Source organism: Castanea sativa, chromosome 10, assembly GCF_040712315.1.
Source record: "Castanea sativa cultivar Marrone di Chiusa Pesio chromosome 10, ASM4071231v1".
In the NCBI taxonomy this organism is placed as follows: domain Eukaryota; kingdom Viridiplantae; phylum Streptophyta; class Magnoliopsida; order Fagales; family Fagaceae; genus Castanea; species Castanea sativa.
Genome location: NC_134022.1, coordinates 36680525 through 36743158, shown reverse-complemented (window position 1 = coordinate 36743158; position 62634 = coordinate 36680525). Strand labels below are relative to the sequence as shown.

Genomic DNA, 62634 nt, shown 5'->3' with positions numbered 1-62634 from the left:
ATCTCATCTTTAGGAGGAAAAACAGTTTCTACCAGTCTTTTTCTTTACTTTATGCACATCAACGTGCAGTTAAAATTACTCCAAGTGCAATTAAATCAAGGTGAGTTGGCATTCACATTAGCAATAGTATAAATGCATGTGAGTGGTGTTTTCATATGTGGTATCTTATGCGCAAAACATATGGAGCACGGCCCACATATGAACCCACATACTTGTGAGGGGTGTTCTCCATATGTGGCATATGTGGTATCTTGTATGCTAGGCATATGGAACATGCCTCTCATATGGACCCATGCACTTGTAAAGGGATTGTGCTCCATATGTCTAACAGATAAGATAATTTTCTCATCGTATAAAGTTGTATTCTACATCAAAACAACACTCAACTGTCAATCTCCCACTCTCAAAATGGAAACTTTAGAAACTGAGGTACCACCAAGCAGTAACTTACGAGAAGAGTCCACCATAGATGAAGACGAGCAGTCACCAATCGAGCAAGTCCGGCTAACTGTACCAACCACCGACGACACCTCACTCCCTGTATGGACATTTCGAATGTGGACACTGGGCCTTCTCTCTTGGGCCCTCCTCTCCTTCCTCAACCAATTCTTCTCTTACCGCAGAGAGCCCCTCATCATCACCCAAATCACCGTCCAAGTTGCCACTCTCCCCATCGGACGACTCATGGCCTCTGTTCTTCCCACAACCAAGTTTCGCATCGGGTCCCGCGAGTTATCGCTCAACCCGGGTCCCTTTAACATGAAGGAACACGTTCTCATCTCTATATTTGCTAATGCTGGAAGTGCTTTTGGGAATGGCCCAGCTTATGCTGTCTATATCTTTGACATTATAAAGGCTTTTTATCGAAGGAATCTCTCTTTCTTGTCTGCTTGGATTCTTATCATCACAACCCAGGTTCTTCTTCTTCTTTTTTTCTTTTAAATTTGCTTATTTATGTTTTTCAAAGTTACGTAATATTGGTTTGATTTTTACTCTGTTTGGTAGCCTAGAAAAGTGAGGAATATATACATACACACATATACACGGAATTCTAGCCTACACTAAGATTGTATACGTACCTTTTATATGTATAATTGTGTGTGTATATATATAAATACACCTTATTATATTTCCCTGCAACCTTTTAATTAGCCTTTTGGCTATTCTGTTGTAGGTTAAGACACAACCACAGAAAATGGGATCTTCCTCTATGTCTTGCAATTATCCGCAGAGAAAATGGGTTTTTAAGAATATTTAACTCCCATATTATCTGATATATGTTGTATTTTGTTTATAATATAAGATATGAGTCTTAGGTACAACTTTGGGATAATTATTGAGTGAAGACCAACACTTGCATCAGATGAAGCTGTCGTTTGGTGGTTCATGGTTCATACTAACATGAGCATGTGTATGGTGACATATATATACAGGTCTTGGGATACGGCTGGGCTGGGCTGTTGAGGAAGTATGTGGTGGAGCCGGCTCATATGTGGTGGCCAAATACACTTGTTCAAATATCACTCCTCAGGTACCGTACACTTGTTAAAAAAAATTTGGTGTCCTAATTTGATTTTCCAATTTTTATGCGCAGTGACTAATGAAATGAGTCCAAAATCCAAATTATTGTTACCCTTACCAACTTGTTTGGCCTTAGAATTATTGGACTGCGATAATAAGCCAAGGAAAAATGTCTTTTTCCTTAAAAATGCTTATATTAATAAAACTTGTAATTTACGTTATGATCTTACAACCCAAACGGCCGACCAAGTTACGATATTTGAACTTCAAGGAATGACTTCAAGGCGAATGTCATATCTTTGAGCGAAAAAAACCTATCTCCAAATTAGTTTAGAAATGAATCTTTTAAACTCTTCTTATATTTTTTTATCGGATGTGAATTTTGAAAATCTAATTTTTAGATTATATGTTCTAATTATATTTTTCATACTTACAAAATTTCAAAAAGATCGAAGATCAATGGCTATGTTATTAATGAATTGTTTAAATTTCAAATTTTTGTAGTAAAAAATTATGTACAAAAAATAAGTTTATTGATTGAATAGTAAATAATATCTGATTTGAATGAAATTTAACATGCAAGTTAAGAACATAAAGATTATGTAATTTAACGGTTGGATTTTCAAAATTCACATTTAATAAAAAAATATAAGATAAGGTTAGAGGAATTCTTTCTAAACTAGTTTGGAGAGATACATAATCCCCTTTGAGCAGTGCAATATCATTTTTATAATTAATAAGCAAATTCAATGTTCTTATATTAGCATATAGCTAGCTAGCTCTGCCCCCATGTCCATATTTTACCTTGCCCATCTCCCAACTGGGGGTGGTGATGGTGAAACTCCCTCTAAGCTAGTAACATCATATGTAGTCAAACAAATGATTTGAAGTTCAAATTCTACCTATATAAAAAATCGATTAATATTTTAGCCTATTGATAAAGAGTAATCATCATATAAATGATGTCATAAGTTAATAAAAAAATTGTTTAATTAGACATTGTCCATCTTTAATTCACTGGCTGTGATATTGACCTAGAAAACGGCCTCTAATATGTCCACCGACATGTGTGAACATGCATACATAGTACATAGAATTCCAGTGCAATCCCATTATCTTTAACTTTTGGAAACAACCGCAGGTCCATCTCTTCCCAATTTTCAATATTATAAGCTTATAGCCAATAATTCGTTCCCATTTATTGTTATTTACGATTTATCATAGTCATCCTTTCATTAATTAATTAATTAATGTGTCATTTAGCCTATACTATAATATCCAAGTTTAGCCATAACAATTGTTACAATAACCTAAAGATAAACTAATGCTATATTTACTAATATCAATGTAGGACATTGCATGAAAAAGAGATAAAAGAGGATGGCAAGAAGCCCAGTCTATCAAGAGTGAAATTTTTTGTGATCGCACTTGTTTGTAGCTTTTGCTGGCAATTGTTCCCTGGATACCTCTTTCAAACCTTACAAAGCATCTCATGGGTCTGCTGGGCCTTCCCAAAGTCAGTGACTGCTCACCAAATTGGGTCAGGTTTGCGTGGACTTGCGGTTGGAGCCTTGACCTTGGATTGGACAACAGTGGCTTCATTCCTATTCAGCCCTCTAATAAGTCCTTTCTTTGCAATTGTCAATGTCTTCGTAGGCTTTGTATTGATTATCTATATAGTGATTCCCATTGCCTATTGGGGGATGAACGCATACAATGCTAAAACATTTCCCATTTATTCAGCTGACTTGTTTACTGCTCAAGGTCAGGATTATAATATTTCATTGATTGTCAATGATAAGTTTGAGTTAGATACTGCACAGTATAAGCAGCTAGGGAAGATCCATTTGAGCACATTCTTTGCTCTCACCTACGGGTTCGGTTTTGCTACTATTGCATCTACACTTTCCCATGTGGCTTTGTTCTATGGAAGGTAATGTTTTTCTTCATCGTTCATTCACACATGCTTTATTACATTATGTTTTGTTGCCTACATTGTGAAAGCTTTTAAGGTAATTATAAATGGAAAATGTTATAGTAACTACAGATTTCACTAAAAAAAACTAACAACTTAATGTGGTAAGAATATGATTGGTTGGTGTCATTTCAATAACATAATAAAGAAATAGTTTAATTACTCTTTTGTAATTTGTGGCATATTAATGCTTATGTTTTAAAGTTTGTAATATTCATAACTTCATTCATTATTTTTTTTATGAATGCATCACTAATTATAAGTATGAGCTTTGATGAAATTTTTTTTCTAAAAGTTTGTTTGTTTTTGGCTAAAAGTTGGTTAATATATAATTGTACATTGTGCCTAAAAAAATAAGTGAAATAGCTGTAAATTATCAATTTCTTGGTACATAAGGCTGCATTTGAGAATAAAACCATGATGTTGTAGGGAGATTTATGATCGATATCGAGCTTCTTCCAAGGGTAAGGAGGATATTCACACAAGACTGATGAAGAATTACAAAGACATACCTTCATGGTGGTTTCATTTGCTTCTAATTGTTACCATCTCAGTCTCGCTTGTACTTTGTATCTTCCTAAAAAAGGAGGTCCAAATGCCATGGTGGGGGCTTATATTCGTAGCTGCAGTTGCCTTCATCTTCACCCTTCCCATCAGCATCATAACCGCCACCACAAATCAGGTAATCTAATTGCATAATGGGAGCAAACTATCGAGAAAATTTGTTATTTAAAAGATCAAATCAATATGAAGAGAGACTACCTTATTAGTTTTCGTTTCTTTTTGGTTATTCCAAGAATCATTATCCACTAATTACCAATACTTCTTGTTTAGACACCGGGGCTAAATATCATCACAGAGTACATAATGGGAGTAATATTGCCTGGAAGGCCCATAGCCAATGTCTGTTTCAAGACATATGGGTATATGAGCATGAGTCAAGCAATCTCCTTTCTCAATGATTTTAAGCTGGGCCATTACATGAAGATCCCTCCAAGATCAATGTTCCTAGTACAGGTATGTGCACTGTTCTCTCTCCCTATACTAGCATAATTCATTAATATCTTTAGAAATTGTTGTCATAGATGGCATACTCCAGTACCAGTGGTTGAAATTTGGGGTTAGTGGAAGCTCATTAACATGGGAAAAAAATTTAGAACATTCACACAAGACGATACAATTTGACATTGCATTTCCAATTCTTCAAGCCTATATTGGGCATTCAGGCAACATTACTGAAAATCCATGATTAACAATATGGACTATAATCACACTAAACCAAACTTTATAAAATAGCACTTACAAACCTCATGAATACAAGCATACTCAAACTTTTACAAAAACAAACTTATATTCAAAAAAGAATCTCTCAGTAGGAATTTAAAACAATTTTAATAGAATATATATATATATATATATATATATATATATATATATATATATATATATGTATGTATGTATGTATGTATGTATACATGTGTGTGTGTGGGTGTGTTCAAATTGTACGCGGCTACTATAAGAAATTGTTCTGAATTTTAGTAAATCTAATACACAAATTGCATGTAACAATCTAAGAAATCGTCTAATTAAGAATTCAATGTTTTAATTTTAGGCAATTTGACCATCATTATGAGAATCTTATATCATAATCAAATTGGTCCATTAACTGCATAAATTGTTGCAAGCATATGACTTTAGAACTTAATAACTTGGAACATATTCAGCAAAAAAAAAAACATGGAACAGTATAAGCAGATAACTCTTGTTTGAAATTGATACTGAAAAATAAAACAAGTCGCTCTTTCTATGCTCTTATCATTACATTTATTACCCTCTTATGAGGTCTTACTTTTGCATTTTTTTTCCAGTTCATTGGAACCATTTTAGCTGGAACAGTTAATCTTAGTGTAGCATGGTGGCTTTTGAACTCCGTCGAAAACATATGCCAACAAAATCTCCTTCCACAAAATAGTCCTTGGACATGTCCCAGTGATCGAGTCTTCTTTGATGCTTCTGTTATCTGGGGTTTAGTAGGGCCTAAGCGCATTTTTGGCTCTCAAGGAAACTACTCAGCACTTAACTGGTTCTTCCTCGGAGGATTGTTAGGACCTATTGCAGTATGGCTCTTGCACAAGGCATTCCCAACTCAAACTTGGATTCCTCTCATTAATCTACCAGTACTCCTAGGAGCACCTGGGCCACCAGCAACAACATTGAACTATACTTCCTGGATTTTGGTTGGAACAATCTTCAACTTTTTCGTGTTCAGGTATCGAAGGAACTGGTGGCAGAGGTATAACTATGTCCTATCAGCAGCTTTGGATGCTGGAGTTGCATTCATGGCAGTTCTGCTTTACTTCTCATTAGGCATGGAGAACAAAAACTTGCACTGGTGGGGTTCTGACCCTAATGTTAATCCTGAGCACTGTGAACTAGCAACTTGCCCCACTATGAAGGGTATATCAGTTGAGGGCTGCCCTACATCCTAAGTCCAATATTAATGTTCCTAGTCCTACTTTGCTTTAGTGAGATTTGAAAGGTTTGATTACCGAAAAGAATTTATGTAGGAAGGCTGTAAGAAACAAGTCCTCTCTTATGGTAAATTATTGATCCATAAATTGCACTTGTAGGCAGGTCTCTAAAAAACTAAACTTTTGCATCGTATATATTATGCTTTAATGCATGTTTGATTTGTAGAACGAAACCATTGCATAATTTTTGATTTTGTGGGGTGCAACCATTTGGTAAGGTAGCATTGCCATGTGTTATGCCAAGCGCCGAGGAGGCAAGGGCAACTCTGAGGAGATCTCGCCCTCGGATGAGGAGGCCACGTCAACGGTACGCCACCAGAGAATGACGTACTGTAAAAAAATGGGTTGGAGTGAGGGTTAGCCCTGACGCACTGAGGGGATGGTGGCTGGCACTAGGCCTGTCCAACACAACCGCAAACCCGACCCACTCAGCCAACCCGACCGGACTCGAACCGTCTGCCGCTTGACCTGACCACCTGGTAGTCGACGGCGGGTCTCTTCCATCCCAACCCGATTCCGGCGAGTCTTTCCTACCAAAATCCGATCAAACCGACCCGACTTTGATATTATAACCCACCACTTAGTTTACAATCTCCAAACTCCAGTTCAGATGAATCAGACCCACCCTCAGCTTCTCTCTGTTCCCTCGTTCTCTTTCAGTCTCTAAATCTCTCACACTTCCTCGTTCAATCGATCTCTCTATAGCCAACACTACTTCAGAATCTTTGGATCTGTGAACCTCAACCATCGCCGATCTGCGAACATCCACCATCACCGATTTGCAATTCTCCTCCATCGCCATACCGTAATCGTCACATAACCCTATTCCGGTTTGTCCTGATATGGAATGAACTTATAATCTATAATCTGATGATCGAGTCGATTCCATGATTATAAGTTCATAACCCTAGCCCATTCCCATTTTGGGCGGAATGGATCTACTAATATTCCCATTTTGATTTTCAGTCATTTTCACTCTTTATTTCTTCATTTTAGTCTCTCGCATGTGGGCTACTGGTATTTGGGTTTCAATCTCTTCACATCTGTTATCATCTCTCTCTATTTTTGTTTGTGTTCTTCGGATTTATGGGCTACTGGTGTTTGTGTTTGTTGATGTGTTCTTCAGTGTAGATTTTTTCTTTCAGATTTGTGAAATTTGTAACAAGCTTGGTCTTTGATCTGTGTCTTTCAGTCAAAGTCGGATCTGACCACCGTCCACCCGAGCCTTATCAGACTCGACCCGTGGTCTTTTACGGTCGGCGGCGGGTCCGCCGTCCTACCACCCGACAAGATCAGGTCAGTTCCGGTTTGAGTCCAAACCCGTACCGACCCGACCTGTGGACACCCCTAGCTGGCACCTTATTTAATGCATCCCACCAAACCTCCTGGTCGCATCTATGTGGAGGAGACCTTTGCCCAGTGCTGCCTTGGTTGCCGCATCTCACAAGAGTTCTGGGAAGGTGCCTGATAGGACTAGCACTTGAGTGGAGGCCTGCATGATCAACAAATGGAAGGCCGAGATCATCTGAGGGGGTCTATATAAGATAAAAGGTCCCCCAGAAAGGGGGGGATCGAAAAAATAGCAGAGAAGAACACTGTAGCACAAAGAACTGAAATTGTAAATAGTGATATATTCAAGATTTAATCTCCTCGGACTTGGCCGAGGAGAATCTTCTTCTACAATATTATGGTCGCCTTCCGTTTTTCCTTACTTCCTTTTTATTTTGGCCCCATAGTGAATGTTATCTAACCTCTAAAAGCCTAGTCTTACAGCCCACTCTTTACAAATTCATTGTATTGGGATATTTGGAACTGGGTCCTCCAGTTGTTTGGGCTCAGGAGCTAATTCCAATCCCTACAATTGGCGCCGTCTGTAGGAAGGCTTGAGCTTTAAGGCGTTCAGCGTTTAACTATGGTAGGTTCAGTGCCACACTGGGAGAAGTCAGTTGGCTCTCAATGCAAGGACCGCTGCTTCCCTAAAAAACCTCAAGAGGAACTCTAGGAACACCAGAGGTGTATTCCTCTGTGGTGTTACCACTACTACTATTGTTGCCTATAGAACCACTGTAACTGGTGGAGTCATGGTACTCGTTTATAGCTTTATCTACACTATTACTAGACGAGGAGACAACTTCAGACGTGTTGAAATTTGAAGGAAAACCCTAAGAATGAGGATGAGGAGAATACCTGGCTCTAGACGAAGGAATACTAAGGACGCTAGAATACTTCTAGACAAGGCAATGGACAAGGAATATCAAAGAAGAAAATGTGAGAAATTTGAAGGGTACGAGAGGAATTCCACTACTTATAGGCAGAAAATTTTGGCATCTGAAACAACAAAACCAACTAGAGAATGAGGCGTGGCACATTCCTAAAAGAAGTAAATCAACACGACCAGTCACTAATAAAATCATGACACATGGCACAACGTTTGATCAAAAATAATAATGGCTTGTCTCAAAACTCAACAGTATGTTGGACGACCCCTGGACAAAGGGGCAACTGGTGGTGCACTGAAAACGGAGCAACTCCAATTCGTCCATGGGTGTTGTCTAGGTCAAAAAGACAAGAATGACTATACCCAACGAGACGGTTGTCCATAAACTAATGGGTCGCCCATAAGGAAAGCACATGGACGACCCCCCAACACTTAAGGAAAATTTCAGGGAAGTTTATCCACATAAACTAGTAAATTGAACCACATGTTATTATTCCAAGGCATGAGTAAGACCCCGGTTCATCATTATATCTTCCAACTGAATACTTAACTTCCAATAACAGTTATAGAAGATAAAGATGAAATATAACTCCCATAGCGGTTGTGGAAGTTATCCTTGAACCCTCTAACCTCCTCAAATACAGGAGAAGTTACAAATCAAATAACCGCTTCGAAAGCACACTATATAAACACACATTCAGACCAGATGAAGGTAAGTTGGACATATCTCCTCTAAAGTTGGAACTCTAGATTTTGAGAGAAGCTAACTTAAGCATCGGAGGGTTCTTGGCCGGTCCACCTTGATCACCTTTTGATATTGTGTTTTCTTTTTCAGGTTTTTCAAGTCATTTCTTAATCATTGAAGCCTGAAACATTCAGTCTACTAATTTTTCTTTGCATCATCATAATATATGAAGTAAACCTCATTATACAGAGCTACTATCTTATGAGGCAGACATATGGAGTATGCTTCTCATATATATTAACTCATATGCTTGTGAGTGGTGTTCTCCATATGTAGTATCTTATACGCCAGACATATGAAGCACGCCCCCTCATATGAACCCACGTACTTGTAAAGGGTTTGTGCTCCATATGTCTAGTGGATAAGATAATTTTCTCCTTGTATAAAGTAGACAAAACTCTCCTACTATATTCTACGTCAAAACAACACTCAACTTTCAATCTCTCACTCTCAAAATGGGAACTTAAGAAACTGAAGCACCACCAAGCAGTAACTTACGAGAAGAGTGCACCATAGACGAAGACGAGCAGTCACCAATCAAGCAAGTCTGGCTAACTATACCGACCACCAACGACACCTCACTCCCTGTATGGACATTTCGAATGTGGACACTGGGCCTTCTCTCTTGTGCCCTTCTCTCCTTCCTCAACCAATTCTTCTCTTCAGTGGCGGCGCCACCTTATGGCCAAGGTGGTCCTAAGACCACTTTGACTTGAAAAAAAAAAATTATATATGATAATTTAAAATTTTATATTTATTTACCTTTGAAAATTTATTTAGGACCATCCTGAATTTTATTTATGCTAATATAATTAAATTTTGTTCTATAATTTGAGCAACTTAACAATATATTGGGGGTCTTTCAACAGATGATAGCAACACAGCTCTGATAGGTTTGCAGTGGACAGGAGTGTAATGTGCATGGGCTACTCTTTGTTTTGATCCTTTCCCTGGGGACATGTTTTAATGGTTTACTGTTCCCCCTTTTTCCAATCGAAAAAAAAAAAAAAATTTGACCTCAATGCCCAGACTTTTACTTGTATTCTATTTTATTTCAATAAAGTTTTCTATTGTTTTGAGTTCATAAAAAAAAAAAAAAAATATATATATATATATATATATATATATATATATATATATATATATATATATATATATTGCGGGTTTTCAAGAAAAAATGGAAAAGTCAAAAAAAAAAAAATGAACTACAATCTGGAAAAAAAAAAATTATAATAAAACTATTACAGGCTGGACAGTGGCTTGATTCGTTCGACTCAACACACTACCCAATACAACACAATTTTCAACTTTTTATTATTTTCTATTACAGTATTATTTTTCCTCACCAGACATATATTACTTATTTCTCATTTTTAATTATTTTTTCTTGTTTATTCTTAACGACACACGTCTTCTGTCTCCTTGATTTTTACACTTCATACTTTTAAATTTTATTACATCTTCATCTACACATTTACATCTACGTTTTGCCTTCCTTCTTATTCGTATCTTCTGTGTCTTCTACTAGTACTAGTGTGGTAGTGTCTCTACTCAAGTTTTGAGTCTCAAATTTCTCAATACGATTTTTTTTTTAACTATACAGGTACCTTTATTCATTTCTTTTCTTTTCATTTTTTTTTCCTTTTTGAGGTTTTTTTATTTACAGAATGCAAATTTGTTTCGGTTTTAAGAACAATTTTTTTTTAAGCACAAACTTCATGCCGGTTGAATCTTGAATTTTGACCGGTATTTACCAAAAACACCCGAAATAGACCGAAATGATTCAAAAAAAATTTCGAAGTGAAATAGAGTGGGTTATCGTTCCGGTTTGTTTACCGACATGGTATTTTCCAGCCGGAACGGAATGGAATTAATAAAATTGAATCAAACCCAATTACCTAAAAGTTAAAAAAAAATAAGATTGTGTAATTTATACTTCCTAAAGAACACCCTGAACAAAATTCCTGGAGCCGCCACTGCTTCTCTTACCGCAGAGAGCCCCTCATCATCACCCAGATCACCGTCCAAGTTGCCACCCTCCCCATTGGACAACTCATGGCCTCTGTTCTTCCCACAGCCAAGTTTCGCATCGGGTCCCGCGAGTTTTCGCTCAACCCAGGTCCCTTTAACATGAAGGAACACGTTCTCATCTCTATATTTGCTAATGCTGGAAGTGCTTTTGGGAAGGGCCCAGCTTATGCTGTCTATATCTTTGACATTATAAAGGCTTTTTATCGAAGGAATATCTCTTTCTTGTCTGCTTGGATTCTTATCATCACAACCCAGGTTCTTCTTCTTCTTCTTTTTTCTTTTAAATTTGATTATTTATGTTTTTCAAAGTTACGTAATCTTGGTTTGATTTTTACTCTGTTTGGTAGCCTAGAAAAGTGAGGAATATATATATATATATATATATACACACACACATATCCACGAAATTCTAGCCTAAACTAAGATTGTATACGTACCTTTTATATGTATAATTGTGTGTGTGTGTGTGTATATATATATATACACCTTAATATATTTCCCTGCAACCTTTTAATTAGCCTTTTGGTTATTCTGTTGCTGGTTAAGACACAACCACAGAAAATGGGATCTTCCTCTGTGTCTTGCTATTATCCGCAGAGAAAATGGGTTTTTAAGTATTTTTAACTCCCATATTATCTGATACATGTTGTATTTCGCTTATAATATATGATATGAGTCTTAGCTACAACTTTGGGATAATTATTGAGTGAAGACCAACACTTGCATCATATGAAGCTGTCGTTTAGTGGTTCACGGTTCATACTAACATGAGCATGGGTATGGTGACATATATGTAGGTCTTGGGATATGGCTGGGCTGAGCTGTTGAGGAAGTATGTGGTGGAGCCGGCTAATATGTGGTGGCCAAATACGCTTGTTCAAATATCACTCTTCAGGTACCGTACACTTGTTAAAAAAATTTGGTGTCCTAATTTGATTTTCCAATTTTTATGCACAGTGACTAATGAAATGAGTCCGAAGTCCAAACTATTGTTACCCTTAGCAACTTGTTTGGACTTGGAATTATTGGACCACTATAATAAGCCAAGGAAAAATGTATTTTCCTTAAAAATGCGTATATTAATAAAACTTGTAATTTACGTTGTGGTCCTACAACCCAAATGGCCGACCAAGTTACAATATTCGAACCTCAAGGAATGATTTGAAGGCAAATGTCATGAGCAGAAAAGTTTTATCTTTAAACTAGTTTGGAAAAAAATCCTTTGAACTTTTCTTATATCTTTTTATTAGATTTGAATTTTGAAAATTTAACTTTTAGATTGCTCTTATTATATTTTCCATACTTGCAAAATTTTAAAAAGATCAAAGATCAATAGCTATGTTATCAATGGCTTGTTTAAATTTCAAGTTTTTGTGGTAAAAAATTATGCACAAAAAATAGGTTTAGTGATTGAATAGTAAATAATATCTGATTTGAACGAAATTTAACATGCAAGTTAAAAACATAAAAATTATGTAATCCAACGGTTAGATTTTCAAAATTCACATTTAATAAAAAGATATAAGATAAATTCAAAGGGTTTCTCTCTAAACAAGTTTGGAGAAATACATAATCCCCCTTGAGCGGTGCAATATCATTTTTATAATTAATAAGCAAATTCAATGTTCTCATATTAGCATATAGCTAGCTAGCTTTGCCCCATGCCCATATTTTACCTTACCCATGTCCCAACTGGGGGTGGTGGTGGTGAAACTCCCTCTAAGCTAGTAACATCATATGCCGTCAAACAAAAGATTTGAAGTTCAAATTTTATCTATATAAAAAATCAATTAATATCTTAATATAATGATACAGAGTAATCATCATATAACGGATGTCATAAGTTAATAAAAAAATTATTTAATTAAACATTTTCCATCTTTAATTCACTGGCTGTGATATTGACCTAGAAAACGGCTTCTTATATGTCCACCAACATGTGTGAACATCAGAACATGCATACATAGTACATAGAATTCCAGTGCAATCCCATCATCTTCAACTTTTGGAAACGACCTAGGTCCATATCTTCCCAATTTTCAATATTATAGGCTTATAGCCAATAATTTACGCTCAAAAAGACTTTTCTTTATCTTTGTTTCCTTGATTTCTACTTTGTTTTTTCTCTAGATTTCTAATTATATCTTTCACATCATGAACATATTGGCTTCAAGCATGACATCGTATACTTTCAACATCTTTTTCAGGCATACATTTTTTTTTACTTGATTTATAGGTCATAATTAATTTGACATCACCTTGTACAGTTGTACCACCAACAAATTGAAAATGGAAAGGCTTACCTCTAAAATTAGTTTAAAAAAAAGCCTCAACATGATCATTGATAAAATCATCGTTATTTGAGTTATTTAAATAGTATATATATGGACCCAGGTACCACATTTGTTTTCAATAAACCCCTTATTATAGCAATATATACCATTAACAAGCTTCTATGATCTTCTTACACCTTCCTATGTTCGTCTTGTAGTTGTAAGTCGTCCTTATTCACCTGTCACCAATTCTACATTCCCGTAGCTTTCTACTTCATGAATTAAGTTTGGTTTTTGTATTTTAGTCCTTCTTTGTATTTTAGTTGTCCTTCGTCTTTTTCTTCCTTTGTATTTTCCTTGGTTTTCGTCCCTTTCTCTTGGTTTTCCGTCACTTTCCCCTATAATTGGTATCAGAGCCTAGGAGAACTCTCCTGGCACGTCTTGCACTCATTATCCTCACACATGCAACACAAAACTGCTAAAGCCTCACAATCAGTTTCACTTTCCTTTGATTAGTATACTAGAATTATTGTCCTGATTAGTATGCTCTATGATTAACAGTTGCCACTTATTGTGGATCCTCTGTGATAATTACATCAGAAAACGGGATTTGATAATCAAGTAGAAAACTAAGGAGTTGTACTAAAAGTGTCAAAGAATTATTTTTCCTGAGTAATCTAGTGGACGTGAGCCTAGGAGTGGCGTTTTAGTCCTGTCAGATCTTAGGAAAATTGTTCTTCATTTTAGAAACAGCCATGGCCAGTTCTAGTTCATCATCCTCAGCAGTAACATCCTCAGCAGTCACTGATACCATTACCACTTCTTGTGATCTTTCCCTTAGAAAATCTACTCCAAATAGATTAGAATACTTATATGAAATATCCCATATCCCTGAAGATAGTAAAATACTTATTACAGATTTTCCCATTGTAAATCCTTATACTGTGTTTGATAAACCCCAAAAAACCTTCAAAAAATCCATAAAATTTTTTTTAGGTCTCTCTCAACCTTCTAGTGTCAAAGAATATGTCCAAGCCTCAAAATTTGACCAGTTTAATATTCCAGCCAGTGAGAAAGAAAATTTCATCACTCTTGCCCTTCCCAGAGAGTTTGTCATCCCATGGCAAAGACAAGATTATACTCACCTTCATTTTGGTGCAGTAAGACTCGCACTCACTTTTCATGGCAGAAAAGGACTCCCTATAGCTTCTAGAATTGCTCTTCTTGATTCTAGATTTATGGAATACCACAATGCAGTTATAGGAACTGTCCAAACCACACTCAATGCGGGAACAGTCTTTGTCACCCTTTTCCCCAATTTCAACATGTCCCTCAAAGACCCTCACCTTTGTGATGCTCTTAAAGTCCAAGTCCAGCTTACAGGAGCCTCCCAAGTACCTGATACTTTTGCAGCCACACTTCACTATCAGCTTGCCTACAGACTTCAAAACCATGCTTTTGACATAGCTATACCAGAGATAGCCCAGTCCAATGATGCTCTTTTGATCCAAGTTGATCTAGGCATGACGTCTATGTGCACATTTGTTCCAAGACAGTTGAACAAAGAACAGATGAAAAAACTCTTTCCAGAATCATGGATCACAAAATATGAGACTCTCCATCAGGCATCTCAGCCAATCCAATCCAACACTCCTTTCTTCATCAGAAATCAAAATGGTGATGTTGAAGTTAGGTTTATGACAACCACACCAGGAAAAGAAGAAGTGACAGTCTTTCCAACAGCTATGATCCAACCAGTTTCATATGAAGGTCTTGATGGTCTTCAGATCAAAGCGTTCCAAGAAAATGGAAAACCTGTCTATGAAGGAAAATCCCCCACAGGCCATATATGGTGGGATGTTTGTGATTGTGAAGAATGCAGAGAAGAAGAAATATTTGACAAAGATAAGAAAAGAAGAAAGAAAAAGTCTTCACAGCAGATTCTCAAAGAAAGATATGAAGCAGGAGACCCAGAAGTTGACCTCTTTGGAGAACCTTTCGGAAGGTTTGATTACTATGTCCTCTACCCCAGATCCAGAAAACAAAAAAGTCCATCCCTTTCCCCATGCAAAGAAAGTCATGATCAAAACCACCAAAACCAGAAACCACCTTTAATCCCATATTACCAGAAAGTCCTTCCCCAAATACAAAAATGTCAACCCAAGCCTCCCAGTCAAACCCACACACAAAAGCCCTTACCTTGTTATATGTTTGACCATGCATCACCCTCATACTCACAAAATTTTCCTCCCTTAGAAAGTTTTGACCACCCACAAGTCAATGTAAAACATGTTTGGAAGATAAAAAACCCTGTTGGAACCAATCCAGATGGAAGTAAAAAACAGGTCTCATCCGCTGAAGCAGCCCTTAATTGGCAGGCAGAAAATGCTGTAGCACAGAATCAAGTCCTTTCAAAAATTTTTGACAACCAACAAAAGTTTACTGAAGCGGTAACCAATACATTTTCATCCTCAAATTCTCTCATTGAAGATTTGAAGAAGAAGATAAGGTCAATTGAACAAGAATTGGAGACAATTGTTTCTACAGTAAAGGATTTGTCTGTATCCTTTCCCCTCATTGGGCAAAAAGAAAAAGAAAAAAAGCAGTTGTTGATGCAACTCCAGTCTTTGGAGAACTCACAAAAAGCAGCTACTCAAGCTCGTCCAATGCAAGTATACATGCCATACTAACCTCGCCAATCATTTTATAAAGATTTGTCCATACCAGTACCCTCACCATTCTCCCCAGTTTCCCCATACCAAAACCTCCAACCACTAAACATGACACATCCAGCTCAAAACCCTTTCAAACCATGTGGAATTTTTCCCAGCATACCAAACCCAACACCACTACCTCAACTGGAACCTCAACCCAGACCTGAACCTCCAACCAAACCACAAAATGAACCTTCTCCCATCAAAAAAGATAAGGAACCATTATACCAACCACCAGATCCAACCATTGGTGCTTCCTCCAGACCCCCAGATATGAACCTGTTGGCCATAAATTCTGATCCTCCAAACCCAATATCATCATTTCTCAGAACTTTAACTCTTCAAGAACCAACAGAACCCTTTGTCCTTCCAGTCATTGATGAAACAGATCTAGACTTGTCTGATCTTGACTTAGATGAAGTTTTTATGACTGATCCAAAAGTAGAAGAAGAAGATGATGTCCTTCGCCCTAAACAACCTCCACCACCACCACCAATATTTCCTACACCACCTGTCATCCCTGATCACCACACAGGATTAACTTATTCATCAACTACAGATTCAAAACACTTGTTCACCCTTGATAACAGTCCTCATTCAAAATGGCATGACGAGATTTTCAACATGTATTCATGGTGTACAACAGAACTCCAAGCCCCAAACAATACAGTTGCCCAGATAATTGCCAAATTTGTAGCAAGACTCACAGGTAGACTGAGACAATGGTGGATAAACCTTGGAGAATACAGGCAAAGACAAGCAGCCCAGAGTAACACCCTAAAGGATTTTTTCACGATCCTCCATAATGAATTTCTTGGTTCATTAGCTCATTACACTAAAGTAGCCAGAGATGAGTTCCTACTGATGAAATGCTGTTCTTTTGAGAGAAAAGATTTGGAGAAACACTTTGACAGAATGTCAAGCAGATATTATGCCTTTAATGGCATGGATGATGTCAATTCCAAGCACACTTTCTTGAATTCTTTTCTAGAACCACTTGGTGATGAAACTCTTCGCATGATGAATCTTCAAAAAATCACCTTGCAGCAAGCCTTTCTTGGAGAAATCTATCACCATGTCCTCATTGCTTTGGAAAAACTATGCAATCAGAGAAAGTTTCTTTCAGAGATTGACAAGATCCATAGCAAGCTCAAAGACAATTGCAAAAGGAAAGATTTGCAGATTAAGTGTTATGATAAAACTTGTTCTTGTCCAACCAAGAGAAGAGCTCATTACAGAAAGTATTTTTGGAAGAAGAAGCATTCTCATCCAAAGAAGAAGCTTTTCAGAAAAAAGAAATGGAAGTTTCTCAGAAGAAAGCAATTCAAAGGCAAAACTTCAAAAGTTTGTTTTGTATGTAGAAAGCCCGGTCATTTTGCAAAAAATTGTCCAAAGAAAGCAAAAGCAGCAAAGCTTTTGGAGCAAGCCCAGATTGATGCAGATGATACCCCATTTTCAGATGTTGAATCACTCTTTTCACTTGATGATGATTATTCTCCCCAAGCCTTGGCAGTCATGGCTTATTCAACCTCAGAAGATGAATCAGATTCAAGCATTACTGATGATTCAGACCCAGAAATCCAAATCATATAGACATCTCAGCCTCTTATAGCCCCAATAATTGGCCCCACACCAATAGCCCAAGTTCACATCCTCCTTGACACCTACTCCAGACCCATCCCAGTGATAGCCTTGTTTGACACAGGAGCAGTAGCAACAATTCTTTATCCTAAGATTTTACCAGAAGATTTTTGGTTACCCCATCATCAGATGTTCAGAGCAGCCAATGGAGAAACATTCCTGATTACCCAGAAAAGTAAACCCATTCACATTAGAATATTCCCAACCCTTACCATTAAACACCAAGTCCTTGGATCCCCCCTCACAGGCAGAGACATCCTCATAGGATTTGACCTCCTTCACCAGATACCCAACCTCAGATGGTCCTCAAAAGGCCTCTTGCATAAACAACACCTTCTCACATGGACCCAAGTACCACATTTGTTTTCAATAAACCCCTTTGACTCCTTGAAAGCCCAAATCATCAATGAATGTTGTACAACCACCCACTCAGAATTCCTCCTCAAAAACCCAAAACCACTATGGAAAAACCCAGCCTTTTTCATAACCCTTCCCTTCAAAAAGAATGAAGATGTTAACCCTACAAAAGCTAGTCATAGAGGTATGAATCTAGAACACTTGTCCCTAGCTAAGTAGGAGTTAGCTACCCTTCTCTCAGAAAACCTCATTGAACCCACAGCTTCTCCATGGGCATGTGAAGCCTTCTATGTTAACAAGCATGCAGAACAAGTTCGAGGAAAGCTCAGATTGGTAATCAATTACCAAGATCTTAATCATTTCCTTGCTGATGACAAGTTTCCACTGCCAAACAAAAGTGCTCTTTTCCAGCATCTTTCCAATGCCAAAGTATTTTCAAAGTTTGATCTCAAAGCAGGATTTTGGCAACTTGGAATCCATCCAGAAGAAAGATACAAGACAGCTTTTTGCATTCTAGACCACCATTATCAATGGACGATAATGCCTTTTGGCCTCAAAAATGCTCCATCCCAATTCCAAAAAGCAATGGTAACTCTTTTCCAACTACTGTTGTCAAATGCATTGATCTATGTAGATGATATCCTCCTATTCTCAAAAGATGCAGAATCTTATGAAAAATTGCTTACTGAATTCTACCTGTGAGTCTTGCTACAAATTTGGCAATTATCTGGGCAACTGTATTGTTTGGTGCTTGAAGTTTTGTTGTACACCATGAATACATGTTGAAAATCTCGTCATGCCATTTTGAAGGAGGACTGTTATCAAGGGTGAACAAGTGTTTTGAATCTGTGGTTGATGAGTAGGTTAATCTTGTGTGGTGATCGGGGATGACGAGTGGTGTAGGAAATATTGGTGGTGGTGGTGGAGGTTGTTTAGGGCGAAGGACATCATCTTCTTCTTCTACTTTTGGATCAGTCATAAAGACTTCATCTAAGTCAAGATCAGACAAGTCTAGATCTGTTTCATCAATGACTGGAAGGACAAAGGGTTCTGTTGGTTCTTAAAGAGTTAAAGTTCTGAGAAATGATGATATCGAGTTTGGAGGATCAGAATTTATGGCCAACAGGTTCATATCTGAGGGTCTGGAGGAAGCACCAATGGTTGGATCTGGTGGTTGGTATAATGGTTCCTTGTCTTTATTGATGGGAGAAGGTTCATTTTGTGGTTTGGTAGAAGGTTCAGGCCTGGGTTGAGGTTCTAGTTGAGGTAGTGGTGTTGGGTTTGGTATGTTGGGAAAAATTCCACATGGTTTGAAAGGATTTTGAGCTGTATGTGTCATGTTTAGTGGTTGGAGGTTTTGGTATGGGGAAACTGGGGAGAATGGTGAGGGTACTGGTATGAACAAATCTTTATAAAATGATTGGCGAGGTTGGTATGGCATGTAAACTTGCATTGGAAGAGCTTGAGTAGCTGCTTTTTGTGAGTTCTCCAAAGACTGGAGTTGCATCAACAACTGCTTTTTTTCTTTTTCTTTTTGCCCAATGAGGGGAAAGGATACAGACAAATCCTTTACTGTAGAAACAATTGTCTCCAATTCTTGTTCAATTGACTTTATCTTCTTCTTCAAATCTTTAATAAGAGAATTTGAGGATGAAAGGGTATTGGTTACCGCTTCAGTAAACTTTTGTTGGTTGTCAAGAATTTTTGAAAGGACTTGATTCTGTGCTACAGCATTTTCTGCCTGCCAATTAAGGGCTGCTTCAGCGGATGAGACCTGTTTTTTACTTCCATTTGGATTGGTTCCAACAGGGTTTTTTATCTTCCAAACATGTTTTACATTGACTTGTGGGTGGTCAAAACTTTCTAAGGGAGGAAAATTTTGTGAGTATGAGGGTGATGCATGGTCAAACATATAACAAGGTAAGGGCTTTTGTGTGTGGGTTTGACTGGGAGGCTTGGGTTGACATTTTTGTATTTGGAGAAGGACTTTCTGGTAATATGGGATTAAAGGTGGTTTCTGGTTTTGGTGGTTTTGATCATGACTTTCTTTGCATGGGGAAAGGGATGGACTTTTTTGTTTTCTGGATCTGGGGTAGAGGACATAGTAATCAAACCTTCCGGAAGGTTCTCCAAAGAGGTCAACTTCTGGGTCTCCTGCTTCATATCTTTCTTTGAGAATCTGCTGTGAAGACTTTTTCTTTCTTCTTTTCTTATCTTCTTCAAATATTTCTTCTTCTCTGCATTCTTCACAATCACAAACATCCCACCATATATAGCCTGTGGGGGATTTTCCTTCATAGACAGGTTTTCCATTTTCTTGGAACGATTTGATCTGAAGACCATCAAGACCTTCATATGAAACTAGTTGGATCATAGCTGTTGGAAAGACTGTCACTTCTTCTTTTCCTGGTGTGGTTGTCATAAACCTAACTTCAACATCACCATTTTGATTTCTGATGAAGAAATGAGTGTTGGACTGGATTGGCTGAGATGCCTGATGGAGAGTCTCATATTTTGTGATCCATGATTCTGGAAAGAGTTTTTTCATCTGTTCTTTGTTCAACTGTCTTGGAACAAATGTGCACATAGGCGTCATGCCTAGATCAACTTGGATCAAAAGAGCATCATTGGACTGGGCTATCTCTGGTATAGCTATGTCAAAAGCATGGTTTTGAAGTCTGTAGGCAAGCTGATAGTGAAGTGTGGCTGCAAAAGTATCAGGTACTTGAGAGGCTCCTGTAAGCTGGACTTGGACTTTAAGAGCATCACAAAGGTGAGGGTCTTTGAGGGACATGTTGAAATTGGGGAAAAGGGTGACAAAGACTGTTCCCGCATTGAGTGTGGTTTGGACAGTTCCTATAACTGCATTGTGGTATTCCATAAATCTAGAATCAAGAAGAGCAATTCTAGAAGCTATAGGGAGTCCTTTTCTGCCATGAAAAGTGAGTGCGAGTCTTACTGCACCAAAATGGAGGTGAGTATAACCTTGTCTTTGCCATGGGATGACAAACTCTCTGGGAAGGGCAAGAGTGATGAAATTTTCTTTCTCACTGCCTGGAATATTAAACTGGTCAAATTTTGAGGCTTGGACATATTCTTTGACACTAGAAGGTTGAGAGGGACCTAAAAAAATTTTTATGGATTTTTTGAAGGTTTTTTGGGGTTTATCAAACACAGTATAAGGATTTACCATGGGAAAATCTGTAATAGGTATTTTACTATCTTCAGGGATATGGGATATTTCATATAAGTATTCTAATCTATTTGCAGTAGATTTTCTAAGGGAAAGATCACAAGAAGTGGTAATGGTATCAGTGACTGCTAAGGATGTTACTGCTGAGGATGATGAACTGGAACTGGCCATGGCTGTTTCTAAAATGAAGAACAATTTTCCTAAGATCTGACAGGACTAAAACGCCACTCCTAGGCTCACGTCCACTAGATTACTCAGGAAAAATAATTAGAGCTTGCTATGGATCTTGTCAATCTCTGAAAGAAACTTTCTCTTATTGCATAGTTTTTCCAAAGCAATGAGGACATGCTGATAGATTTCTCCAAGAGAGGCTTGCTGCAAGGTGATTTTTTGAAGATTCATTATGCGAAGAGTTTCATCACCAAGTGGTTATGGAAAAGAATTCAAGAAAGTGTGCTTGGAATTGACATCATCCATGCCATTAAAGGCATAATATCTGCTTGACATTCTGTCAAAGTGTTTCTCCAAATCTTTTCTTTCAAAAGAATAACATTTCATCAGTAGGAACTCATCTCTGGCTACTTCAGTGTAATGAGCTAATGAACCAAGAAATTCATTATGGAGGATCGTGAAAAAATCCTCTAGTGTGTTACTCTAGGTTGCTTGTCTTTGCCTGTATTCTCCAAGGTTTATCCACCATTGTCTCAGTCTACCTGTGAGTCTTGCTACAAATTTGGCAATTATCTGGGCAACTGTATTGTTTGGTGCTTGAAGTTCTGCTGTACACCATGAATACATGTTGAAAATCTCGTCATGCCATTTTGAAGGAGGACTGTTATCAAGGGTGAACAAGTGTTTTGAATCTGTGGTTGATGAGTAGGTTAATCTTGTGTGGTGATCGGGGGTGACGGGTGGTGTAGGAAATATTGGTGGTGGTGGTGGAGGTTATTTAGGGCGAAGGACATCATCTTCTTCTTCTACTTTTGGATCAGTCATAAAGACTTCATCTAAGTCAAGATCAGAAAATTCTAGATCTGTTTCATCAATGACTGGAAGGACAAAGGGTTCTATTTGTTCTTGAAGAGTTAAAGTTCTGAGAAATGATGATATCGGGTTTGGAGGATCAGAATTTATGGCCAACAGGTTCATATCTGGGGGTCATGAGGAAGCACCAATGGTTGGATCTGGTGGTTGATATAATGGTTCCTTATCTTTTTTGATGGGAGAAGGTTCATTTTGTGGTTTGGTTGAAGGTTCAGGTCTGGGTTGAGGTTCCAGTTGAGGTAGTGGTGTTGGGTTTGGTATGCTCGGAAAAATTCCACATGGTTTGAAAGGGTTTTGAGCTGCATGTGTCATGTTTAATGGTTGGAGGTTTTGGTATGGGGAAACTGGGGAGAATGGTGAGGGTACTGGTATGGACAAATCTTTATACAATGATTGACAAGGTTGGTATGGCATGTAGACTTGCATTGGAAGAGCTTGAGTAGCTGCTTTTTGTGAGTTCTCCAAAGACTAGAGTTGCATCAACAACTGCTTTTTTCCTTTTTCTTTTTGCCCAATGCAAATAGATTAGAATACTTATATGAAATATCCCATATCCCTGAAGAGAGTAAAATACCTATTATACTTAATTAAAAAATACACTTCCACCCATAAGAATAAATTTATATGGCAAAATCTTAGAAATGGACCCTAAGGAACAGCACCTAAGTATTATATCTAAGTCTTACGATTTATATATATATACTGATTCCTTCTAAATATTTTGAAAAATCTACTGGAATATTAGTTTCTGCTAATGGAACTAAAATGAAAATCAAGTATGAATTAAATAATGCTCATGTTTGCCATGATAATGTTTGCTTCAAAATTCCCTCTGTACTTGTTAAAAACATGACTGATAAAGTAATTCTTGGTTTGCCTTTTATTGATTCTTTGTATCCTTTTCTTACTGAAGATGATGGGATTACTACTGATCCTTTTGGACAAAAAGTAAAATTCAAATTTTGTGCAAAGTGTGAAACTCATAATATTAATAAACATCTTAACTTTATTAAACAAAAGGATAGCTCTAAGAAGGCTGGTGGACAACTCTCTACTCATTTGCTGCCAACAATAATTGCTGATTGTCACAGTGTCCTAATGAATGATAGATACCCTGATAATATGGATATCTCTCTTGTTGACTACTTGCATGATGACAAAATCCCTAGTGAAAGCTATATCTTCACCAAAGGATTTCCTATGATTCCTACGGATGCTAAAACTAAAAAAAGCATTTTTTGCATTAGACTTTTGACCAAGTCTTTGCTTTGGTCCAAAATTGTCCGTATCATGTTAACTTCTTACAATAATATTCTCCAACACTCTTACCACAATATTCTCCAACACAATTATTGTCATCCTAACATCTATTGTCCAGCACAACTAATATATATTACTATTAACCTTTTCAAAAGAATTTTAGTGATACTATTTGCCCATACTTTTCAAAAGAATTTTATTAATACTATTTATTCTTACTTTTCCAAAAATTATTCTATCATACTATTAACTATGGCCAACTGGTTTAACGTCCTCTCCCTTACTTGGCAGGACAAAGTAAGATTTAATACTACCACTACTAAGTGGAATATTATGACTTCTTCGGCAGAGAAGAGGGACAAGGGGAAAGCACCTGCACAGGACTTTCCTCAAGACGAAAGGTTCCCAGCGAGATACCCTTTTGTAATGCATGAATGCGCATCTTCTGGAGTAAAATCCAGTAATGCAACATCCCTTCAGGAATTTGTCCCGACAGAGGTGACATATTCCAGTGGTGATATCATATTAACTTTACAGGAAGTATTGAACACAGACTTGCAATTCCATAATGGAATCAATAGTGAATTACCAAATTCCATTAAATTCATTCTAGACAATCTTCAAGCTGCCCATTCTTCAGACCACCACAAACTATTCAACAAAACCATGAGAGCACTTGAAATTCACCTTGTTAACCTTGCTACCCAAATTGTTGACCCTACTATTGAAAATGCAGCCTTTACCGACCAGCTTTTTAATTGCCTTGTTTACACTCAAAACCATCATAATGAATCAAACCTGATTAGTCAACTCTTTGGCAAAGAGGAAATCCATTCAATGGATAGAAAGACTATAATGGGTACTGATTTTGCTAGATTCAGTCTAAAAAACCAATCTTTGCTTAAAAGTGTTGTTGCCAACTTGCCTCCAGAAGTACAAACTTGTATTTTTGAAAGCAAGGCTATGACTAAAGATCTTGATCTTTGGTTAAAACATTTCAAAACCCTTGTCTTAATTGCCCCTACCATTGTTGAACCTGATGGCCCTAACAGAGGCTACCTAAAAAAGAAATGGGGAAAATACTTTGGGAGCAGTCTCAAAGTACATGAAAAAACAAAGATTGGTTCTGATGATGATCCTTTCCCTAGCCTTTTGATTAATTATGAAGATGGTTCTGATGATGATCCATTTTGGCTTTCTCAAATGTTTGAATTTGGTTTTGTCAGACTTATCAAATTAACGAGTCATGATCAAATTAATCAGTTCCTTGATATTATCCAAAAGGCTGTTGCAGATGTTGCAACAACCCCTTATGTTTCAATCCGATGTTGGAGTACTTTGCCCAAATGGGAAAAGAAAAATTGGATGAATGTTCAACGTTCCAAGCATCTTGTTCTTATTAATGGATATACTCACCAAGGCCAATAGTATGAAGGAAATGCTTATGTTTCCCATAAACATCCCTATGCTCTTGCTGAATGTTGGAGAAGTTACTTTAATAATCGAATTCTTGACGTCTCTGAAGAATTATGGAAAGACTACCATTTCTTTGGTTGTACAGATATAATTTCTGTTTTTGTTAACAAACCTTATGCTTCTGCGGTCCGGCATTTACAATGAGAAGAATATGATGACCCAAGAATATTTCTCACAAGAGATCCTGTTCATGAACCATTAATGTATTGTGGTTTCTGTAACCAATATTCAACTTATCATGAACATGAATGCAATGATGATCCCCCATGGGATCCCTCTCCAGAAGATCCTTATGCTGGTTACCCGTTTGATGCAACTTCTACCTAGAAGCATAGTGATTCCAATACAAGATTTCCTTATTGGATAGTTACTATTGGAAACGCTTTCCCAACAATAATGATCCCTTGTTGACTATATTGACACCATCACTCCTCCATTATTGACTATTCCAAGATACAGGCTTTTCGAAAAGATAAAGCTATTTTGCTGATATTTTCGTCACAACATGCCAAACTACTTTCGGTCTCAAAAGCTGATCTAATTCCTTACGGATATTGCGCTCCTATTGCCCCTCACGGGTCCTGATGTGAATAGTAAAATGTCACTATTTACTTTGTACTGTTTACTGCTTTATTCACTTATATAAGGGGGGTTGTCCCTTATTGATAAACTCAGAATCTTTTTCTAGGATTTCCCTTAGAACTCTCTCTAGGACCTCCTTAGATCAAGATATCTCACTGATACACAAAGCTTGTAACTAGGAACCAGGACTAGCTTTCAAGCCTTGTACTGTTTACCCAACCTGTTGATCACTGTAATCTTGTTGCTACTACTACTGAAAGTACTTTGATGTATATTCAATAAACAACTGCTATTTTCAATACTTTGAATTATTTTGATATACAACTGCTTGGCTGGTTCTACCGCCTTATTTTCACTGTTGATGTATATCCAACATGTTGATCACTGTAATCTTGTTGCTACTACAACTGTAAGTACTTTGATGTATATTCAATAAACAACTGCTGTTTTCAATACTTTGAATTATTTTGATATACAACTGCTTGGCTGGTTCTACCGCCTTATTTTCAATTATCACTTACTTTGAATTATTCCATATATCTGCTATCTGTTGTGCTTCTTCCTTCTGCGCTGTGGTCCTTCCCCCTTTATGGTATTAGAGCCATTCTTTCCTTGGCCGATAGTGTTGTTGTGTCTTTCATCTTCTGTCCGTGTCTGCCTGACCTTGTGATACTTCGTTGTTGTGTTGATCTCACCGTCGTTGGCGCCACCGCCATTGTAAAAAGTCCCAGATCCGAACAGTAAGGCCCATGAAGCCAGGAGAGCGTGAGGGTGTGAGAGGAATAGGGTTGATGTCCGGTATGTGTTACGAAATGCAACGGTTGTGAGAAAAACATGATAATTGAGTGTTATAACTAAGTTAGATATTGATAGGATGTGGAGATCCGACTCCTCTGTTAGCTCTAGGACTGGTTGTCCTCCTGATACGGTGAATGAAGAAGACTTCACTGTTGGAGAAAGTGAGTACCCAGATTTTAGAAAATGGAATATTCCTAAGGTTTCTACTAAATTTGTTTATGATCTTAATTGGACTGAAAAAAGTATTTTCTCTAAATATAGAGCTAGAACTGTTGAACAAACTTTTTCTATTTCCAAAACTCATGAAAAATGTTGTTTATTTTCTAAGAAAAATATTAACGAGTTTTTGTCCAAGAAAAATCTTAAATATTTACACATTGGTTTGGTTCAAGTTGCTATTAAACCTTTAACAAGAAAAGGAATTGATGCTTCTGTGCCTATGTGTTTTCGTGATGCTAGATTTAAGAAATTTAATGATAGCATTCTTGGCATGATTACTGCTTCTTTGTATGATGGTCTTGTTTACTTTGATTGTTATCCTGATCTTGCTCTTGCTCTTGCTCTTGATGATCCTAATATTATTAAAGCTTTAACTTTGAATATATTGACATCTGGTTATGATATGGATGAAGGTAGTAGACCTTTTACTCTTATTTACCGAATTTTTTATAGATTGCTTGATTCCCAGCTAACTCCTCGGTCTAGAGGACGTGATCCTGCTGGAAAAACTATGTTGATTTAGTGTTCCACCCCTGATGCTAAGATCCAAGTCCCTAAAATGATTCAATGGCAAGATATTACTCTTCCCAAAGAATGGACCTTGGAACAAGTTGCACCACCTGTTAAACCTGTTTTTGATGAACTTGATCTTACTAAAATTGCACAATATTCTGATGGAACTGTTAAAATATTTTTTGATGATAACAAATGTTTTCCTACTAACAAACCTTTAAGAATCAATGAAGGAAGAAAGTCTTTTGTTGGATCTGAAAGTGTTGTTAAAAGAAATGCTGATGTTGACGAATTTTTGAAAAAGAATTTTGAACCACTTGATTTAAAGCTAAAAGGAGTTGCTAGCAACAATTCCCAGGTTAGCAATACTTATTATTCAACTAAACCTGATTTTCTATATATATATATATATATATATATATATATATATATATATATATATATATATATATATATATAGTTTTATTGATCTAAATTTAATGGGTTCTAAAAAAAATTCTCTCAAATTAATTTGGAGGAAAAAAAAAAAATATATATATATATATATATAGACAAAACTTAGGTATAGTACTTTAGATGTTGTTGCTTAGATTTTCTTCTTAATATTCAATCATATATCTACTTAATTAAAAAATACACTTCCACCCATAAGAATAAATCTATATGGCAAAGTCTTAGAAGGGGAACCTAAGGAACAACAGCTAAGCACTGTATCTAAGTCTTACTATATATATATATATATATATATATATATATATATATATAGTTTTATTGATCTAAATTTAATGGGTTCTAAAAAAAATTCTCCCAAATTAATTTGGAGGAAAATTTTGTCCAACTAAAAAATGCACATTATTATTCTTTTTCTTTTTGGAGGTAATGTGAGATAAAAGTACAATAAATTTTATAAAGATGAGTTAAAGTTACACCTGGTGTAACTTTAAAGAGTTACACTTTTTTTAAACCATTGAATTATAGTAAATCCAATAGTAAAAAAAAAAGGATTCAGATCCTCTAAATTTCCTAGGGTATTTTACCAGTAGATTTCCTTAAATCCTAACCACTCTTTAATAATTTAATGGTCTAAATTCTACCATGTCAGCATTCTACTAATAATATTCTTAAAATAATAAAATAATGTTGCAAACAAAATAATTAAGATTATTGTTAGTGGAATGCTGACACGGCAGAATCTAGACCATTAAATCATTAAAGAATGGTTAAGATTTAAGAAAATCTATTTGATAGAGTACCATAGGAAATTTAGAGGATCTGAATAAATAAAAAAGAACCTCATTAATACTAATATTCTAATTCATCTCATTTATTATTCCTTATTTAATACATTTTGTAGGGGTATTGGGCCCAGCAATTTACGAAGGGCGGCCCAACGAAGTCTTTTGGGCTAGAAACCCAAATCCGAAAACATCAAATGATCATGGAGTATTTAAATATCCCAAAACATCCGAGGAGTAGATTTGTCCTCGGAATATTAAGCTGAGGACACATAGTATACGTGGAGGACAATAAAAAGAGCGGTGGAATGTCTAAAGTAAAGCTGCTACCACCGCCCATACATTAAAAGCTCTGTAATTGATACACTGACTGATAGAGGGAAGGATAGGACCTGAGCATAGAGCTCGGAACTTGGTCCTTAATCCCAGTGGGCTTTAGGGAAGAATGGATGGGACAAGTATCCGAAAATCAGGATTGCAACCATAAAGTGGAAGATGTTGAAGAGAAGGGGAGGAATATAAATAGAAGGGAAGGCATACGAAGAAGGGAGAGGCTTTTGGAGAAAGAAAAAGTGTATGATAATCAATATTTGTATCCAAACTTGAGAAATACTATTAGAAACTATCCTCGGAAACAGTCCGAGGAGGAATTCTCAGTCTTACTCTTTGCAAACGATTCTTTGTTTTCTTCCATTGGGCCCAAAGCCCGTTCTTTTTGTAATTGTCTAAGCCATCCTTGAAATCTAGATTACAAACCCATCCTCTACAAATTCATTGTGAAGAAAGGCCTTTCAAGCCCATTTCCTCCCAGTCGTGGTTTGGGAATTTGAATTGTGTCCTTACAATTGGCGCCATCTGTGGAAATTTAGTTTTTAAGGAAGTTTAGGACATCATGGTAGGATCAGAACCACCACGCAGTGCAGAATCCGTGGGCTCCCAGCGTGAGGATCACTCCTTACATCCTGATCATGGAGAGAACCGAGAAGGAAGTGTACATACTACACACACCATCAGAAGTGCTAATCATTCGCAAGGAGGAAGCAGAGTTCCTCATGAGAGATGCCAGGGCCATGTAGAAGGAGATTGACGGCCTAAAGAGGAGACTGCGTCACGAAAGGAGAAGGAGAACTCCTCCGGTCTCTGACCCCTCTTCGAAAGGATCCGAGGATGACAATTACGGGCAGAGATCCAGAACTCCCCCAGGTGAATATGTCTCCTCCAAGGAGGAAAATCTGCATGGGAGGCGTGGCAGAGACTACCCCCCTAGGGGCTTGGGAAATGACGCAATGGGCAGAGCGTTACACCAAATCTCCAGGTCATCCTTCGCGCGCAGATTGGAGGAAGGGAGGTTGCCTCGGCGCTTCACATAACCGGCCTTCACTCTTTACAATGGTCGGACGGATCCTGTGGAGCACATAAGCCATTTCAGTCAGAGAATGGCAGTGCATTCCAGGAATGAAACTTTGTTATGCAAGATTTTTCCTTCTAGCCTAGGGCCCGTAGCCATAAAATGGTTTGACAGCTTAAATGTAGGCTCTATTGATTCTTTCAAAGAGCTTACTAGAGCATTCAGTTCTCACTTTATCACGTGCAGTAGAGTTCCTCGTCCATTGGATTCTTTACTATCCATGGCCATGAGGGAAGGGGAAATCCTGAAAACGTATTCAGACAGGTATTGGGAAATGTTCAACGAAATTGATGGAGACTTTGACGATGTAGCAATAAGGACCTTCAAGGTCGGCCTACCAACGGAGCATGACTTGAGGAAATCCTTAACGAAGAAGCCTGTCAGAAGCGTACGTCGACTGATGGATCGCATCGACGAGTACAAAAGGGTTGAGGAAGATCAGCAGCAGGGAAAAGGCAAGGCGAAGGTTATCCCACAAGAAAGGAGGGATTTCAAGTCGGACAAATACAACAACAATAAGCCTGCGCGGGATTTTTCCAGGCAGGCTGGTCACATACCCCCACAAGTGGTCAACACCGTCTGCAGGGAGCCGGTGCAGCAGCTGTTGGAGAAAATAAGGCATGAGCCTTTTTTCAAATGGCCAAATAAAATGGCAGGGGACCCTTTGAGACGCAACCAAAATCTCCATTGCCATTATCACCAGGAGAGAGGTCATACCACCGAGGATTGTCGCACTTTGTGGAATCATTTGGAACAATTGGTTAAGGAGGGAAAGCTGAAGCAATTTCTGTACCAACCCAACGGGCGAGGTAACCAATCAGGAGTGGCAAACCACGACGGTCCTTCATCCAGACCTCCTCTAGGTACTATCAATGTCATTTTTGCAGCACCTGGTAGGACTGGCTCAGCTCCTTTCAGGGTAATGTCAGTAGCTCGAACATTGGCCGAAGAGTCACGGGATCAGCCGAAGAGGATTAAGGCAAGTATCTTGCCAGTCCTAAGTTTCTCTGAAGAGGACAAGATGGGGACCATCCAGCCTCATGATGATGCCTTAGTGGTAACCCTCAGAATAGGGAACTATGATGTAAAGAGGGTAATGGTTGATCAAGGCAGTGGCGCAGATATTATGTACCCTGACCTATTTAGAGGCTTGAAGTTAAGAGTTGAAGATCTTATGCCATATGACTCACCCTTGATAAGCTTCGAAGGGAGAGCTGTCATTTCGAAAGGACAAATTAGACTGCCTGTGCAATCAGGTCCGGAGGTGGTAGACGTAGATTTCATCGTGGTTGATGCTTATTCTCCCAATACGGCTATTGTGGCAAGACCTTGGCTGCATGAGTTAGGGGCTTTTTCCTCAACCTTGCATGTCAAAGTCAAATTTCATTCTGGAGACCAGGTGGTGGAGTTACTTGGGAGTCAGTCTGTGGCTCGACAGTGTCTCACGGCTGCAATTCTGCGTCGACCAGAACTAGACTCCTCGGCCTCGGCTAACGAAGAGGCATAGCAATCAAAGTCTCTTCCCATAGCCGGGGTAGATGAAGCCGTATGTGAAGAATTGGAGAAAATTCTCATAGACAATGATCCTGAGAAGTTCTTCTAGGTTGGAGTTTAATTGCCGTAGGAAGAGAAGATAGAACTGATTTTATTTTTAAAGAAAAATATGGATGTATTTGCTTGGAACGCGTATGAGGCCCCTGGGGTTGATCCGAACTTCATATGTCATCATTTAAAGGTCAATCCAACTGTAGTGCCGAGGAGGCAACCACCTCGGAGGTCCTCCAAAGAACATTCTGAAGCCGTAAAAGAGGAAGTGCTCAAACTCAAAGAGGCAGGGGCTATCAAAGAAGTGTTTTATCCTGAATGGTTAGCCCATACGGTAGTGGTGAAAAAGAAGAATGGGAAGTGGAGAGTTTGTGTAGACTTCACAGATTTAAACAAGGCTTGCCCGAAGGACTCATTCCCAATGCCTCGGATTGACCAATTAGTTGACGCTACTGTTGGACATCCTCGGATGAGTTTTCTCGACGCTTTCCAAGGTTACCACCAGATACCCTTAGCCGTTGAGGACCAGGAGAAGACTGCATTTGTCACTCCTACAGGAAATTATCATTATAAGGTAATGCCCTTTGGTTTGAAAAACGCAGGGGCTACCTACCAAAGGATGATGACGAGAATGTTTGAGGCCCAGCTAGGAAAAACTATTGAGGTATACCTGGATGATATGGTGGTAAAGAGTAAAGAAGTTTCTGCACATCTGGAGGATCTGAGCAACACTTTTCAGAAGCTAAGAAAGTATAAATTGCGGCTCAATGCCTCTAAATGCTCTTTTGGTGTGGGATCGGGCAAGTTTCTAGGATATATGGTGACTCACCGGGGGATTGAAGTGAATCCTGCTCAGGTTAAGGCAATAAACAGCTTACACCCACCTCAGAATCCTAAAGAAGTGCAAAGACTAACAGGTATGACTGCTGCTCTCAACCGATTTATATCTCGGTCCGCGGACAGATGCAGACCTTTCTTTCAATTATTGAATAAATGGAAGGGTTTTGAATGGACCGAGGAGTGTGCAGTGGCTTTCCAGCAGCTAAAAGAATATCTCTCGCGACCGCCAGTTATGTCTCGACCAGAAGTTGATGAAATTCTGTTTGCATATATTGCGGTGGCTAACCATGCAGTTAGTTTGGTTCTTATCCGAGATGACAATAACATCCAGAGACCGGTTTATTATGTAAGCAAATCTCTGCATGAGGCCGAGCTAAGTTATTTGCCACTGGAGAAAGCCATCTTGGCGGTGGTACATGCTACACGAAGACTTCCCCATTACTTCCAGTCTCATACAGTTGTTGTTCTTACACAACTCCCTCTTAAATCAATTCTGTGAAGTGCAGATTATATGGGAAGAATTGCCAAATGGGGAACTGTCCTAGGAGCTTTCGATATCAAGTATATGCCTCGCACCTCTATAAAGGGATAGGTCATCGCGGACCTTGTAGCGGAATTTGCTGAGCCTTCGTTAGAAGACTATCAAGAAGGCATGGGTAAAAAATTAGTAGGCATGATTTCGTGTGAAGGACCTCCATTATGGAAAGTCCATGTTGATAGAGCAGCAAATCAGAGGGGATCGGGTATAGGGCTAGTCTTGATATCTCCAGAGGGAATTACTTTTGAGAAATCTTTGAGACTAGGATTCTCGGCCACCAACAACGAAGCAGAGTATGAGGCCGTCCTCGCAAGGATGAACATGGTTCATAAAATGGGATGAAAGACGGTGCAAATGTTCTCAGATTCACTGTTGGTGGTAGGCCAAGTGGAAGGGAAACTAGAAGCAAGGGATTCCAGAATGCGAGAATACCTAACCCATGTCAGGTATATGCAGTCTAAATTTGAGTCTTTTTTACTATTACATGTATCCAGATAGGGCAATACCCATGCCGACTCATTAGCCACGCTCGCAACGTCCTCGGCACAAAGTCTACCACGAATTATCCTTGTTGAAGATCTGTTGAAACCCACTGGGACGGACGGTAACTCCACTCAAATGCTCCAAATTAGGACTGGGCCTAGTTGGATGGATCAAATAGTAACATTTCTCAAGAATGACATCCTGCCTGGAGAAAAGGCTGAAGCAGATAAAGTTCGCAGGAAAGCCACTCGTTTTTGGTTATCCGAGGACCAGAAATTGTACAAACGTTCATTTTTCGGACCATATTTGTTATGTATACACCCCGAGGCAACGGAGCTACTTTTGGAAGAGTTACACGAAGGGATTTGTGGAAGTCACACAGGGGGAAGGTCTTTAGCTCACAGAGCCCTTACTCAAGGCTATTGGTGGCCAAATATGCAGAGAGAAGCGCAAGATTATGCAAAGAAGTGCGACCAATGTCAAAGGTTCGCTCCAAATATACATCAACCAGGGGGAGTCCTGAATCCTCTTTCTAGCCCATGGCCTTTTGCTCAATGGGGCTTGGACATTGTTGGACCCTTCCCTAAAGCAACAGGAAACAGACGGTGGCTTCTCGTGGGAACAGATTATTTCACCAAATGGGTTGAAGCTGAGCCATTATCAAATATCAGAGACATGGAGGCAAAAAAGTTTGTATGGAAGAATATCGTTACCAGGTTCGGCATCCCTCATACTCTCATTTCAGATAACGGTTTACAATTTGATAGCAAAGCCTTTCAGAAATACTACTGTGATCTGGGCATTACGAATAGATATTCCACTCCGGCTTATCCCCAAGGAAATGGGCAGGCCGAGGCTGTCAACAAAGTAATAGTGAGCGGACTCAAAAAGAGGTTGGGTGACGCCAAGGGGAGGTGGGTGGAAGAACTGCCACATGTCTTGTGGACGTATCGAACTACACCACGAAGATCCACAGGTGAGACACCTTTCGCCATGACTTATGGAGCCGAGGCAGTAATACCATTAGAAACTGGGTTCCCAACCCTGAAGAAAAGCTCCTTCATTTCAGATAGCAATGATGATCTATTAATGAGAAACTTAGACTTAGTTGAGGAACGATGAGAAAACGCCATGGTTCAACTAGCTTATTATCAACATAAGCTCAAGCAGGGATATGATTCTCATGTGAAACTTCGACCTCTTGGACCTGGTGACTTAGTGTTAAGGAAAGTTTTGGGTACGACGAAGAATCCTGCATGGGGAAAATTGGGGCCCAACTGGGAAGGACCTTATCGTATTACTTCGGTCGCAGGAATAGGGGCCTACAATCTGGAAGATTTGGACGAACGTGTTGTACAACGTCCCTGGAATGTAAATAATCTACGAAGGTACTATTACTAAATAAAAGGCACTTCGGCCATTTTTTGTTATAAACTACATTATATTCATTATCTTCGTTCGTCTAAGTATCAAGCTGAAGCTTGGTATGCCTGGATCCTCGGACCACATACCTCGTCTAAATTGATATTCTTTACTAAGTGTTAAACAGAACATAAGTTACGTCTGGTCCTCAGATCATCTACTTTGGGAAAATTAACATTTTAAATTCATATGTCTAAGTATCAAGCTGAAGCTTGGTATGCCTGGATCCTCGGACCACATACCTCGTCTAAATTGATATTCTTTACTAAGTGTTAAACAGAACCTAAGTTACGTCTGATCCTCAGATCATCTACTTTGGGAAAATTAACATTTTAAATTCATACGTCTAAGTATCAAGCTGAAGCTTGGTATGCCTGGATCCTGGGACCACATACCTCGTCTAAATTGATATTCTTTACTAAGTGTTAAACAGAACCTAAGTTACGTCTGGTCCTCGGATCATCTACTTTGGGAAAATTAACATTTTAAATTCATACGTCTAAGTATCAAGCTGAAGCTTGGTATGCCTGGATCCTCGGACCACATACCTCGTCTAAATTGATATTCTTTACTAAGTGTTAAACAGAACCTAAGTTACGCCTGGTCCTCGGATCATCTACTTTGGGAAAATTAACATTTTAAATTCATACGTCTCAGTATCAAGCTGAAGCTTGGTATGCCTGGATCCTCGGACCACATACCTCGTCTAAATTGATATTCTTTACTAAGTGTTAAACAGAATCTAAGTTACGTCTGGTCCTCGGATCATCTACTTTGGGAAAATTAACATTTTAAATTCATACGTCTAAGTATCAAGCTGAAGCTTGGTATGCCTAGATCCTCGGACCACATACCTCGTCTAAATTGATATTCTTTACTAAGTGTTAAACAGAACCTAAGTTACGTCTGGTCCTCGGATCATCTACTTTGGGAAAATTAACATTTAAAATTTATTCGTCTAAGTATCAAGCTAAAGCTTGGTATGCCTGGATCCTGGGACCACATACCTCGTCTAAATTGATATTCTTTACTAAGTGTTAAACAGAACCTAAGTTACGTCTGGTCCTCGGATCATCTACTTGGGGAAAATTAACATTTCAAATCTATTTATCTAAGTATCAAGCTGAAGCTTAGTATGCCTGGATCCTCAGATCATTTACTTGGGAAAAATTAATACTTCTTTTCTTTTTTGTCAAAAACATCAGATCTTTGCATGTCTAAGTCAAAAGACCATATGCCTTATTTTTACATAGTTCAACTAGAGATCCAAAATGAAGAATCAAATACTTAAATGCATCACTTAATGCAGTTCCCGTCATAATTAAACCTTCCTGGAGTATCAATTTCAATTCAAGTTGTTGCTAATAACTTTGGTAAAGGACAAAGAGATGGTATTTATGGAATGATATGATCAAAACAAAGCAAAAAAGTAAGAATCATCTAAACAAGTAAAACAACATTCGTGCTTATATTAAATTCCAAATAAGTACTTTTTCAATCACACTTAGAAATTACACTTAGAGATAAAATAAAATAAAAATAAAAAAGAGAAAGGCAGCAAGCATTCATTGTTTCAGCTTGATCTTCAGAGGGCCTTTGAGGTCTTTAGGAGATGGAAGCTGAACCGAGGACTCAACGGCAATTCCTTTGCCTTTGGGATCATCTATCAAGGTTATTGGATTAGCTTGATCACCCAACTCATCCTTCGAAGATTCCTGAAGGTCACTTGAGGGCTATACGTCTTCAAGCGCTTTTTCTTGTACTGAATCAACTTGCTTAGGAGCATCTTCAGGAAGAGTTGAATCTTCAACCAAATCACCCCCCTTATCCTCAAATGATCCCAGGGCAGCTTCTTGGGCAGCTTTAGGAATGGAAGAAGCGCGAATTGCGGGAGGATAGTAGACACTCTCTGCTTTCCAAAGAGTGGAAGAGGCATCAACCCCAGCTTGGGAAAGTGCCTCATTCCACACTTGGAGGCAGTAGTGCCTACATACCTCGGGAACCTGAGCTTTGAAGGTTTCGGTGACCTCCTTCACGCCTATATCATAACCGTCTTGTTCGGCTTGGTCCCTTGAGATCTCGGCCTCTTCTTTTGCTTTCTCAGCCTTTTTCTTCTCCTCAATGGCTTCCTCTTTGCCCTTGATGGCTTCCTCTTTGGCCTTCTCAGACTCGTTCAGATCTTTCTTGAGATCCTCTACGAGCCTTCGTGCTGCTGAGAGGTTATTGTCGGCTTCACGGAGCTTTAGGCGCTGATCCTCGGCTTGATTAGTCGTTGTCTTCAGATCAGCCTCTAAGCCTGCCTTATCACTCTCTGCCTTAGCCAACTTTGCTGTGACCTCCTGCAGTTTCTTCTTGTGAAGGTCCGAGATCTTTTGGGCGGTTTCACGCCTGGCTTCCACGGCCCTCAGAGATTTGTAGGAGTTGATGGCAATCTCCTCTGCCCTATGGGCAGATTGAACGGCCTACGAACAAAGCATATAAAACTTAGACATATATATATATAGGAAATAAAAACAAAAGCCAAGGTTTTAGAGAAAGAATACTTACCATTGCAAGCTCCTTCTTCAAAGTCATGAAGACGGTGTGGTCCCTTTTCTTTCTAAGCTCAAGCATATCCTCAGGGAGTAACAGCGCCTGCTCCAATGCATCTGCGACGCATGTAGCTGTCCCTTCATCAGAATTTCTAATGGACGCATCCACGGTAATGACCTCGTCGTCCATAGACATGTCAGGAAGCCATACAGGGGCGCGCACGGCCACCTGCTGGTCGGTTCTTCTTTCCGACCTAGTCTGCATAGTGCGGGCCTGCTTTCCACCCTTTTCCACCTCGGGCTCCTTGGAAACAGAGCCCTTTCCTACCTCCACCACTTCCTTTCCTTTCGGCTGATCCCTTTTTCTTTTGAGATCAGCTATGTTGGTGCGTTGAGTTTGGGAGGATGGGGGAGGAGAAGGAAGCCTAGCTTCAGGGCCTTTGTCAGCACCCTTTTCTTGAGTCCGAGGGCGCACCTCTTTTGGAGGTTCTTGGACTCTAGGGCCCTTGTCAGCGCCCTCAAGGACATCCTTTAGGCTGGGCTTAATCTTTCGTTGAATGCCCATATTGTCAAGTTCTTCAGTAGTAGCCTTTGAGATTTGGGTAGAGGTGCCGAGGATGGAAGTTGAATCTTCAGGAGAGTAGGGTTGATTAAAAACCTCAAACTCGTCCTCGGAATCTGATACCTCAACTATTTCTTCTTCTTCTTCCTTTACAGTGGAGTGGGAAGACGCGGCTTCACCAAAGGTTAATTTTGTGGAGAAAGGAACTGTGGGAATCCCAACTGGAACGAATTGTGGTGGTTGGATTGGTTGGGTGACCAAGGTGCCTTGAGGAATGATAGTCCCCTCTGGTAGCAAGAAACCTTCAACGGAAACGCTGATCCGAGGAAGACAAGGATCGTGGACTTTGATCACGCACTTCGGCGCCTGAAAAGCTTTGGATATCGGAGTGTAGCCGAGGATCAGATGAGCTGCTCGGAGTTGGCCGTCAGTGTGCACGAAAACCTCAGCTTGTAGGATCCTATCCAACCGTCCGAAGTCAACAAGATTGGGATGACGGTCCGCGGCGTGTAGATCTGTAGAGTTATCCAAGTAAAAGAGGGTAAGAATAAGTAAAAAGACAAAGGATAATAGTATGTAAAAGGAACTTCACCTGGAGTCCCTTCCCTTGTCAGACAGGGGAGGCCGTCGTGCCAATTTCCTGATATGATCAGGAAGTCGTTTTTTAGGCCCTTATTTGATTCAGGCAGACATTGAATTAGCCTAACTTCTGGGTATCTAGATTTTAGGTAATACTCGTCTTTTTTGCTTAGGTAATGGAGGTTGTAAACCCAGTTCACGTCGTGGTGAGTGAGCCCTAGGTTCATCTTCTCATTTAAGGCATCTATGGAACCTAGGATCCTAAAGACATTTGGGGCGCACTGGGTGGGAGCTAATCTAAAAGCCCTAAGATAATCCCTAGTCACGGTTCCCATGGGGATTTTCATTCCCCCTTTGATGAACGCAATCATCGGGATTACAACTTCCCCCGTTTTTCTTTTTGTATAATACTCTTCCTCGTTACAGTACCTAAGGGATACATCCGAGGGAATTTTGTACTTAACCTTAAACTGCTCTATTGTTTCGTTTGAATCCACCAGGGACACAAATCTACCCATTCTTTTTGAAAAAAGGGGGGTGTGAAGAAAACTAACTACGCCGAGGATGAAAGATACAGTGAAAAAGAGAAGATGGGAAGGAGAAGAAACAAGAGAAACAAAAAGCTGATAAGGAGGGGAAAGAGTATTGAAGAACTTACTTTTAAAGAAAGAAGAAAGCACGTCACCTCGGACAGGGTACTTGATAGAAAGAGAGAGTACGGGGAGGTGGAAAGTGTGGCAGGTACGTTATGAGGTCTCTGTAGTGTGAAGAATTTTGAAGAAAATTAGTATTTATATGTCAAAAGATGTTTTGAAGCGGGCGAATTCCCGCCTCAACACAGGAATCGCTCTCGACCGTTGGATATGTGTCATATCAATGAAATGTGGGGAACATAGAAGCGCCAATAATTAATTCGGGGGCGTTTCGCATACCGAAGCATCGGGAACACGCGATGGGTAGATCAGAAGTTATTTCCCTCAGCAGTAATCCAGGATTCTGCAGGGTGAAAAGGTCTTTTTAAGTCGAGATCCTATTTTCCTCCCGAGGTGAAGAAAAAATAAAGAATCTCGAGGGGCTATTGTAGGGGTATTGGGCCCAGCAATTTACGAAGGGCGGCCCAACGAAGTCTTTTGGGCTAGAAACCCAAATCCGAAAACATCAAATGATCATGGAGTATTTAAATGTCCTAAAACGTCCGAGGAGTAGATTTGTCCTCGGAATATTAAGCCGAGGATACACAGTATACGTGGAGGACAATAAAAAGAGCGGTGGAATGTCTAAAGTAAAGCTGCTACCACCGCCCATACATTAAAAGCTCTGTAATTGATACGCTGACTGATAGAGGGAAGGATGGGACCTGAGCATAGAGCTTGGAACTTGGTCCCTAATCCCAGCGGGCTTTAGGGAAGAATGGATGGGACAAGTATCCGAAAATCAGGATTGCAACCATAAAGTGGAAGATGTTGAAGAGAAGGGGAGGAATATAAATAGAAGGGAAGGCATACGAAGAAGGGAGAGGCTTTTTGAGAAAGAAAAAGTGTATGATAATCAATATTTGTATCCAAACTTGAGAAATACTATTAGAAACTATCCTCGGAAACAGTCCGAGGAGGAATTCTCAGTCTTACTCTTTGCAAACGATTCTTTGTTTTCTTCCATTGGGCCCAAAGCCCGTTCTTTTTGTAATTGTCTAAGCCATCCTTGAAATCTAGATTACAAACCCATCCTCTACAAATTCATTGTGAAAAAAGGCCTTTCAAGCCCATTTCCTCCCAGTCGTGGTTTGGGAATTTGAATTGTGTCCTTACACATTTCATACTTATTTCTAAACCCAAAAAAATTATAACACAACTATTGCTTTTAGTTGTTATCTATCTCTACATTTCTCTCTCTAGAACACTCTTCTCTGGATTTTTTTTTATTCTTTCTTTCTCCTTCTCTTTTGTTTTTGTTTGTAGATTTAAGTTCCTTACGTTATTATGTTTGTGTAAATTAATTTGTAAACTATGTGTTGATGATGACAAACAATTGGACATGATCCGCTGCAACAACATTAAATGTTGTAGCTATGAAGATCAACTAATTCACCCTTTTGTTTTTGAGGCAGAAAGTTCGAAATAAGCCATTGGTCATTGTAATGGCCCTTTCACAAATCAAATTTATCCTCAAAATCAGAGTTTTTTATATCTGTTTTTAACTTTTGTTTTTGTTGGTAGAGTGTCCCTATGTTTATCTATTTTTTAACTTTCATAACAATCTGCTAATGATGATAAACATTTGGGCATGAGATGCAACAAAAGAGAGAGTGCTCTAGAGAGAGAAACATAGAGATAGAGAACAACTAAAAGCAATAGTTGTATTATAAATTTTTTTGGGTTTAGAATTAAGTATGGAATGTATTAAATAAGAGATAATAAATGAGATGAATTAGAATATTAGCATTAATGAGGGTTTTTTTACCGTTGGATCTACTTAAATCCAATGGTTTAAAAAATGTGTAACTCATTGGAGTTACATGAGGTGTAACTTGGACCAATCTCAATTTCATAAATCACAAATATAATTAAAAGTGATGTTGCTCCAATAATAACATATCACATTAACAAGTTGTGAAAATTCTCTCTCTCTCTCTCTCTCTCTCTCTCTTTTCAATGGAAAAAGAAACTTCAAATTAAACTCATTTAGGAATTCAAAATTTTTTTCTCCAAGCATTGCTTATACAAGCATACAACTTCACTAACCTAATTTGATGTCACTTGCCTCTCTCAATCGTTTCCTATAAACCTTGGCGGATGGTGCAAACCTTTATTGTTATTATTATTTTTATTATTCCTATAAACTGGACTTTCATTAACGGAAATACTAAAGAACAATAGAAGAACAATTAGGCATTATCAACTCGATCAAGGGTGATAATATGTTCCACTCCAAGTTTGGGCATATTTTGCAAGATATTATTTTTCTTAGTTTTCTTTTTACTTCTGTTTCTTTTCGTCATGTTAAAAGGTGAGGTAATTGTATGGGCCACAAATTAGCTAGAAGAGCTAGTTTTAGTCCTTTCACTGTCTGGATGGAGTCTGTTCCTCCTGACACTTTTGATGTTTACAACTTTGATCTTCGACTGAATGCTAAATAATATTCCCTATTCCTAGAGGGTTTCTCAAAAAAAAAAAAAAACAATTGGCTCTAAAAATATCAGCAATAACAACAAGGAGGTTGGACTAATTACACCCAAAAAGAAAAAAAAAAAAAAAAAAAAAAAAAAAAAAAGACCTTCTAGGACTACCAGCCAGCATTATAGGCTCTACTAATCCAACAAAATTTACAACTCAAAAAACTCTTACTAACTTATAAACTATTTTTTATTAAGGTGGAGATGGACTAGTGCACTTGCTTTCCTTTGAACTCATAGGCACTAGAGAGTAGATGCAAATTTTTGCATCCCCTTCCACTATAATTCGTTCCCATTTATTGTTATTTAAGATTTATCATATTCATCCTTTAATTAATTAATTAATGTGTCATTTAGCCTATACTATAATATCCAAGTTTAGCCATAACAATTGTTACAATAACCAAAAGATAAACTAATGCTATATTTACTGATATCAATGTAGGACATTGCATGAAAAAGAAATAAAAGAGGATGGCAAGAAGCCCAATCTATCAAGAGTGAATTTTTTTGTGATCGCACTAGTTTGTAGCTTTTGTTGGAAATTGTTCCCTGGATACCTCTTTCAAACCTTACAAAGCATCTCATGGGTCTACTGGGCCTTCCCGAAGTCAATGATTGCTCACCAAATTGGGTCAGGTTTGCATGGACTTGCGGTTGGAGCCTTGACCTTGGATTGGACAACAGTGGCTTCATTCCTATTTAGCCCTCTAATAAGTCCCTTCTTTGCAATTGTCAATGTCTTCGTAGGCTTTGTATTGAATATCTATATTGTGATTCCCATTGCCTATTGGGGGATGAACGCATACAATGCTAAAACATTTCCCATTTATTCAACTGACTTGTTTACTGCTCAAGGTCAGGATTATAATATTTCATTGATTGTCAATGATAAGTTTGAGTTAGATACTACACAGTATAAGCAGCTAAGGAAGATCCATTTGAGCACACTATTTGCTCTCACCTACGGGTTCGGTTTTGCTACTATTGCATCTACACTTTCCCATGTGGCTTTGTGATAGGCCAAAAATGTATTGACCCCTTATGATGGATTAATCGATTAATTAGCCAAGTTTATTAATTAATCAAATTAACATGCAAACGCGTGGTAACACAAACAAATCACCAATAAACTAAAGGATGCAGCGGAAAATAAATAACACGGTGATTTGTTTATGAATAGGGAAAACCAACACGGCAAAAACCCCACCGGGTGAATTTAAGGTCACCACTCTCGAAACTCCACTATTATCACAACAAGCGGTTACAAGTAAAGGAATCTCAAGTACCTTACCAACCTATAGTTGAACCCTTACTCCAATACCCAATTGGACTTGTTCTGTAATGACAGTTTCTCCTTTTGATACACGGCTCCCAAGTACGTGACTAACCAATTGCGCGGATCCCAGTACGTGACTTCAATCACCAACTAGAGAAGATTTGTTGACTGCAAAGTTCTTCAATTCATCCACACAATGAAGATCAAGAAGATGCTTGGTTACAAAACCCTATGGTGAAAAGACACAATAACTTCTTCATAAGAAAGATGAACTAGGGCAAGAACTTCGTCTCAAGTTACAATTTGCATGAACAAGGAATTCTCAATGCTTGTGCAACTTGCCACCCTTTGACGGCCCTTAAAATAATCCTTTTATATGTCTAGGGTTAGGAGAAAAGAAGACCCAAAGACACATCCACGGATTAAAATTAAAACAGAACTAGGAATCTGTTTTTCTTAAATCTCAACAGCTACAGGTGTCGAGGTGCTGTCGAGCAGCTGTCGAGCTTCGGGGCTAGAACGGCTTCTTAAAGCTCGATAGATGCAGCTGTCAAGCTTTAATGAAGAGTACTTCTCAACTTGTTTCTTGGACAGACTTCATGGCTTTAACACTTGATCTTAAAACTTTGTTTCTTGAAGCATTAACCTCATCCTAAATCTACCCAATTACAAGTAAAGTGTGTTTCGACAAAGGATTAGCCAATTACATAAATAATGAATGACATATGTTCTAAACAAGTGAAACACATATGTCCTAACAATCTCCCCCTTTGGCAATCTGTGACAAACCACAATCAACAAATGAACATATGAGAGAAGTCATAAATCACTCAACTCATATATACTTGTTGAATACAATAAAATCTATCATATCACAAACTCTTGAAAAACTTTGCAAGAAGAGAGTTAATGACAAGTAGACTTTGACAACCTGTATTTCTGAAACACTTTAAACAAAACTCATCAAGGTATCTTAGTGTGAAATAGAAATAATAGATTGCATACAAATAAAGAAACATGTGTATAAAGAAAGAAAAGAAACATCACATGTAGAGATAGGTGAAAGAAACATACAACATCATATATATATATATATATATATATATATATATATATATATATAACAAAATGAGCACAATGTATGTAAAAATGGTCACAAGACCTAAGGTACAAGAAGAAAAAAAATGCATCTAAAATAGAGAAAAGAAAAAGATACAAGTAATCCTCACTACATCCCTCAGCACTCAACACTCCCCCTAACAAAAATGTCCTTATACATGCTCTCCCCCTAAGTATGAACACCTCGTTTAGAGAAGTTCTCCAAGAAATCCTGATGGGATTTTTCATCACGAAACCGAACAGAGATATGAGTGGAATCAAAAGATGAAGAGGCCCTAGAACGAAGAGGGTTCTGGGTCAGAATAGACTTACGTTTAGGTGCCATAGACACTACTAACGCAACAGAAAGAGAAAGGGGGGGGGGAGACAGAAACAATCAGAAAAGTCCCAAAACAGTTCAAATATAACAAGTATATTGAAAAGAAAGGACGTATGCATGGGGAATGCATGAATATGTGACATGCACTATGAAAAACATCATGGGCTCAGCCCAATCCAATCCTACTAGCACACAAATATATTTCACACATCTAAATGCATGAGAATACTGTAATAATGCGAATGTGATGCAATGCATGGAGTTTTTAAGATAAAAACTACAAAACCCATCTCAAAAATTTCAACAAAAACTTATCAATTTTGAAAAACCCCAAAATTTTCAAAAACCCCAAAATCTAGGTTTCAAAAACATGAAATGCATGTAGAATGATGAAAAAGAAGCTTACCAAGTGAAGAAAAACAAGAAGAAGCTTTGAGAAACCTTGAGAAAAGATTTTGAGTGAAAGAGAGTGTTTGGGAAGGAGAAAAGACAAAATTGTCGAGAGAGAGATCGAGAGAAATGAGAACCGGATCGCACAGAACAGTTATATAGTACCTCAGTAAATGAGACAGATATAGGTATCGAGAGGTGTCGAGACATCTGTTGAGGTAGGTGTCGAGAAATACACGTTGACAGATCTAGCTATCGAGAAGGTGTCTAGAACCAAACACAAACAAGAGAATTGAAGCTCGATCGATCCACTAGGTGTCGAGAAGCTATCGAGAGGACAGAAAGTTTCTCGATCGATCCAAATGGTGTCGAGAAGCTATCGAGATTGCGATAAGAAAAAGCTGAGAAGCTCGACAGACAACTAGGTATAGAGGAGTTGTCGAGCCAACTTTCAAAACAGTTTTTCGAGAAGGGAAAAACACAAACATGAATGCAATCAATCATGCAACTCAACCAAAGATCCAATCAAGATATAAGACTCTCAAAAACATCTCTCAACAGCAAACTTAAGCACATGGATCTCAAAACACGCACTCACACACTAAACAAGTCTAACCAATTTTATATTTCAAAAACAAGTCATGACAATTTAGTGAACATTCATCAACACATCTAAACCTAGTGATAGCTAAATCACATTGTACTTGCACATGTATCAAAAATAACAAAGAATATTGCATGTTGTGTGTGAAAACATCGCAAGATTGCACAAGTGTTTCAAAGTTATGACGATTTGAGGTATGAGAAAATCACTTTAACTCACACACAATCATAATTGTTTGATGGGGACTATCACCTTTGAGGTACATCCTATAACTCCCACATCTCCTAGAAAAAATGCTTGCAATCATATTTAAAGCATTTTTGATCTTTTTGCTTTTATTTTCTTTGCATATTTTCTTTTTATTAAGCAAACCATGCATGGGTATATGAAAGAGAGAAAATAGATACCTAATTATGTTAAGCTTTTGACATTACACTTTTGCTATGCTGGAGCATACAGATGTCATTGACATTGCACTTTTGCTATGCCGAAGCATACAGATGTCATATCATGATTGACAAGTAACAGTGGTGAGATGGTTATTTCTGCCTTTCTCTTAGGATTTTCTAGTTCAACCTGTCAAATAGAGTGATACAAGTGTTAAGTTCAAGAAATCGCTTAACCTTACTCATCACAAACAAAGAGCTACAAAGCTCACTTGCTTAGTTGTGCATAAGAATGATCATCTAAGCTACAAGTGGTATAAAGTTTAGAAAACTCTGTTTCAATGGCCATTTTAAGGTTCACAGGAACCGATGTACATAAACACACATTTTTTTTGTATTTTTCTGATTTTTCAATTTTTTTTTTGAAAAACAAAAATTAAAAAAAAAACTGAAAACATACAAACAAAAACATGTTTAAACAAAGCATAAAAACTAGACTGACTCAAAACAATAAAGCAAAACACACAAGTAATGCAAAAACAAACACAAGAAGGGGAGAGAGAGAAAAAGTGAATAAATCACTTGGAACCCTTTTCCTTCCACACCTTGGAAGAACCTTTCCTCTTAGCAAATCCTTGAACCGATGATGAGGGGGAAGGATTGAAACCGTTCAAGTTCGAAAGGAACATGAGGGCTTTGAGAAGATCTCCAAGAGGAGCAAGAGAGGTTTGAAGCTGATTTTGGTTCCCAGATAATATCATGTCATTGCTCTGTTGAATGGCTAACCACTTATAGCAATTTGGTCGAGTATGACCGGCAATACCACAATGATAACAGAGATGCTGCTTCTTCTGTTTAGGCTTTTGAGAGTTAGCCTTCTTAGTCCTAGGGTTTTTAGTGTCCTTCTTCTCAAGCTTAAGGGGTGCTCCTAAGATAGATTTACCATTGTCTAAGTACTCACTAGCTAATTCAGTTTTAACATCATTGTTCTCAATTTTAATATTATTAGTAGGAGGAACAAAAATAGTAGTACTAGCATAAGCAATATTAGAATAAGAGAATTCATACCCCAATCCTGTTCGATCAGAAGCAGATTTCTAAATGCTGAGCATCTCATCCAGCTTCGCACTTGACGCCCTCTCCAATTGAGCTCTAACTTGAAACAGCTCTGCTTCAAGCTTCTTGATCTTCTCAGCCAAGAAATTTTTCTCGAATCTTAATGCCCCAATGGTTTGATTAGCTTCATCAAACTTTGTGGAAAGTTCCTCACTGTTAAGTTCCACATCACTGAGCTTCTTGGTGGCTAGCCTATAGAGTTTCTCATGCTTCTCAGAAAGCTTGTACAGTTTCTCATAGGCTGTATGGATATCATCTTGATCATCCATCTTTTCAAACTTGAATTCCACCAATTCCTCTTCTTCATCCACATCTTCAACAATCCCTTCAGTAGGATTGATAGTGGCAGTGAAGGCATTTAAAATTCTGTCATCTTTATTGTCAGAATCATCCTTAGGCTCAATGTTGCTCAAGGTAGCAGCTAGTGCCTTGCTCTTCCCAATACTCTTGAGATATGTGGGACACTTGTACTTCATGTGACCGAAACCTTGACATCCGAAGCACTTGGGTCTTGTGGGAACAGTGTACTGACCGCCATCCCTTGCATCCTTCTTCCCTTTATCTTGGTTCTTAAACTAAGAAGATATAGATTGCCTACGGTCCTTGTCGAAGACTTTTTCATTGGCATTTTTCATGAATTTCTTGAATTGCCTGGTGATGTAGGACTTCATCTTAGAGTCTTCATCGTCTGATGACTCATCTGTCTCACTACTCTTGGCTTTTAGTGCCATGCTTTTGCTTTTTCCCGACTTGCCAATTCTTGTCAACCCTGGCTCATAGGTTTGCAAATTACCAACCAGCTCAATCAGAGGAATCTTGTCAATATCCTTTGATTCCTCTATTGTCGTGATCTTGGCATGGAAGTTCTCGGGTAAAGATCTAAGCACCTTCCTCACAATCTTGGGTTCAGGAATGGTTTCCCCAAGATTGAAAGCTGAGTTCACTATGTCCTTGAGCTTGGCATAGATTTCATCAAATGACTCATCCTCTTCCATCTTAATTTCTTCAAAGCTTGTAGTGAGCCTTTGTAGCTTCGAATCTTTGACAGCCTTTGTTCCCTCATAGGTTGTCTGGAGGATGGTCCATGCTTCCTTAGCAATTTCAGTGGAGGATATCTTCTTGAACTCCTCATTAGTGACCGCACTGAATAAGGCATTCAATGCTCTGCTGTTGAAGTTTACCGCCTTGATCTTGGCTTCATCCCAATCGGCCGACGCTTCTTTAGGCTTGGTCCAGCCTATCTCCACAGCTTGCCACACCTTCTCATCTAGAGACTGCAAGAAAGCTCTCATGCGTACTTTCTAGTATGCATAGTTAGTACCATCAAACAAAGGAGGTATAATAAGAGACTGACCTCTATCCATGAAAAACAGGGGTTAATGGATTACACACAAAGATAAACCCTAATCAGAGTGTGCCTGCTCTGATACCACTTGATAGGCCAAAAACGTATTGACCCCTTGTGATGGATTAATCGATTAATTAGCCAAGTTTATTAATTAATCAAATTAACATGCAAACGCATGGTAGCACAAACAAATCACCAAAAAACTAAAGTATGCAGCGAAAAATAAATAACGCGGTGATTTGTTTACGAATGGGGGAAACCAATACGGCAAAAATCCCACCGGGCCATTACATGAAGATCCCTCCAAGATCAATGTTCCTAGTACAGGCATGTGCACTCTTCTCTCTCCCTATACTAGCATAATTCATTAATATCTTTAGAAATTGTTGTCATAGATGGCATACTCCAGTACCAGTGGTTGAAATTTGGGGTTAGCAGAAGCTCATTAACACGGAAAAAAATTTAGAACATGCACATAAGACGATACAATTTGACATCGCATTTCCAATTCTTCAAGCCTATACCAGGCATTCAGGCAACATTACTGAAAATCCATGATTAACAATATGGACTATAATCACACTAAACCAAACTTTATAAAATAACACTTACAAACCTCACGAATACAAGCATACTCAAACTTTTACAAAAACAAACTTATATTCAAAAAAGAATCTCTCAGTAGGAATTTAAAACAATTTTCATGGAATATATATGTATACATATGTGTGTGTGGGTGTGTTCAAATTGTACACAGCTACTATAAGAAATTGTTCTGAATTTTAGTAAATCTAATATACAAATTGCATGTAACAGTCTAAGAAATTGCCTGATCAAGAATTCAACGTTTTAATTTTAGGAAATTTGACCATCATTATGAGAATCTTATATCATAATCAAATTGGTCCATTAACTGCATAAATTTTTGCAGGCATATGACATTAGAACTCGATAACTTGGAACATATTCAGCCAAAAAAAAAAACTTGGAACAGTATAAGCAGATAATTCTTATTTGAAATTGATACTGAAAAATAAAAACAAATCACTCTTTCTATGCTCTTATCATTACATTTATTACCCTCTTATGAGGTCTTACTTTTGCATTTTTTTCCAGTTCATTGGAACCATTTTAGCTAGAACAGTTAATCTTAGTGTAGCATGGTGGGTTTTGAACACTGTTGAAAACATATGCCAACAAAATCTCCTTCCACAAAATAGTCCTTGGACATGTCCCAATGATCGAGTCTTCTTTGATGCTTCTGTTATCTGGGGTTTAGTAGGGCCTAAGCGCATTTTTGGCTCTCAAGGAAACTACTCAGCACTTAACTGGTTCTTCCTCGGAGAATTGTTAGGACCAATTGTAGTATGGCTCTTGCACAAGGCATTCCCAACTCAAACTTGGATTCCTCTCATTAATCTACCAGTACTCCTAGGAGCAACTGCGAATATGCCACCAGCAACACCATTGAACTATACTTCCTGGATTTTGGTTGGAACAATCTTCAACTTTTTTGTGTTCAGGTATCGAACGAACTGGTGGCAGAGGTATAACTATGTCCTATTAGCAGCTTTGGATGCTGGAGTTGCATTCATGGCCGTTCTGCTTTACTTCTCATTAGGCATGGAGAAAATGAACTTGCACTGGTGGGGTTCTAACCCTAATGTTAATCCTGAGCACTGTGAACTAGCAACTTGCCCCACTATGAAGGGTATATCAGTTGAGGGCTGCCCTACATCCTAAGTCCAATATTAATGTTTCCTAGTCCTACTTTGCTTAAGTGAGATTTGAAAGATTTGATTACCGAACAGAATTTATGTAGGAAGGCTGTAAGAAATGGAAGGTCCTCTCTTATTGTAAATTATTGATCCATGAATTGCACTTGCAGGCTGGTCTCTAAAAAACTATACTTCTGCATGGTATATATTTTGCTTTAATGCATTTTTGATTTGTAGAACGAAAATTGCATAATTTCTGATTTTGCTTCTGCAACAATAAAAACTAGCTAGTTCGTATGCCTGATTGATATGTTTGTGAGGTTGGGTCGGTTAAATGAATCTTTTGATTTTATCAAGAAAAATGATTTTGAGCCCAATGAGTTTATATGGTCACTCTTGATGGCTGAATCTAGAAGTCATGGGAATTTAGAATTGGGTTTTTATGCTGCTGAACAATTACTCAAGCTCAAACCAAAAGACACCGAAACTTAATATTTGTTAATATTTGTCCTAACTTCTAAGAACACCCATTAACATTACCTTAAGTTAAGGGTTTTACTAACAAAATGCTCTTAGCCATATGTGCGGGGCGCTCCCCTCTCCAAAGCCCAGATGGTCATGAAGGCCCTTTTATGCTAACGCCACAATGTGGAACCTAGTGCTGGCCAAATGCACGAACTCATTTTGGACAAACTTAGGTGCTCCTTGAAACCCCGAATTGGGAAATCTCATCATCCCCGATGAATAGGCTCCTCGAACAGCCATAACTTAGAAAGCACGTTTTCACCTAAGCAATATCTCGGCCGAGCAACAAACCCAATGGTGAAGCTGGTTCCAATGCCACTATCACCCTCTACCCACCACCAAACACCCATTTAGGAGCAACGGTATTGGACCTCCCTTCCACTACCTAGGTAATATCTCGGCCGAGCAACAGACCCAACGGTGGAGCTGGTTCCAATTCCACTATCACCCTCTGCCCACCACCAAACACCCACTCGAGAGCAACGGTATTGGACCTCCCTTCCACTACCTATGTAATATCTCGGCCGAGCAACAGACCCAACGGCGGAACTAGTTCCAATGCCATTTTCATTTTATCCCATTCACATTTAAAGCACCCACTCCGGAGTAACAACATTGGACCGCTTCCTCCACTGACCAAGAAAGGGATTGTGCCGATCCCACTACCTCGTTCTATAAATAGGCGAAGGAAATTTAGGTGTGGGGGTTGGCAATTCTAGGGGGAGAAGTGGTAGAGCTAAAGAATCATCACCTAGGAAAAGGAAGGAAGGTACCATAGGAAGAGTAAGCTATAGAGTTGGGCTAGCAGAGCACAGCATCACCCATAGTAGGAAATCTAAAAGCCCACCATACAAATAGATTGTGAGCCCAAATACCTCTTAGGCCCACTAGTCGTATCTGGGTGCGCACAATTGGCGCCATTTGTGGGAAATCCTACGTAGCTGTGGTATTGTCTATGTGCGCGCGGGAGAATGTCTGGAAGTAGGCATGGAAGTCACGCAGAGAACGGGTCTAGAGAGTCGTCACGAGGATCTACGTGGCAAGAGAGGAGGCAAAAGGGGCAGGAAGAAAGAAGACATGAAGGAGCAGAGGAATCTGGGCCCAGAAAAGAATCATACCAAACCCTTCGGACAATGTCTGACGTCTCGGGCCGCAGTCGCCTCGGCAGAAGAGACAGGGAGCTTGAACAGAGGGACCAAGAACTCAAATGCCTATGTAGGGCGGTGAGGGAAGAATTGCAAGTACGGGGTAGACGCAGGAGAAGGGACCATGAGGGACAGAGGGAAAGATCGGCCAGCGTGGGGAATCACCATGCGGCAGGATCCCATCAATCCGGGTCTCGTCGATGCCGCGAACGTTTACAGGAGTATGCGGACCGTGAGTCAACTTCCCTAGATATGGGGCGGCCATGAAATGTCGCCATAGATGCTATGAGTTGAGTGTTACACCAAGCCGCTCAGTCCCCATTCTCAAGAGACATCGAGGGCCCGCCTATGCCGAGTAAGTTCACAAGGCCTCTGTTCAACTCCTACACGGAAAAGACAGACCCGGTGGAACATGTAAGTCACTATATTCAAATGATGTCTTTACACGCCCACAACGATGCTTTGATGTGTAAAGTTTTCCCCTCGAGCCTCGGCCCCACTACTTTAAGGTGGTTCAACGAATTGAAGAAAGGTTCGGTCCATAGTTTCTCGGAACTGATTCAAGAGTTCGGGGTGCGGTTCATGACTTGCAGCTGGGTCCCGCATCCCGTAGATGTGTTACTATCAATGAAAATTGGGGCTGGAGAAACCCTTCGCAACTATGCCAATCGATACTGGGAGTTGTACAACGAGATCAGCAAGGGCAACGAAAAGATCACAACAAGCACCTTTCGGATGGGTTACCCGAAGAGTTCGGGTTGAGAGAATCATTGACCCTGAGGCCTCTCGAAGATATGAGGTAGTTGATGAAGCATATCGAGGAGTATAAGCGCTTACAAGACGATCGGCTGCAGACTAAGGGGAAAGCCCCTATCACCATTCATCCTCAGAATACTGGCTTCAACCCCAAACATAGGAAGGATTTGAGAATTCAAGAACCCGACCCGGCAATTGAGGGAGTCAATGCGGCGTTCAAGGAGCCCGTGCACAGAATCATTGACAGGATAAAAAAAATGAGCCGTATTTCAAGCAGCCGAACAGGATGGCTGGCAACCCATCAAGAAGAAACCAGAATTTGTATTGCACCTACCACAGAGACAAAGGGCACACCACCAAGCAGTGCAGGGTATTGAAAGATCACTTGGAACAATTGGTGAAGGCTGGGCATTTGAAAGAATTTATGGTGAAAATAGGTAATCGGGAAGTAGGGCAAGAAGATTGACTACATCGCAACCCTCTCCCACCCCCTTTGGGAGTAATAGAGGTCATCCACGCAGTGCTGAGGGGCATTAGAGCGTTCGTAACGAGAGGGGTGTTGGTCGTGATATCAGCAGAAGACAGCACGAGCGAACAATCCCCGGGGAAGAGGCGGAGGTACGCTAGGGAACCCATAGCGTTCGACGACGATGACCTAGAAGGCACCACTCAACCGCACCACGATGCTCTAATAGTCATAGCTCGCATAAGGGGTTTCATAGTCAAGAGAATAATGGTGGATTAGGAAGCGATGCAGACGTGATGTACCCGGATCTGTACAGGGGGCTTGGCCTGAAAAAAGAGGATTTGGCCAAGTATGATACACCATTGATGCGATTCGATGGGCATATGGTGACTTCGGAATGGCAGATTTCTCTCCCAGTCAATATGGGGGTAAGGAGGTGGTGGTGACGTTCATTGTGGTCGCCTCATTCTTGCCATACACCGCGATACTCGGAAGGCCGTGGATCCACGACATAGAGGCTGTACCATCCACCTTGCACATAAAAGTTAAGTTCCGAACTGAAGAAGGGATTACAGTGATAAGAGGAGATCAGCGAGTGGCCAGGCAATGCTTGGTAGCCGCGACAAACAAACAAACCGAGCTAGAGGAGTCAGCCGAGAAAAGTCCCCTATAGCAATTACAGCAGCCCCAAGTAGAGGGGACCAACGTTGCTGAGAATTTCATAAGAGTGAGAATCCTGCCGGGAGAAGAAAGGAGTTTCCTGATAGGGGCTAGCTTGGATGATAGGGAAATGGCAGAGTTGCTACTGTTGCTTATACAGAACGTGGATGTATTCGCTTGGAGTCCATATGAAGTGCCCGGGGTGGACCCCGAATTTATAGTCCACAAACTGAATGTGAACCCTCTATGCCCTCCTAAAAAGCAAAAGCCGAGAAGGTCTGCTAAGGAGCATGTAGATGCAGTCAGACAGGAGGTCAGGAAGCTAAAAGAGGTGGGGGCCATAAAGGAAACATACTTTCCACAGTGGCTCGCAAACACGGTGGTCGTGAAGAAGAAGAACGGTAAGTGGAGGGTTTGTGTTGATTTCACCAACCTGAACCGAGCATGTCCAAAGGATCCTTTCCCAATGCCGAAAATCGACCAATTGGTAGACGCTACCTGCGGGCACCCGAGAATGAGCTTCCTTGACGCTTTCCAGGCTTATCACCAGATTGCCTTGGCCATCGAGGATCAAGAGAAAACAGCATTCATAACTCCCGATGCTAACTATCACTATACCGTGATGCCGTTCGAATTGAAGAACGCGGGAGCCACGTATCAAAGAATGATGACGAGGATGTTCAGGGATAAGATTAGTTAGATGGTCGAGGTATATATTGATGACATGGTAGTAAAAAGCAAGCAAGAAGGGCAACACATCGACAACCTCAAGGAGGTGTCGAAATACTCCGACGACACCAGTTGCGCCTCAACGCCGATAAATGCGCTTTTGGCGTAGGGTTTGGCAAGTTCTTAGGTTACTTGATTACCAAAAATGGGATCGAAGTTAACCCCGATCAAATTGAGGCCGTGATGCGACTCAAACCACCGAGCAATCTGAAAGAAGTTTAGAAGCTGACCGGTATACTGGCTGCTCTCAACCGATTTATTTCCAAATTCGCTGATCAGTGCCGACCATTTTATCAGCTTTTGAAGAAGTGGAAGGGGTTTCAATGGGACGAGGGTTGTGGTAGAGCTTTCCAAGACCTTAAGGACTACCTTGGGCGGGCACAGACATTAGCAGCCTCGGAACCGGGAGAGGATCTGTATATGTACCTCTCGGTATCCGAACATGCAGCCAGCGCTATGCTATTGAGGGATGGTGGTGTGCAGCTACTGGTTTATTACATTAGCAAGACATTAGTCGATGCCGAGACCAGGTATCTACCACTGGAGAAATTGGTGCTAGCACTCGTACATTCTACCAGAAAACTGCCTCATTATTTTTAAGCTCACACCGTCCATGTTCTGACCGAGTACCCTCTCCAGTCGCTATTAAGAAGATCTTACTTCACGGGGAGGATAGCTAAGTGGGGAACTCAGTTAGGCTAATTCGACATCAGATACAAGCTGAGGAACTCAATGAAAGGACAGGTGTTTGCAGACTTTATTGCCGAGTTCTCGCCAAAAGGTGCGGACGTAGTTTGCCTCGCCAAGGTTCGGCCTTAGAAGGTGTTCGTGGATGGTGCATCTAACACGGCGGGAGTGGGGGCTGGAATCGTGGTCATCACCCTGGAAGGACTAAAGCTAGAGCACTCGTTCAAGTTGGGTTTCAAGGCTTCCAATAATGAGTCCGAATATGAGGCTCTGCTTGCCGGACTAAGGGTCGTCATGGACTTGGGAGCCAAAGAGATGGAAGTCTACTCGGATTCTCTACTGGTGGTTAGCAGGTGCAGGGGAACTTCGAGGCTAAAGACCCCTGGATGATTGAATATTTATGATTGGTGAAGCAAACCATGTATAATTTCTCAAATTTCAGGATTGAACGGGTAGCTCGAGGACAAAACCGGCACGCCGATTCCCTAGCGACGCTAGCATCATCACTAGCCGACGAGGTACCTCGGTTGATGAGGGTGGAGTCGGTGCCAGAACCGAGTATTACCGCCAGGATACCGGTTGCACATATCACCACAGCCAAGAGCAACTGGATGGACCCTATCATTGATTTCCTCGCAGAAGACTGAGCCCTAGAAGATGAAAAAGAGGCAGCCAAGGTGTGGCGGACCGCCGCTCGGTACTGGTTGTCTACTGACAGGAAGTTATATCGAAGATCATTCGAAGGACCGTATCTGCAATGTCTTCGTCCTGATCAAGCGAAAGAACTACTGGCTGAGCTGCACGAGGGCGTGTGCAGTAGCCACGTGGGAGGGCGCTCGTTGGCTCATCGAGCGATGGCTCAAGGGTTTTGGTGGCCGCGGATGAGGGAAGATGCAACCGAGCATGCTCAAAAATGTGAGCAGTGTTAGAGGCAGACACCGATGATCTACCAGCCTGCCGGGAACTTGAACCCTGTGAGCAGCCCGTGGCCATTCGCCCGTTGGGGCTAGACATAATCGGGCCGTTTCCCCGAGCATCAGGCAATAAAAGGTTTGTGCTGGTGGCCGTAGACTACTTCACAAAGTGGGCAGAAGCGGAGGCACTAGCAAACATCCGAGACATCGATGTCAAGAAATTCGTATGGAGGTGCATAATAACGAGATTTGGAGTGCCAGAGTCCCTTGTGTCGGACAATGGTTTATAGTTCGATAGCAAGGCTTTCTGAGAATTCTGCAACAACCTTGGCATCTGGAACCAATATTCCACACCGGCATATCCACAGTGTAACGACCAAGCGAAAGCAACTAACAAAGCCATCGTAAGTGGATTAAAAAAGAGGTTAGAAGCCGCCAAAGGAAGGTGAGCCGAAGAGTTGCCAAGCGTCCTATGGGCATACCGAACAACTCCGAGGAGATCCACGGGAGAAACACCATTCTCTCTGACTAACAGGGCGGAGGCTGTCATTCCCGCTGAGGTGGACCTTTGCAGCGGCCGAGTCACCGATTTCTCTTCGGACGGGAACGAGAAGCTAATGGCGAAGCAGCTGAACTTGCTAGAAGAAAACTAAGAGGCGGCCACCATTCGGCTGGCCGAGTATCAACAACAGCTCGCTCAGAGGTACAACAGAGCTGTAAGGAAGAGAGAATTTGCTACAAGAGATCTGGTGCTGCGTAAGGAAGGGCGTATTACTTAGAGGATTTGGAGGAGAAACCACTTCGCCGGCCATGGAATGTTTACAACTTAAAAAATTTTTATCATTGACCGGATACCCTCCCAAAATGTAAACTTAATGTTTTTCCGCCTTATTATGTATTCATTGAGACGGCGTTTATTCATGCAGATGCATTTTACCCCATTATTGTTTATGTTATTATTGCCGAGCGAGAGACATACATTTATGTTACTATCGTCGTTCAAGAAACACGAAGAGAGTCGCGAGGGTAAAGACGATTCATGCACTCTGAGGATAGAAACATGTCCTCAGTTCGATCTTTATCACCAAGCAGGTGGAAACCTTAAACTATTTTCACCGTAAGGACAGAAACCTGTCCTCGGTTCGATCTTTATCACTGAACGGGTGGAAACCTCTTATTTTTACTTCTTTTTATTATCAAAGGATAGAAACCTGTCCTCAATTCAATCTTTATCACCGAGCAGGGGGAAACCTTCAATCTTATTTCTTTTTATTATCTAAAGATAGAAACCTGTCCTCGGTTTGATCTTTATCATTGAGCAGGGGGAAACCTTCCATTTTATTTCTTTTTATTATCTAAGGACAGAAACCTGTCCTCGGTTCAATCTTTACAATCGAGCATGTGGAAACCTTCTATTTTATTTCTTTTTATTATCTAAGGACAGAAACCTGTCCTCGGTTCGATCTTTATCACCGAGCGGGTGGAAACCTTCCATTTTTACTTCTTTTTATTATCTAAGGACAGAAACCTGTCCTCGGTTTGATCTTTATCACCGAGCAGGTGGAAACCGTCCATTTTATTTCTTTTTATTATCAAAGGATAGAAACCTGTCCTCGGTTTGATCTTTATCACCGAGCAGAGGGAAACCTTCCATTTTTACTTCTTTTTATTATCAAAGGATGGAAACCTGTCCTTGGTTCAATCTTTATCACCGAGCAGGGGGAAACCTTCCATCTTATTTCTTTTTATTATCTAAGGGCAGAAACCTATCCTTGGTTCGATCTTTATCACCGAGCAAGTGGAAACCTTCCATTTTATTTCTTTTTATTATCTAAGGACAGAAACCTGTCCTCGGATCGATCTTTATCACCAAGCGAGTGGAAACCTTCCATTTTTACTTCTTTTTATTATCTAAGGACAGGATCCTACCCTTGGTTCGATCTTTATAACCGAGCAGATGGAAATCTCAAACTACATCTTCGTTGAGACGGAGGCTCATCCTCGATGCGGTCCGTGACCGCGAGCTACCAAAAACCTAAACCTTTGAGCCCTAAGGGCAAAGGGGCTACACCCGGCCCCCAACAATGAGAAAGTAAGGTATGATGAGTAGCATAACCTTAATCATGTTTGATCGACATCTATTAAACAAACAACAGGGAAACACACGGTATTTGAACGATATTAATTAAAACTCTCCAAAGATCGAGAAACTGTTTCGTCGCCACAGCGCGGCGACTTAAACTCACCAAACACAAACCAATAAATAAATATATATATATATAATAATAATAATGATAATAAAAAAGAGTGCTAAACTTTCAGACGGCAGGATCGGTTGGTGCAGGGAGTATAGCGGGTTGCTCGTTTCCGCTTCCAGCGGGGTGGGGAGGTGGGGTCTGGCCTTGAACAACTTCGGCTCCAGTACGGATATTGCTCGTAACCTCCGAGTCAGCTGTCTCCATATGAGCATCAATATCCCGCACGAGATTCCTCATGCTCGGGGTCTCTTCCTCATCTATAGCGTCGGCTAGGCTCTGAACGGGCGGAGGAGGGGGCGCCGAGTAAGGAATGTGCTCGGGATTCCACAGCGGAGAGTCCTCTGCTAGGCCCATCACCTGGAAAGCAGCTAACCACCCATCCCCAAATCCATGGCGCCGAGCTTGGTGAATAATCGGTTCCGCAGAGTTTTCAGCCTCCGAGAAGCCCACGTTGTACCACTTCTCCTTACAGGCTTCGAGGGATTCTTTCAAATCGGCAATTTGATCGGCTTGGGCTAGATTCAAGCTATCCGCCGTCGCTAACTTAAGCTTTATCTCACCTAGCTTCATCTCCAGGACGGTCAACTTGTTCTCGGCAGTTCGCCAAGCATTCTCGGCATCCATAACTTTCCTCTCTGACGTTGCGGCAGCCTCCACTTTCTCTCTGGCAGTAACCTCAGCCACGGCTTTCAGCGCCTTCTCCCGCTCAACGGCCTCAGTTGCGTCTTTCACCCTCCCGTCCATAACGCCAATTAACTGCGCGGCCTAAAAATGGAACAGTAACAAAAAGTGAGACTGGGAAGAAAGCTATCCACTCAAACAGACGTAGTGAAGGGAATAAGGAATTACCACAATAGTATGCCATTGTAGCTGCCTAACGAGCGTCTCGTTATCCCCATCCAAAAAATAATGGACATCCTTAGGTAGCAGGAGCCTTTTCACCAGACTTTGAGCCACCCTTCCACCTTCACCCTTATCCCACAACCGAACACTGGCGGTCGCCGGTAAAGGCTAATCTCCCAACAAAAAAGTGGGCTGCCAACCAACCTCGGCCTGAGAGGAAGACGCCACGTTCATGCCAACCTGAGCCACGGGTGGAGTGACGACCGGCGCCTCTTGGATCCTTGACCCACCCCGTGCATGGGGTAGGGTCTTCGGTAGGGCGCCGACTGGGGCCAGGGCGGTCTTCTCGGCTATTCTTTTCCTCTTCCTATTTTCACCCACGGGAGGAGCTTATACAATTCCTTGAGGAGGCTGAGGTGGGGCCACAGGTCTGGCACCGAGTATGAACCGATCGAGGGTCATCTCCCTACGCTTCACCATTTCTCCCCTTAAGTCGGATTTATTGCCCGAAGTACCTGCTAGTTCGACCGCTCTTTCCTCGGCTATTGGGGCAGTGTTCTCCAGCTGCACGATTACTTCCTGTCTTCTTTGATTTTGGGACACTCGCTCGGCAGACTCGTCCTTAACGGAGCAATGTCATCGACGGTTGTATAACGGGGACCGAGTTCTTGAGCTTCGCCGATGGTTAGCGCGGGAGGAAGAAACTTTTTGTACTGGACGTTTATGTACGACAGGAGCGGACTGTCTACCAAGAGCGCCTGGCTGAAGTTTTGCCAAGTGTTGTATACCGAGTTAACGCTGAGGATCAGATGAGACGCCCGAAGTTGCCCATCGTTGTGCACAAAAATCTCTGACCTCAAAACAAAGTTAAGATCCCACGTGTGTGTGACTCGGGAGTCTGGCAGAAATCTTTTTGACTCTGCAACAAATTCGAAAATAGACAGATCAATTAAGTGCTCAAATAATGAAAAGATGCGTGGTCATGTTAGTCAAAGGTTCTCGGTACCGACCAACGTTGCACGACGAAAGCGGGCAGGGTAGCTCACCAGCTAGCCAATTGCCCCGTACCCGAACAAACTCGTTAGCTGAGTTTTTGTTGGAGTCAGGCAAGCAAGAGATAAGCTGGACTCGTATATCTCTAGTTTTCAAGTAATAGCCACTCGAAAAATTGCCGCACAGTTTATACATGAAATTGATGTCATGGTGATTTAATTGCAACCCGAACATCTTATTCAACCAGCTGACACAACTGACTACTCTATAAAATTTCGGGGGAAATTGGTTGGGGCACAGACCGTAGAATCCTAGGGTGCCTATTATGAAAGGGTCTACAAGAAATCTAACCCCACCCTCAAGTATGGACATCAGAGGAAAGAACGTTGTGCTTGAATTGGCGTCCCTCTCAAGTTCGATATCGCCCATATTGCAATACGCAATGTCGACGTCCTCTGGGACACCAAGGGTCTCTCTAAAACTAGCCAAGGCAGCCCCAGGGGTGAGAAGATAAGAATAACCCATTCTTAGGGTACGAAACGAAGAAGAATTGAAAAAAGAGAGAGACAAAGAAAACTTACTTTGGGCTCTAAGGAGTGAGAAGCTGGAGGAGTGTTTAAACGCAGAAGTGGGAGGCTCAACAGAGAAAATATTAAGAGTGAAAAGACGCAGAAAGTGAAATGAAGACCAAAGGATGACTATATATAGAGACTGAGGCATTTAATGGAGCGAAGAGCGAGAAAAGACCCCTCATAACTTCTCTGAACAACCTCCCCACACGTGTAGCGCGATTTACGAACCATCAGACGGTTCGTGAACTGTCAAACAGTTCTCGAACCGTCAAACGATTCACCATCCAACGGGTCGCAGTTATTGATGTGATGATCTGACACGGCGCTACTTTTAAGAGGTCCACATTAATCACCCTGGCCGCTCGACGACAACGCTCGGCATGCTCAGGAGGCCGCTGTTGTGATCCAACCCGGGTCCTTGATTCAAACTCTAAGTGCCGAGTATGAATCAAAGGGGGCTATTGTGCGGGCGCCCCCCTCTCCAAAGCCCAAATGGTCATGAAGGCCCTTTTATGCTAACGCCACAATGTGGAACCTAGTGCCAGCCAAATGCACGAACTCATTTTGGACAAACTTAGGTGCTCCTTGAAACCCCGAAATCTAGGGATGAGAACGTTTATGACATGGTCAGCAATGGGAAATCTCATCATCCCCGACGAATAGGCTCCTCGAACAACCATAACTTAGAAAGCACGTTTTCACTTAAGTAATATCTCAGCCAAGCAACAGACCCAACGGTGAAGCTGGTTCCAATGCCACTATCACCCTCTGCCCACCACCAAACACACACTCAGGAGCAACGGTATTGGACCTCCCTTCCACTACCTAGGTAATATCTCGGCCGAGCAACAGACCCAACGGTGGAGCTGGTTCCAATGCCACTATCACCCTCTGCCCACCACCAAATATCCACTCAGGAGCAACGGTATTGGACCTCCCTCCCACTACCTAGGTAATATCTCGGTCGAGCAACAAAACCAACGATGGAACTAGTTCTAATGCCATTTTCATTTTATCCCATTCGCATTTAAAGCACCTACTCCGGAGTAACAACATTGGACCGCTTCCTCCACTAACCAGGAGAGCGATCATGCCGATCCCACTACCTCGTTCTATAAATAGGCGAAGGAAATTTAGGTGTGGAGGTTGGCAATTCTGGGGGGAGAAGTGGTAGAGCTAAAGAATCATCACCTGGGAAAAGGAAGGAAGATACCAGAGGAAGAGTAAGCTACAGAGCTGGGCCAGCCGAGCACAGCATCACCCATACTAGAAAATCCAAAAGCCCACCATACAAATAGATTGTAAGCCCAAATACCTCTTAGGCCCACTAGTCGTATCTAGGTGCGCACACCATACATTAGGCAATAGCCAATAAGTCTTCTTTTTTCTTACTTTAAGAAGAAAGACACTCCATAATCAGCTCACCCGCAAAGTATGTCTTCCAAAGTTATATATAATGTGACTTGCATTTAACCATTCGACTGCTGAAAATATTCATTTTATATGTTTATAGTTCACACTCTAAATTCCACAAACTATACCCAACCACCAGTGTCTTTTTTTTATAATTAATTTGTACTATTGTTGGACATAACATTTTGATCAAAACTTTTTTTTTTATCAATGAAAAATTATTTAAAATATAATTATATTTATTAAAAAGTGAGTTTTTAAAAAGTATACATAACAAATAATTTTTTTATTTTGAAACAACATAAACAAATAAATTTAAAAGCTAAAGAAAAAAGATAATTCTAAAATTCATTTATTATATTTTTTGGTCACGTCAATTTGTAAGTTTTATATTGTAAAATTTATAATAATTTTAGCATTTTTCTCACTAAATAGTCACTCAACCAAACTAATATGACAAATTTTTATGACCCACTTTTTTTAAGGTTCGATGTAACAATCGCATCTTCTCAATTCCATTGTGTGTGATGTGTGCCATTGAGGAAGATGGTACCTGGTTGACGTTTCTAATACAATCTCTTCTTTAGGGGGAAAAACAATTTCTACCAGTCTTTTTCTTTACTTTATGCACATCAATGTGCGGTTAAAATTACTCCAAGTGCAGTTAAATCCAAGTGAGTTGGTATTCACATTAGTAATAGTATAAAGGTATGTGAGTGTTATTTTCATACGTGGTATCTTATGTGTCAAATATATGGAGCACACCTCTTATATAGACCCGCATACTTGTGAGGGATATTCTCCATACGTGGTATCTTGTATACTAGCCATATGGAGCACGCCTCTCATATGGACCCACGCACTTGTAAAGGGTTTGTGCTCCATATCCCTAACAGATAAGATAATTTTCTCATTGTATAAAGTAGACAAAACTCTCCTACTATATTCTACAATAAAACAACACTCAACTGTCAATCTCCCACTCTCA

General features: G+C 40.0%; 1 protein-coding gene and 1 pseudogene across 1 annotated transcript; both read left to right on the top strand.

Annotated features, from left to right (window-relative positions):
• Positions 1-367: 367 nt before the first annotated feature.
• LOC142612947 (oligopeptide transporter 4-like) lies at positions 368-6125 on the top strand. The gene is made up of 6 exons (XM_075785124.1): positions 368-915; positions 1434-1531; positions 2873-3454; positions 3926-4178; positions 4331-4513; positions 5365-6125. The coding sequence occupies exons 1-6, from the start codon at positions 409-411 to the stop codon at positions 5983-5985; spliced, it is 2244 nt and encodes a 747-aa protein (XP_075641239.1). The 5' UTR covers positions 368-408; the 3' UTR covers positions 5986-6125.
• A 3320-nt stretch (positions 6126-9445) lies between these two features.
• LOC142612465 (oligopeptide transporter 4-like) lies at positions 9446-49710 on the top strand (annotated as a pseudogene).
• The last annotated feature ends 12924 nt before the right edge of the window (positions 49711-62634 follow it).

What these genes read in the sequence shown, in the direction of transcription:
- LOC142612947 (XM_075785124.1), top strand. Translation starts at nt 409, where the DNA reads ATGGAAACTTTAGAAACTGAGGTACCACCAAGCAGTAACTTACGAGAA. An exon ending in GTGGCTTTGTTCTATGGAAG is followed by an intron (nt 3,455 to 3,925) that starts GTAATGTTTTTC and finishes ATGATGTTGTAG; the next exon opens with GGAGATTTATGATCGATATC. An exon ending in GATCAATGTTCCTAGTACAG is followed by an intron (nt 4,514 to 5,364) that starts GTATGTGCACTG and finishes TTTTTTTTCCAG; the next exon opens with TTCATTGGAACCATTTTAGC.